Source organism: Beta vulgaris, chromosome 9, assembly GCF_026745355.1.
Source record: "Beta vulgaris subsp. vulgaris cultivar EL10 chromosome 9, EL10.2, whole genome shotgun sequence".
Taxonomy (NCBI): Eukaryota; Viridiplantae; Streptophyta; class Magnoliopsida; order Caryophyllales; family Amaranthaceae; genus Beta; species Beta vulgaris.
The window spans coordinates 30,785,030-30,857,118 of record NC_079210.1 but is presented as its reverse complement, the minus strand read 5'-3'; the positions used below and the strand labels follow the sequence as shown (position 1 = coordinate 30,857,118).

Sequence of the window (72,089 nt, the reverse complement as noted above, 5' to 3'; positions counted from 1 at the left end):
CTTCAAGAGAATTTCTACATGTAAAATGCTCCAATAAATCACTCTCCGTCTAAAGTGCTTCCATGCCTTCCTACAAGTAACTAATTTTCTTGAACGTGGTGTTCCATTTGTTCATTTATGTCGACCTGCAAATTTAAATTTAATCAAATTAGTAAAACCAAACGCTTGTGATTAAGTTTCTTTAAACATAGTTGTCCTATTATAGAACCAAAATCAAATCTTCAAGCGATATAAAGGTGCCAAATCAGATGGAGATTGTCTCACTTAGAGCGCTCTTTAAGAATAAAGGTGCCAAAATTTAAGTATAACAAGAATTTCTATCTAATGGTTTATTTGTTATTTTTAATCATGCTAGAAAACTAAAGCATATAATTCACTAACAGAGGCAAAATATATGAAAGAAGACAGGGATATACGGGATCATCAAATCCTTATAAATCAAACTTTTCTCCAAGCCGTGACCTTATCTACATCAATAAAGATGGAAAACATTATGTTGTTTGTGCCAGCTCATTGAATAGAAGCGATCCAATCGAGCCAGAGGATGAAAACACAAAGAAGAAATCATCAAAGCCTGAAATCACAACTTAGATTAATCGAAGTAACTTAAATCTTGGGTATAGATTGAAAATTATAGATCTCCAGTTAACCTATGCTAGACATCTATTGATCCCAGTAACAGAGGGTTTTTGTTCATGGGAGTGATACAATTTCATTTTTATGCTTAATTTGCTTACGGATTTGTCAAATCGAGTTGAAGCTTATAGGTTCATAACTGACAGGAAGAGAGACAGAAAGCGGAATTAATTTTTCAATTCTCGAGCAGATTACTTATATTAAACAATTTTCGTACCCCCACCCCCTCTTTCTTTTGTAAAGGTTTGATTCCACTACCCTTTTTACTGAAAGTGGACCTTCCTTCTCTTCATTGCTAAGTGTTAAGGAATCATGAAATAGGGACGCGTCACAAGGAAAATGTAACCAACCGTCTTGCTGATACGCGCACAGAGAAGGCTGCAAAGGAGAAGCAAGAAAAAGAAGCTGCGCGTACCTTGCAGCAAATTGAAGCTGTAAAAATTCTCACCTTACCACTACTGCAGTTTCTATTATAGTCTCTTTCTGATTAAATATAGTGCCTTTGGATGTCAGGCAAAAGCTATACGCAGCTATCAGAAAGATATAGCATCTCAAGAGACCAAGCAGTCGCAACCCCTGCTGATTTTCGACCTGGTGACACAGGTACTGCTTAGTGGTAATATCATGATAATGATAGTATCTGTTACTTTCTAATTCTTTCCTGTTTTTGATCTTTTTATTTTCTACTGTTTGTGAGGTGGGGTAAAGGAGTGCATCATCTTGCTTTCCATCATTTTAATACTTATTAAGATATATGATATTGGATAAGTAAATGTGTAATAGGAAGAGAATCTTTAGCACATACTTATCTATAATAACTAAGATTCTTTAGCAGCTCAAGTTTGCTAAAAACACCTTCGGGAAAATGAACTCATTATTAACCAGCAAATAGCAATAACAACAACGGCATTTAATATTAATATCTAATATACTATTATGAAGCCTTCAAGGAATCCGTTCCGGAACCCCATATGAGTATGATGTGGCAACATAATAAATTTCAAAGCACGATGCAACAAAACTACTTTTCAACATTTCCCCTGAAATCTTGCAGCAAAATTACAGCACACTGGATGCAAAAGGGCTAGCAGATTACCAGTAGTAACGAACAATGTCCAAGATAACATTCAATCTAGGAGCATGCATCTCGGCGATAGAAACACTAAATGAATAATTTGATAATTTGTCAAAACCAAATTAGAGAGTAATCTAGCCTGAAAACCAACTCATAAAAAATAAGATCTCACTAAAATTAGGAAAAAATAAACAATGAAAGCTTCTTGCCTGCTATTGCTTTTTTTTTCTAACATTCAATAGAATACTTTAATAACCATAAAGAGGGATATGAAAAACTCATTAGTCCAGTACATCAGAAAATGACAACAAAGATCCAAATTATCCAAAACACAGATTTGCCTGCCATGTTTTAACTTGTAAAAAAATGAACTCAAAACATTAGATTATCTTGTTAATCTCAATTAACATTCAATCATTACTAACATCAAAATGTACGATGTAATTCAAGTATTTTAAGAAAAGTGCAGCAATTTTGACACAATCAATTACCAAAATTACGATAATTATGTGATTAAGTGACAAGATATGTAAAATTTCTAAGCTTTTAAATCGAAGTAAACCAAATGAAACTAACAAAATAAGAAAATTAAAGCTAAAAACTGAGAAATTCAAAACTTACAGTAGAGCAGTGGCGACCGATAAGCAGAACACGAGCAACGCAGGCGAAGTGGCTCCGAGATGGCTCCAGCGAAGTGGCTCCGAGATGGCTCCGGCGAAGTGGCAACGCAGGTGAGAGAGATAATCACACGAGGAGGGGGTGAGAGCCACCAGGAGAGATAAAAGGGATGAAACAAGGGTTTGGTTTCTTGAGTATTTAATCTCACGAGGAAAAAATAAATAAATAGGGGTTTTTTCATACTCTTATGCAACGCGATATATACCCTATTGCAACAGTTATTAAGAAACTGTTGCAATAGATTTAAAGACCGTTACATTAGCATACATCGTTGCAATAGACCGTTGCATTATGATTAAGCGTTGCATTTGACCGTTGCAATTGCTTCAAAATGTAGTAGTGTTCAATCGGTAGAATATAGTGGGCTATATATATGCTGAACCATGTTTCATTAGTAATTCTAGTGCTTCCGTCATATAATATTTTTGTCATTGTCACTTTATTTGCTAAGAATACTGTTATCCTCCAAAATTTATGCGTCGAGTTGTATGAAAACTTACTGCTATAGTTTAATTAGTATGTATCTATCGAGTTCTTAACTATATTATTTTTAGTGTTATTATTATTATTATTATTATTATAATTATTATTATTATTATTATTATTATTATTATTATTATTATTTCTATTAGTATTATCCTAAATGCTTTACTTAAGATGATTATATGAACAAGTTATTAATTTTTATGTCTTTTATATGGCTAAAGTTTTATATAAGAATTATTATTCTTTTTAAAAGAGGATTATTTCCAAAAGATTTTTGTTAGATATATGGTCTTTTATGATCACAATTATAAAGAGGCAACGACTTGTTATTTATTAACAAGAACAATGGCTATGATATTTTACCCATGTACTTTTTGTATAAGTCATGTGGACAAGGTAGTAACCCCTCGTAATAGACTCAATAAGGTATATTAAACTTGGAGGGTGTGCACACTTTAGGAAAGGTACCTAGGCAAGGAAAAAGAGTTTTTATTAAAGTTATATACTTTATATTATACAAGTTTTACAAGTATCCAAGGAAGGTTTATAAAAATATTTTGAATGTTTCATAAAGTATTTAAATTTTCGCATATACATGTACTAAGTATTTTTACTGACAAGCATTTTGTTTATTTGTTTTATGGCTTTGTCCCTATGACGACTCTTTTGGCGAGCAGAATTTACAGGTTGATTGATGCACACTTCGCATAGGAGAGCTAGTGAGGACTGAGGAGTAATACATAGCTTAGTTTAGTAGTAGTTATTTTTATAATTCCCTTTGTCATAGTAGCAACAATAAATTTTTATTTATCAATAAGGGGAAGTTATTATTATTAGTTTCGTTGCATTATTAAATTAGTAGTTTTAGCCTTTAACGTTATCACGTAGCGGTAATACTCTCAAGTTTCTCAAGTGTTTTATAATAAAATATATTCTTTAAAAAGAGAGAAATTTGGGGGTATTTCAAAGTGATATTCAGAGCAACCTGCCAAGCATAGAGGGTAGTTCATCATCTCCGGAATATCACCTTATTTTTTATGATGAATGGTTTAGACGCCAAGCAACTGATGAAGCAAAAGATCAAGATTCATCTTATTTTATTTACTAATAAATAATTTTTTTTAGGAAAATGTTAGATTAGTAGTTTTCAGTAGTTTTAATAATTAGTAGTTCTGTAATTAGACTACTACTCCTTAAAAATATTAGCATTCCTTTTCAAGGATTAATAAATAAAATTCTAGTTTGTTCTTTTTATGTTATGTGCAATTTGTCAATCATATTATGAATCATGATTGTTGTATGATTAACAAATTTAGTAGGATAACTTAATAAGTAGTTTGTTTCTTACCCAGGAAGAAATGGCCAGTAGACCAGAAGTAGATCCAAAACTCGAGCAACTCTTAAGGAGTTGACCTCCCTGACCAAGAGTTTTGCTAAGACTATGACTTCTCAGCTTGAACCATCAATAAGAAGCTGACCTAGCTGGCGATGTGTTTAAGAAAGTAGCCTTTAGGAATCCACCTGTCTATGATGGAAAAGAGGACCCAGCCAGTCTTGAGAACTGGATTAGAGAGTTTGATAAACTGTTTACTGCTGTTAGGTGTGATGATGAGTTAAAAATCAATAATGCTACATACTACCCAAGAGAGGAAGTTTATTTATGGTGGTCCCAAAGGAATGAGTCTTTGGCGACTCAAGAGGGTTTTGGGTGGGAGAAATTTAAGGAAGCCTTAAGAACCAAGTTTTACCCACCTCACTTAAGGAAAAAGAAGTGCCTAGAGTTTACCAACCTGAGAATGGAGACCATGACTGTCAATGAATACTACTCTAAATTCATAGAGTTAATGAGGTTTGCACCTGAAATGGTTCCAACTGAAGTTTTGAAGGCTCAACAATTTGAGCAAGGGTTGACCTTGTCCATTTAAGGGAAATTGGGAGGGGCTAACTTTGATAGCCTTGATGAAGTGTATCGAAGAGCTGCCCATCTATTCGGGATCAAGGGAAAAGAGCTAGAAACGAATCTTGGAGATAAAAGGAAGGGGTCTAGTAATGGATTTCAAGGTGGAGATAAGCATCAAAAGACTAACGGAGGATTCAAGCAAGGAAAAGATGACAAAAGCAATGGGAATAACAACAATCGTAGTCAATCTGAAAATGGAAAGTCTAAGAGAGTCTACTACTGCAAAATATGTCCAGGAAACCACCCAGGGTAGGACTGTGAAGGAAATCTGGTAACTTGCAGGATCTGTAACAAGTTAGGACATAGAGAGTATGAGTGCTTCCAGAAAGACTCAACGTCAACAAATCCTAAGCCAACCCAGAATCAAGGAGGTAATGGGAGCAAAGGACTCCAACAGCAATCGATGACCCATAATTGTGTTCCTCCTAAGAATGGGAATGAAGGAGACAATCAGGCTAAGGCAAATAATCAAGGTCGAGTGTTTGTGATGAGCAATCGTGAAGCTGAAATGACTTCAGGCGTAGTGACTGGTACTTTCTTCATCTCTTCTATTCCAATTAAGATTTTATTTGATTTAGGAGCTTCTCACTTATTTACTTCCAAAACCTTAGTGGAAAAACTTAAGTTGGAAAAACCCGAACTTATAAGCATGGATATTCATGCCTTCTGGAAATGTCATTAATGTTTCTAAGTTATATAGAGATGTTTTACTGACTATAGTAAGGGTAGAATTTCCTCCAAACTTAATTGAATTCGAATTAGATGACCTAGATATTGTTATAGGAATGGATTGGTTGGGAAAATTCAAAGCCCAAATAGACTGTAGAGCCCAAAAAGTGACCTTGAAAGGCTCAAAAGGAGTCAAAGTAACCTACAGAAAAATCAGTCAGAAGCCCAGCCTAAGAATGATTTCTGCTATGCAACTCAAGAACTGTATAAGAAAGGGGTATCCATTATATTTGTGTAGTATACAAAAGTTAGAAGTGGAAGGAGAAAAGATGGAGAATATTCTTGTAGTTAATGAATTTCAGGATGTCTTTCCAGAAGAAATCCCTGGAATGCCTCCAATAAGAGATGTGAAGTTCACCATAGTCTTAGTGCCTGGAACTGGCCCAATATCTAAAGCACCATATCATATGGCTCCAGCTGAAATGAATGAACTTAAAACCCAATTAGAAGAGTTATTAGAAAAGGGCTACATAAGGCCTAGTGTATCCCCATGGGGTACGCCTGTCTTGTTTGTAAAGAAGAAGGATGGTAGTCTAAGGTTGTGCATCGACTACCGTGAGTTAAACCAAGTGACCATCAAGAATAAGTATCCTCTCCCAAGGATCGATGATTTGTTTGACTAACTGAAAGAAGCTGAAATTTTCTCTAAGATTGACTTAAGGTCAGGGTATCATCAGTTAAGAATTGCTGATAAGGACATTGCTAAGACCGCTTTTAGGACACGTTATGGCCATTATGAGTTTACAGTAATGACTTTTGAATTGACTAATGCGCCATCAGTATTTATGGATCTCATGCACCGAATATTCAAGCCATACTTAGACCAATTTGTGGTAGTATTTATAGATGATATATTGGTTTACTCTAAGAATAAAGAAGAGCATGAGAAACACCTCCGAATAATTTTGTCAACCCTCCAACAGAAGCAGTTGTATTCAAAGTTTTCGAAGTGTGAGTTTTGGTTGGAAAAAGTGGCATTTCTGGGCCACGTCATTTCTAAGGAGGGTGTTGTCTTGATCCGGCAAAGATTGAAGCCGTAAGTGAATGGCCTACTCCAAAGAATGTGACTGATATAAGAAGTTTTCTAGGTCTGGCAGGTTACTACAGACTTTTTATTAAGGATTTCTCGAAAATTGCCCGACCCATGACCAACCTTATGAAGAAAGACTCCGAGTTTATTTGGAGCCCAGAATGTGAGAAAGCCTTCACCATCCTAAAAGAAAGACTAACCACAGTCCCCGTGTTATCCTTACCTGATGAGAGTGATACTTGTGAAGTATATAGTGATGCATTTAAACATGGTCTAGGGTGTGTTTTAATGCAAAATAGAAGAGTCATTGCTTATGCGTCAAGGCAACTGAAGTCGTATGAAGTCAACTACCCTATGCATGATCTAGAGTTGGCAGCAATAGTTTCTGCTTTAAAGATTTGGCGCCATTTTTTGTTTGGGGTGACATGTAAGATATATACAGATCACAAAAATTTAAATACATTGTCACCCAAAAGGATTTGAATATGTGGCAAAGAAAATGGTTAGAATTCATAAAATACTACGATTTGGATATCCAATACCATGAAGGGAAAGCCAATGTAGTGGCAGATGCCTTGAGTAGGAAGACAAGTCATACCTTAAGCACTATGGTGGTGGCGGATCAACTGTGTTTAGACTTTCAGAAGATGAATCTTGAAGTTATGCAATATGGAGAAGTAGAGAAAATGTTTAGTGCATTGACCATTCAACCCTTGATGTTTGATCAAATTAGGGAAGCTCAATTGAAGGATGAAAAGATGGAAAAGATAAAAAGAAAAGGTGAGGGAGGGTCATGCTAAAGACTTCGAAATTTATGAAGATGGAAGTTTAAGAATGGAAGGAAGGTGGTGTATACCCCAAGCTTGTGAAGATTTAAAGTTGAAAATCATGGAAGAAGGCCATAATTCTCCATATTCTATGCACCCAGAGGGTGATAAGTTGTATCAGTATTTAAAGAAGAATTTCTGGTGGGCCGTACGAAGTTGGATATAGCTGAATTTGTTTCCAAATGCTTAACATGTCAAAAGGTGAAGAGTGAACATAAAAGACCCCCAAGGAAAAGTCCAACCTTTAGATGTGCCAGGATGGAAGTGGGATTCTATTTCGATTGATTTCGTTGTTGCTTTACCTAAGGCTAAATCTGGGAATGATACAATGGGTAATTGTCGATAGGTTGACGAAGTCTGTAGTGTTCATACCTATGAAGGCGACATGGTCGATGGACCAACTAGCTAAGGCCTACATCAAGCATGTATTAAGACTACATAGAGTTCCGAAAGATATTGTGTCTGATCGAGATTCTAAATTTTTTTCTAACTTCTGGCAGAAGCTGCAACAAGCCTTTGGTTCGAAGCTATTGATGAGTATTGCTTTTCATCCAGCCACTGATGGTCAGACTGAAAGGACCATACAAACCTTAGAAGATATGTTAAGAGCTTGTGTCATGGAATATCAGGGTTCATGGGAAGATCATCTAGATTTGATAGAGTTCTCCTATAACAATAGTTATCATTCAAGTATAGGCGCACCATTCGAGGCTTTATATGGTAGGAAATGTAGAAGCCCCACTAGTAGAATAAATGCTATTTGCTGCGGTGATATTGTTACGGTTTTACCCATACGCAACAATATATCACGTAAAAAGAAAAAAAATATAAAATAACCATATTGCTGCGGTTTCGATAGAAAACCGCAGCAATATGGTTTCAACGATTTTATTTTGAAAAAGTTTAACTACTTGACCGAGACATATTGCTGCGGTTTTTAGCAATGACCGCAGCAATATATTAAAATAATATTAAAAAAATGATATTTTAATATATTTTTGCGGTTTTTGAACAACCGCAGCAATATCATTAAAAAATATTAAAAAAATATATAAAAGGCGTGCAAATCGCAGCTAGGGTTTGTTTTTCCTCATAATTCTCTCAGCCTCCCTCCTCTCACTCTTACTGATTCTCTCAACCTTCCACCCTTCACTCTCATCCCTCGTCATTCACCCTACACCATCCTCTCAACCTTCGACCTTCGACCATTCATCTTTTTCTTTCTTGATGTTGCCGGTGTTGTTGAATCGTTGGCGAGCTTCGACCTTCGACTGCTTCCTCTTCATCTTTTTCTTTCTTGAAAACGAGAAACTGAGAATGAGAGGCGAGCAAGGGGTTCTCAAATGAGATCCGGCTCCGGTGTTGTTGGCGAGCGAAGATCCGGTGTTGTTGATGAATCGTTGGCGAGCGAAGAGCAAAGTCGTGAATCGTTTTTGATTTTTTTCAATCGTTCTCATATGTTTATTTGTATCGTGTTTCTAGATGTGCCCGATTTCCTCATTAACGTTTATATTGCGAAACAGGTAATCGCCGTTGGTCCCGATCCGTTGGACGAGGAAGGTAACAGAAAACCATTGTCAGTATCACCAGGGAACACAGTGATGTACTCCAAGTACGCAGGGAATGAGTTCAAGGGCAAAGACGGTTCAGATTACATTGTGCTTAGGTCGTCTGATGTTATGGATGTGCTTTCTTCTTAGTTTACAAATCCCAGAATCTCTGTAGAAGTGACGTTTAGGTGGTAATGATTTTTGTAGCTACTGGCAGGAGCATAAAAAGGTGTCTACTATAACAACTCGTGTCCATAATTGTGCTTGCAGTTTTGAGTGTTGAGTTCAATTTCATTTCAACAATGTATTCTTGATCTTAAATATGAAACAGTGGAACGGAATTAAAGTTAAAGATTGTGTTCATAATTCTGTTTTCAGTATGAGAAGGTGGGGTTTTTCCTTGGACGGACATGCACAATTATGGACTAAGTTATTCGAAAACCAGATCCGGTGTTATTCGAGCCTGAACCTTTTTTTTGGTTTTTTTTTTCTTTTTTTTCATTTCTAGATCTGTGATTTTTTATTGTAGGATTTTATTTTTATTTTTTTCGTTTTTTTAGATATGTTTTTAGATTTTTTTCGTTATTTTAGATATGTTTTTAGATTTTTTTTCGTTATTTTAGAGATCAGTTTCTTATTTTTTTTTTGTTTTTATTATAGTTTTTTAATTAGTCTAAGTTGTAATAGTTGCTTTTTTGTTTCTTTTTGATCTTTTGTATTATGTATGTAATTAGTTTTTTTTTAGTTTTATATATTAATGAAATTCATGTTATTTTATCTTCATTTTGTATGTGAATTGGATGGATTGTGGATGGGTTAGTGGTATGTTTTTAATCTTTCAAATTTAATTGCAAAATTTCAAATTTTTTTTTTTTACCTATACTAGTACCTATTGCTGCGGTTTTGGGCAATAACCGCAGCAATAGGCCAAGATATTGCTGCGGTTTCTAGTCAAAACCGCAGCAATACGCTGTAAGTTTTTAATAAAAATTAAATATATTGTTGCGGTTAAGGCTACAAACCGCAGCAATATGTTCAAATATTGCTGCGGTTTTAAACCGCAGCAATATAATTAATACCTATTGCTGCCCTCTTAATTGCTGCGCGCCCAAAACCGCAGCAATAGGCCATTTTTTGACCGCATCAAATAGCATTTATTCTACTAGTGCCCATTATGTTGGAACGATATAAGTGAAATAGTTATACTTGGGCCTCAATTGATTGAAGAGATTGTGCAACAGGTTAAGATTATCCAAGGAAATATTGAGGCATCCCAAGATCGTTAAAAAAGTTAAGCTGATCTAAAGCGTAGGGAAGAAGAATATGAAGTTGGCGAAAAAAGTGCGTTTGAAAGTATAACCAATAAAGGGTGTGATGAGGTTTGGAAAGAAAGGGAAGCTCAACCCTAAGTTTATATTATAGGCCCATATGAGATATTGGATAGAGTTGGAAAAGTGGCCTACAGACTAGCCCTACCCACTGAATTAAGCCATGTCATAATTTATTCCATATATCTCAGTTGAGACGGTATATCCCAGATAAATCGCATATGTTGCAACCTGAAGCAATTCAATTGATGAGAACTTGTCTTATGAAGAAAGGATTATTGAGATTCTAGACAATAAGGTTAGAAATACCCAGAATAAGGATGTTAAAATTGTTAAGGTGCTCTGGTCTAATCAGAAGTCTAAAGAAGCAACATGGGAAGTAGAGGTTGAGATGCGAAAGATATATCTAGAGTTGTTTGCAGAGGTTAGTAGTAGAGTTATGGGGGCATAAATCCTTTTAAGGATGATAGAGTGCAATAGAGTTTCGTACGTTGACTTAGAATCCTATTTGTTTGACATATTTTATGAGTTATTATGTGAGCCAACTTATTTCTATAGGAAGTTTGTGGTATATGTGAATTACATGCTTTATTTCTTTTTTGTTTGCTTTAAGTTTCAAGGACGAAACTTCTTTTAAGGGGGGGTAGTCTGTAATACTATGTATTTTAATAAGTTATTAATTATAATTTTTAAAAGAGTTTTACTTATTAAAGAGGTTTAAATTAATTATAAAGGTTTTAAATAGGCTTTTATGATATATTTTGGGGTTTTCAAATAAATTCTAGCCCAAATTATATATTGGGCCTATGTTTACAAATTACAATCCAAGTAGATAGTTCATTAGTTAAATATGTTTCTTAAAAGGAAATCTAAAAAGGAGTTACAAGAGAAAAAAAAAAAGGAAAAATAATTTAGCACACATGCATAATCTCACGCTTGAGGAGCGTGAAGTTGATAAAGTTTTGATTATTTTTCTTCCTTTTTGTTATCTTTTAGTTGTTTACCTTATATAATTACTAGAATTTTTGCACGCGATGCGTGCTTGAATTTTTTTCGAACAGAAACTCAATTTTCTTCGGCATAAGAGTCAAAATTTGAACATTAGACATACGAAGTATAATTGTTTTTAGTTGAAAAATTTGATTGGTTCTGTCACTTAAGTCTCTCACCATTCTTTTTTTTTTTTTTTTTTTTTTACTTTTCAAAGTTAAATTCTATGAATAAAATAGAAATTTTTTTGAATTTATTTATGATTTCTAATATTATAATTTTTTAGTTGATTTTTGAATTAAGTACAGTACTTCATAAATTGTAAATAAAGTAGACACTTTGATTTCAAGTCAATTTTTTCATAGGTTGTAGTTTGTAAGTGAATTTTTAAGTTTTTGTAAAGTTTCCTCATTTTAGTGATTTGCATAACGTAAATTATGTAACTTTATGATTTTAGTTGACTTGTGAGTGATTATTATAATTATATTTTTGATATTTTTATTTGAAGCCCCCTTTGATTTGTAAGTGAAGTTGTAATTAGAATGGGAAGGGGGTAAGATAGTCTCTTCATTCGAGGACACCATAGTTCCCCCCTTCCCTTATATAATAGAGATATGTTGTACTTTAATTCTTGAATGATATTATATAAACCTTTTTACCTTGATAATTTATCACTATTATATAATAGAAAAAAATACGTCCAAATATATGTAAAAGTTTTATTATATATAGGAAACACTATAAAAAAGTAAATAATTTTTTTCCTTGCCTAATTTCTAATTCTTATTTCACTACAAATACACCTCTATATTTAATCATGACCCACCATTAATTGTGAATGGTTCTTGAGAATAGTGATTTGTAAGTAAATTTTTGTAAATTTTTTTGTATGTATTGACGTTTTAGGTTATTAGTTTTAGTTTGTATATTAATTTTAAGTTTTAATAAAGTTTCCTGATTATTTGAGTGATTTGCGTGATTTTTATAACGTGCTTTTCTCAATTGTATGGGTGATTTGTAAAGTTTCTTCTATTAAGTGATTTGTGAGTGAGTGTTGTAAATTTATTTTCGATATTTTTATTTTGACATTCCTATTGTAATTTAGAAAGAGAAGGGGGGTAAAATAGGCGTTTCAAAAGAGGACACCATTGCTCCCCCCTTCCCTTATATAATACAGATGTATTATAGGATAATTTATATATTTTCCTAATTCTTAGTTGGATAATCATAAATATTAGATATATCCTAGCTAGATTAGTTTATCTTTATCTTAAATTCATCTTTTAGTTTTGTAGTCCTATTCCTATTCTACTTATCCAACTAGTATAAATAGGGGTCTCCACTCATCATATTCTTCAGACCAAATTTGAGATTTAAATCTCTTTTCTCAAGTTTAAACTTTCTCTCTCTTTTAGCCTACCTTTCTCTTTCTCCCTAATAATTATTAATTTTCAAGGTGCGTGTATATGTAGATCTTTAAATATTATTCTCCATACGTAGTATCATGTTCCTAGGGTTGTTATGTTGAACTGTCATGCGTATTTAAGTATGAGTTTAATATGTGCTTCTCAATGAATTTATGTCCCACGAGCATGATGTTAACTAAATTTTGGATTGCGTGAGTATATAACCTTGAGATAATTGTTAAAACATGTTATTAATTCACACCACTTACTTGGTTTTTGGGATATAGTTGTACATTTAATTTATGAGCATGCTAGTAGTCTAGCTATATTTACCTTAAATCGGTAGAATATAGTGGGCTATATATATGCTGAACCATTTTTCATTAGTAATTCTAATGCTTCTGTCATATAATATTTTTGTCATTGTCACTTTATTTGCTAAGACTACTGTTACCCTCCAAAATCTGTGTGTCGAGTTGTATGAAAACTTACTGCTATAGTATGAAAACTTACCGCTATAGGTTAATTAGTATGTATGTTATTTTTTGTTTAAAGGTTGGGAAAGCATTATTTTAGATACTTCTTGCATAGTACCGAGTTCTTAACTTTATTAATTTTAGTGTTATTATTATTATTATTATTATTATTATTATTATTATTTATTATTATTATTATTATTATTATTATTATTATTATTATTATTATTATTATTATCCTAAATGCTTTACTTAAGATGATTTTATGAACAAGTTATTAATTTTATGTCTTTTATATGGCTAAAGTTTTATATAAGAATTATTATTCTTTTTAAAAGAGGATTATTTCCAAAAGATTTTTATTAGATATATGGTCTTTTATGATCACAATTATAAAGAGGCAACGGCTTGTTATTTATTAACAAGAACGGTGGCTATGATATTTTACCCATGTACTTTTTGTATAAGTCATGTGGACAAGGTAGTAACCCCTCGTAATAGACTCAATAATGTATACTAAACTTGGAGGGTGTGCACACTTTAGGAAAGGTACCTAGGCAAGGAAAAAGAGTTTTTATTAAAGTTATATATACTTTATATAATACAAGTTTTACAAGTATCCAAGGAAGGTTTATAAAAATATTTTGAATGTTTCATAAAGTATATAAATTTTCACATATACATGTACTTAGTATTTTTACTGACACGCATTTTGTTTGTTTGTTTTATGGCTTTGTCCCTGTGATGACCCTTTTGGCGAGCAGAAGTTACATGTTGATTGATGCATACTTCGCATGGGAGAGCTAGTGAGGAGTAATACATAACTAGTTTAGTAATAGTTATTTTTATAATTCCCTTTGTCATAGTAGCAACAATAAATTTTTATTTATCAATAAGGAGAAGTTATTATTATTAGTTTCGCTGGATTATTAGATTAGTAGTTAGTAGTTTTAGCCTTTAACGTTATCACGTGGTGGTAATACTCTCAAGTTTCTCAAGTGTTTTATATTAAAATATGTTCTTCAAAAAGAAAGAAACTTGGGGGTGTTATATTAATGAAGTGGGTACCAGTGTTAATTAAGCAATAATGTTATAGTTATAGCTTATATTCAATCTATATAATTAGTCTAGGTTATTAGAAGTCTATAGTTAATTAATCCATAAATCTATTTAAGTTTATAAGATTAACAAAGAGCATATATTATTGAAACTTATTAATCGATATTAACAAATAACAATAATAATTACAAGTTACATAATTTAGTTTATATTAATAGGTTATAAGTTTGCTATTAACAACTCACTATAGGAGTTCATGGGAAAATTGGTAGTTTAACTAAATGAAGTTAGATTTTATAAACTAGGTATAAGCACATGAGACAAGTCACTAGCCCAACCTCCTGATTTAACCCACACTAGAATTTTTTGCACGCGATGCGTGCTTGAATTTTTCCGAAACAGAAACTCGATTTTCTTCGGCATAAGAGTCAAAAATTGAACATTAGACATATAAAGTATAATTGTTTTTATTAGTTGCAAAATTTGATTGGTTTAGTTTATGTCACTTAAGTCTCTCACCATTCTTTTTGTTTTTTTTTTACTTTTCAAAGTTAAATTCTATAAACAAAATAGACATTTTATTGAATTTATTTATGATTTCTAATATTATAATTTTTTAGTTGATTTTTTAATTAAGTACAGTACTTCATAAATTGTAAAGAAAGTGGACACTTTGATTTGAAGCCAATTTTTTCATAGGTTGTAGTTTGTAAGTGAATTTTAAGTTTTTATATAGTTTTCTCATTTTAGTGATTTGCATAACGTAAATTATGCAATTTTATGATTTTAATTGACTTGTGAGTGATTGTTATAATTATATTTTTGGTATTTTTGTTTGAAGCCCCCTTTGATTTGTAAGTGAAATTGTAATTTAGAATGGGAAGAGGGGGCAAAATAGGCATTTCAAAAGAGGACACCATTGCTCCTCCCTTCCCTTATATAATAGAGATAAATCAGATTAATCTCAACCCAACAGCTTTTGTTTTAATAAATTTCCAAAGGCGGCCCAGAACTCATATTCACCAACATTAGATATTTGGGCTTGAATCACTAAACTGGACTAATGCTCTAATATAACGCTAACATTAGGGGATTGTTTGTTTTATATGATTTTGGTATGAGATATAGATTTAGAATGAACAAAATTCATACCCAGTATTTGTTTAATAAATTGATAGATTTAAAACGCATACCTCAAACCCACAAGGTATGGGGTTCAGAAACTGAGGGGGAGTTTGGTTTGGCTCATATCAATACCTCTAGCTATTAAATAGAAGAAAAAATTTCATTACCAAATAAAACCAACCAACATGATATTAGGTATCAAGTTCCAAACATATACCACCTTGATTTCATTTCTGATTCTAAACCCATACCAATATATGAACCAAATGCCCTGTTTGGTATGAAATTTTTTGATGTAGGAAACGAATTCAAATAAGTGTTTTCGTTTCTAATTGTTTGGTATGAGTGTTAAGTAACAAATACCGTTTTAAAGGGGAAACATAATCCCCCATTTGTTACCCTTATCAAACTAGTGGAAACAAATCATGTTTCCTTCATCAATCATAATCCTCTCAATTGTTTCCATTCCACTAGGATACTAAACAACAATTAAAGGTAACGGTTATTATTTCTATTTCTCCTCCTTATCCAAATTCTTTCTATCCCGTTTACGTTTTCCATACCAAACACCCTCTAAGAAGTATGAATTTCATACCTCTGCTCACTTGGAGCAGCGAACTTACGCGACACAAAGAGGAAGGATGTTAGGAGTATTGGGCCATAGCCCATTAGGTTAAGTTGTGTTAGGTTAAATTTATGTTATGTTTCTCTATATAAAAGGTTGTAATCTTTATGATATGAAACAAGCAATAATAACATCATATTATTCTCTCTCTTCTCTCTCTAATTTGTCATGGTATCAAGAGCAGGTTAAGTTCTTGGGATCTCTCAATTTTTTTTTCTCCCGTCGGTGGGAGGATGGATATCTGGTTGACTCCCACCGACTGGATCCTTTTCCGCTGTGGCCTCTTTCTTTTCTTGAAAATCAGATTGCCTCAAAGTTTATGTTTTAATGTTGATTTTGGAATAGGCTCATGAAGTGGGATGTTGTTCTCTCGTGGCAGAACATCATCTTGTACTGCATCGTCCCCCTACATTATTCTAATAAGTGATTTTGCTATCTACAAACAAAAAAAAATTTGTTGATTTTGGTAGGAAGTCTGTTACGAGTATGTTTGATGTTTGTGTCGGTTTGTTATTCAGTTTAAATTTGTTTCAAAATAGATCTTTTTAAAAAAAAAAAAATTGTTGACGATGAGCTTTCCGTCACAATTTGTTCTTTGTCTCTGTGATCATGATCATCCCATCACAAATTTTTTTTAAAAAAGTTCTTTGGTCTCAATTTCAGATCTGCTTCAAAACAGATTGTGAGACTTATTTCGGCTCTTCGTGTGTCATGAGACATGGATTTTATTTGAAGCGGCTCTCCGTGTGTCGTGAGACATGGACTATTGAAACGGCTCCCCATGTATCGTGAGACATGGATTTATGGGTTCTCCTTGTACCTTGAGACGAGGTTTCTTCCTTGAAGAATTGAAGATTTGAAGAATAATTGAAGATTTGAAGAATAATTGAAGAATTTGAGTTTTTTTTCCTAATAATTATGATTGTCCAATAGTAACGTTCGTGTTACTGCCGTCACGATTGCGGGGGTGTTAGGAGTATTGGGCTATAGCCCATTAGGTTAAGTTGTGTTAAGTTAAATTTATGTTATGTTTATCTATATAAAGGGTTGTAATCTTTATGATATGAAACAAGCAATAATCTCTCTTCTCTCTCTAATTTGTCAAAGGAGGAACAGAGCTCCGGTGGACAACAGCGGCGAGACGGCGAAGCTTAGAGCAGGGCTGGTGGCGCAGCACAGCAGCGAACGAAAACGAAGGTGGGTGGTGGTGGCCTGGTGAGGCAGCACTGCTGCAGTGCATAGCAGAGAAGCGAGAGGGAGAGCCACGAGAGCTAGGGAGTGTGCTGCAAGACTGGGTCAGCTTGCGATGTGGTGCGGTGTGCGATTGGCGGCGTGAGTGAGGAAGTGGTGTTTCGGTGGTGGTGCGGTGTAGCTCGCCCAAATAGAGGAAGCAACTGCGTGGCTATTTTTGTGTCTTTTTGGCTAATATCATCTAACAACTTCTGATTTTTAGCTTTGTTTTGTGTTGAACTTGCTAACAATCTATCGGCTTTTTATAATACTTGTTGGAAGCTATGATTGCACTATTACATAGTTTACGAACTAAAAAAGATGAACTTTTGTCAATGTACATATTAATGGCGGAAGATTGAGAAATCAAAATTTACCGACTAATGAGAAGAACTTTTGACATGAGTGTTGTAATATAAAGTTAAAGTGTTTTATTTCATGTGTGGACACTTCTAAAAAATCAGCCAGAGAAGAAAGATGGAGGAAGGAAGAAGATGTAGGATAGAGCTATAAGGGTGCTTTTGTAAATATTGATTTCATTTAGTTTCTCTTATTTGTTCAAGTATATAATTTGTTGTTCTTGTTGTCTATAATCAGGTTAATATAAGAAACTTGAAATAAATTATTACAATTTTTATTACCTTTAGCCACTGTTTTGTTAGTTTAGAAAGATTTTTAATTTATACTTAATTTGGGGATTACAAAGTTTTGTAATACTTAGATACGGGATATTACAGTTAGGCTCATGTCTCCATCATAGTCAAGTCCATACTAGTCCAGTATCGTAATCATTTATAATCATACCCATTTCTAACCATTTCCCCTTTCCATTTTCATTTTCATTTCCCATCTTCATTTCCATTTTCATCTCTCATCTTCGATTCTTATTTCGAAAAATCATTTCTTAAAGCTTACAAGCAAGATCCACCCGATTCTGTTCATGATCGGTCGAGAAATTACAACTCATAAATGCCTAAAGGAGGACAAATGTGAGCCTACTCTAAAGCTCACCAATTGTACTATCACTACCTCAACTTCATTTAGGGTAATGAAGATTACTTTTGACCGCCTTCACAATGGAGGTGCGATCATCTTCCATAGGGTCTACCGCCTTAACAATAGAGGTGCGATCACTTCCATATGGTCTACTAAAAGAAAATTCAAAAGGTGCAACCCACATTTCTCTTGCGAATTCTACGGAATAATTCCACCTGACATCTATATCAACTACCATCAATGCATTGGGAAACATGGTCAATAATAATAGACTTATATTACTTGCTACAACGAGAATCACCATCACCAGCAACCCTTTTTTTGCGTAGCGCATCAACAATTCAAAAGGGCTTAGTCTTTTATATCTGGTTTCCTAGGATGAGTCATTCCCTGACCAATGTGAATTTGAAATCTTAAATCAAACACTTGATAGAAGTGAAAAAAAGAGTTATAGACATTAGATTGTACTTGGTAAATGATCTTCCAGTTCCTTTTAAATTTTCAACATAGTAATTTCTAATACGAATTATTTATCAATATAACCCTCGACTTCAAGAGTGTACATATATACAAACATATAATTAATTACAAAGACTATAATACAATTTTATTTTTGAAATTTAGGTTAATGTGTAAGAATAGAACCAAAAATATGAAATGGTGTAGTGGGGTTAATCAGCGAGGTTATAAAAATTTGAAGAACCTTTCTTCGTTTATATGAGAGTACTAAAAGGTATGACATACTATTATTAGAATTATATTAATGATTATTTATATATATCTATTTAATTGTTTCAAAAATAGAAATATTATCTTGTCTTTAATTTCGTTTTTTCTCACAAGACCAATATGAGATTTTACAATAGTCGGTTAGTGCGTTTTTTTATTTCAAATGTGAGGTTATGAGTTTGAGTCTTAACACACACATTTTTATTGTTTAGTATGTCTCATTTGATTGTGTAGGGAAAGAAGGGGAGTGACATATGCCAACATGACATATATTTTGCCTTGGTTTTAGTATATATATATACATTTATAAATAGGAAAAACTATAGTCATGGCATCATGAAGAATCATATTAACCTCTTTTTAATGTGCACTTTTATAATATCAAATATTTATACTTTAATATAATACGTGATTAAATATATCAATATTTAAAATTGTACAATTTAGTGCAGATATCAATAACCATTTTATAGAAGTATGTACGAACTTTAAGCTTAATGTCCTACTAACTAGTTACTAACTTTAGAATTTCTCAGTAAATCTATTAGTTATTCGCTTAACTAATTAGTTAAGTAAAAAACCATAACAATTGATTAACTGTAACTATTAGCCCATAATTCAAAACATTAAACCCGAAAATCATAACTATCAACCCAATACCATAATATCAACCCAAATGCCGTAACCATTAAACCAAGACCATATCTAATAATAAAAAACATTAACTATAAACTTGAAAACCATTCTAATAACTACAGAACCATAACTATCAATCTAAAATCACAATATTATATCATACCCATTAACCCAAAACGATAAGTATTAACCCGAAAATCATAAATATTAATCCAAAGTATCAAATGCTATAACTAATAACCATTGAGTCATAACTATATCCAAAAACCATAACTATTAACTACAAATCATAACTATTCATCCAAATAAACCAAAAACCTTAAGGCTTTGTTTGGTAGGAAGGATTTGGATGGAAAAGAAAGGAAAGCTAAAAACAAACTTTCTTATTTTTGGTAAAAGAAAATAAGAAGGGTTTGATTGGAAAGGAGAGGAAGTGGAAGGAAAATAATACTCTTAAATCCTTGCTTTCTTTCCTCCCAAAATCGGAGGGATTTGACAGGAAAGAAAGCTAAGAAGCTTTCACCTATGTTTTCTTTATTTCCTTCCTTTGCTTTCCTTTACTAATGACAACCAAACATGTGATTCCTCTCAAATTCACCAATTATACCAAACATTAGAAACTACAACTATCTTCTTTTCTCATTCTTTTCCTTTCTATTCCTTTCTCTTCTTTTCTTTTTCCTTCCTTTATTAAAAAAAAAATATCAAACAAAGTGTAACTATCAACCGAATAATGATAGGTATTTTCCCAAAATCATAACTAGTAACTTGAAAATCATAACTAATAAGCACAAAATAATAACTATTAAACCAAAAATTATAATTATTAACCTGAAATTCATAAATAGTAATCCAAAACCATAAATATTAGCTTGAAAATCATAAGTATAAATTCTTAATTATTATCAGAGTGGTAATTTTTACTGAAAATGTGTCAACTAATAATAATAAAAAAATGTTTTACTGATGGATAAATTTAGTTTGTAGGAAGTAACCATTGCATGGCTTCACCTTTGTCCCAAAAATGTAAACTTGTAACTTGAGAAAAATGTGAAAAAAAAGTTAGGAATTTTTGCTTCTAATAATGCAACCTTTTGGCCATTTGCAAATAATAATGCAACATTTTGATGATTCTTGAATAATGCAACCTTTATATCCATATTCTTGTAGAGGGTGTTTGGTATGAAAACTTTTGATGTAGGAAACGGATTCAAATAAGCGTTTCCGTTTCTAATTGTTTGGTATGAGTGTTAAGTAACAAATACCGTTTCCGGAGGGAAACATAATCCCCCATTTGTTACCCTTATCAAACTAGTGGAAACAAATCACGTTTCCTTCCTCAATCATAAACCTCTCAATTGTTTCCATTCCACTAGGATATCAAACAACTATTAAAGGTAACGGTTATTATTTCCATTTCTCCTCCTTATCAAAATCCTTTCCATTCCGTTTCCATTAATCTTACCAAACACCCCCTTAGTAGGATCAAGCCGGATAAAACCTATAAAGTGGTAAACTTGAACACTTGACAGTGAATAATTAGTGAAAATGTTGCATATAAAGGTTGCTTAGAACCTATAAAAAGGAAAGAAATTGCCAAATTTTTAAGTAAAATTTTATTTTGTCCTACTCATAGAAAATTGGGTGTAAAAATTGAATTATTGATAAATAATCAAAAGGTTGCATCTATAAAATATATTTAAAAGCGTGCATAAACAAGAAACTGTGCTACTTGGAGCTTTCTTTAGGGAGTTTTAGTTCATGTAATTCATGTATAATAAAAAAATTTGAAATTTTGCATAGTATAGGGGTTTGATCCCAAGAACTCAAGTACATATATTAAAGTCTTAACCACTAGACTAAGTTGTATTTAGTGTTACTTTTATAAAGTATTATATTAATAAATGAAATTTATTCTTACCTGAGGTATAACCCGGACCTAATAACTAGTTATTATTTACAAAAGGTCAAAATGTTTAGTATTAGAAGTAATTATTCCAAAAAGTTATACGTGCGTCGGTGTGTGTACCCACCATTATAGTACGAAATTGATTTTAGATTGTTAAATTTAACTGTCAAAGCTCCAAATATAAAGCTCTGGTATTGAATCGGATTGCCGATAAGCTAGCCTTTCGAGAAAGTAAGATCAACTTAAGTTAAATTAAGATTGTATTCAATAACTTGGGAAACAATCAGAGTAGAAACAACAAACAAGAAACGAAAAAAAAAAATTTCTAAAAAAAAACAGCAAAGTGTTCTTGATTAGGGGGTTGGAAGACTATTTGCACAATTGCACCAAGTCAGTGGGTTGAGAACTCTTTATAAAACGCAATGAAGTTGCTTCTTGAGTTGTTGAGGAAATGATTTTGGAAGGAACGAAGATAGTATGACGTTTATGGTTTTAGCCTTTAGGGTTAACAATTATTGTTTTGGATTAATAGATGTGGTTTTGGGTTGGAAGTTGTCATTTTGGGAGGTTATGCATTTTGGTTCATATTATATGTTTTAGGTTACTACTAATTGTATATACTTCCTCCGTTTTTTTTTATATGTTACACTTTCCTAAAATTGCATGGTTTTAAATAAATGTTACACTTTTAAAAATTTCCTTATTTAGTAACTTTTGCCTTGTGAAATGTCCATATTACCCTTACTAACTACCCATTTAAAAATTAAAACACTCTTAATCTACCCTATTAAATCCCTACCTAATCTAATCAGATTTTAACCATTCCCACCAAAATTAAAACCCCCCAACTACCTATTCATCTTCCCCATAATCATTAACTACATTCAACCCCCCTTCCCCAACTGATTCATCCCCCCCATTAAAGATCTTCCCCAGTTCCCAACCCCTCCCATTCCCTAACCCTAAAACTTCGACCTTCTCTCTCTCCCTCAAAACTTCATCTTCTCTCTCTCCACTTCCATTTCTCCTCTTCTGATCTTCTCTTCCCTCTCTACTGAACTTCATTTTCTCTCTCTACTGAACTTCATTTTCTCTCTCTAGATTTCTTCACTTCCTCTTCAAATCTCCCCTTAAAACTTTCGATTTCTCCATTCTTCTCTTGAAACTTTCGATTTCTCTTCAAATCTCCCATCAAAAGCTCTTGAACAAAACCCTAGAAAAATGCCGAAGAATTTTGTGCCTGACCTCCAACCCCTTGTTGATGCCTTGTTCCAAACTGACGATGCTGATGAGTCTGACTCTATTCGCGAGTTGATGCTTGCATTGCAGACTGGGTCTCCTTGGCCAAGGAGGCTCTATGACAGTGGAGATGCAAAGCACTTGCTTCGCCCTTATGCCTTCAAGGCTTTGGGTGTGGTGGTTGATGAGTTTTATCAGGTAACGGGGTTACCAAGGGAATTCCGTCCCTCTTCTTCTTCCAACCCTAAAAAAATGAGTCCCCAAGTTAAGAAGATCTTTGACCCCAGACCTATTTCACAGAGGTTGAGGCCTAGACCTAGGGTTGAGGAAGAAGGGGATGGGGGAAAAGGTAAGGAAATTCTCCGTTCTACCCATGAGATTGTTTGTGCTTTAAAGGCTCCGTGTTTTTACACTGTTGGGAAGAATGGTAAAGTTCAAGAGTTGAAGGAGAATGAGAAGGATAAGGGGAAGGAGAAGGAGAAGGACATTTTGGGGTGTAAGAGGAAGGACAGATGTCAGTGTTTGGGTTGTGCTTCTAAGTCCTTCAACGTCTACGACGATGAAGGCACTGTTTATGCTATGTATGTTGAGTCTGATGGGGGTTTTAAGGTTTTCGATGTGGTTGAAGAACTGCTGGATGATGAGGAGGCTGAGGATGGTGAGGGTGAGCTTGAAATTCCAATGAGTCCCTGCACTTCATCAGAACTTGATCCTGATACTCATTGCTTCCTTATCAGGAGAAAGGAGAGTACTTTGACTCCCTGAGGTTCTATCATACTAACTCTTTTTATTGCCTTCTGTTTTTTGTTGCCTTTTAGTTAATTTGAGTCCCTGAAATTCCTATTGCTTTGCTGTTGCCTATTATTGGTTGCGTATGATATTATTTATGTTGGATTGTGTTTTTGGATGCCTATAAATATGTTGCTTGGGGTCTGATTTGGGGTTGCCTATAAATCTGTTGGTTGGGTTCTGTTTTTTGGTTGCCTTATGATATTGGTTGGATTGTGTATATGGTTGGCTATGAATATGTTTTAGGTTGGATTGTGTATTTGGTTGCCTATGAAAATGGTGGTTGGGTTCTGTTTTTGGTTGCCTTATGATATTGGTTGGATTGTGTATATGGTTGGCTATGAATATGTTTTAGGTTGGATTGTGTATTTGGTTGCCTATGAAAATGGTGGTTGGGTTCTGTTTTTGGTTGCCTTATGATATTGGTTGGATTGTGTATATGGTTGGCTATGAATATGTTTTAGGTTGGATTGTGTATTTGGTTGCCTATGAAAATGGTGGTTGGGTTCTGTTTTTGGTTGCCTTATGATATTGGTTGGATTGTGTATAGGTTGGCTATGAATATGTTTTAGGTTGATGTGTATTTGGTTGCCTATGAAAATGGTTGTTGGGTTCTGGTTTTGGTATGCTTCTGTTTTAGGTTGGATTTTGTATTTGGTTGCCTGTTTTTGGTGCCTTGTGTATTTGGTTGCTATGCATATTTTGGTTTGCTGTTTTTGGTTGCCTATGAAAGTGTTGGTTGGGTTCTGATTTTGGTTGATTGTGTTTGGTTGCCTATGAATATTTTGGTTGGCTGTTTTTGGTTGCCTATGAAAGTGTTGGTTGGTTCTGATTTAGGTAGGCTTCTGTTTTTGGTTGGATTGTGGATTTTGGTTGGCTGTTTTTGGTTGCCTTGTGTATGTGGTTGGCATGTATATTTGGGAAGCCTATGGGTGTTGGTTTGGATAGGAGGTTTGAGGATGAACAAATGGCTAATGATGTACTTCTGTTTTTGGTTGCCTTGTGTTTTTGGGTGCTGAGTTAAGTTAAGTCCCCCACTGTTTACACAATGAGTCCCTCTTGCTTCCCCCCTTGAGTCCCAAATGTATTTTAAAAAGTAAAATCCAAATGATGAAGGGACTCATACATTGGGCTTGAAGAGCAATAGATGATTTGCTCCTTATTGGTGTTAAACCAATAAGTTGAGGTTTTAAATCATCCATTGCTTCCTCAATGAGCCATTGAATTAACCCTGATGGATTTTAAAAACACACACCTTAATTTAAACTTGTTGACATGCAAAAGAATAAAAACAACCATAATTGCTTCACTTCATTAAATGCTTGCATCACTGCTTATACAAACCAGTCCTTGAACATGTACAAAATAGTCTAATAACTAAACAAGAACCCCCAAAAACTTTCTGGTTTGCTTAGAAGTGTTGCTTCATGTTGTCCATAATCTTTAACAAAAAGTAGATCATGTGTATTTGTGCAAGTAGATCCTTCATCTTCTTCTATACTAGATATATACCAAAAAGTTGCTCCCCATTCTTTTCCTTCATACACAGTGTAGTTATTTCAAAAAAACTTGCCACATCTTCTGCCCATTCTACTCTTGATGTGCATCTAAGTAGTCAAATGCTTCTCCTACATTCACAAACCTCTCATTCAAGTATGTAACTGCCTCATCTATCACAGCTTGGTCCACTGTTACATTTTCTGGAAGTAATCCCAATCTCTCTAACTTTCTCTTTGCATGGTGTGGATTCTTGAAATTGTTCCCCCTTTGCACTTTAGTATTTCTACCATAACATATTGTAATTGCAACCAAGTGTACTTCAAAACTTCTGGGTCAAAGAAATCATAACAGTCCTGCACTCTTAAAACAGTTCATCTAGGTTCTTAGGAAATGATTGATATTGTAGTGCCTGAATTGCTCTAAAAAACCCCAAGTCTAGCACATTTAAGTCAGGGGACTGAGCTGGTTGATTCATGAGTTGGATATTGAATCCATTCTGATTTGCTGCAATAAATTGTGGGTCTGATGCATGAATGTGAGGTCTAGCATTGTCTTGTTGTATGTAGATTTCTTTGGACACACCTTCTGGCCAATTCCTCATTATGGCAGGTATGATAGTGTTAACTATCATATCCCTCATAACTGGTAGTGTAACACTTTCAATTGCCTTTGTCAACATAGTACCTGCCCTTCTGTTTTTTGTTGAATACTTAGCTCTTGCATACTCAACAAAAGGGTAGATACCAAATTTCCCATCATGTATCATCCTTCCCTCACTGTCCTTAATAGGTCTAGATGTGGCACACATGAACATGGCTTTTATCTTAAACCTCTTGGACTGACAGCAACTATAAGGGTCATCTTCAGCAGGAAGCAAATAAAACCTTCTCATATCTGGACTTAAATAAAACCACTTCTCATCTATGTGAACAACATTTTGCATGTCAACAAATTTAGGTGGTTGTGTCCTTGTTGCTGGTAATATGTGTTGTAACACCCACTTCATTCTTTGAATCTTATGATCTTCAGTCAGTTTTGGGTGGGTGCTGCTAGTGTGACTTCTCAGCTTGCCCCGTTTCAATAGACTGTAAACAGAGGAGGGGGGGATTTTAAGATATCCAGCAAATGACCTTATACTTGTCCTCAGATTAAGTGGGACTGACTGAAGCCATTTGTCATCATATACTTTAAGCTTCCTACCACATCTTCCTGCTTTTTTGTTTCTCACATCTATGGCATGCCCAGCTTCTCTCTGTTTTTTGGCATCTTTCCATATCCTATCTAATGTCATCCTACTTATGCCATGTTTTTTTGCTATTTCTGTTTTTAAACCCCATGCAAATTTACCATTTATTTCAGAGGTAAGTAGGTCATCAACCAACATTCTTCTTTTTGTTAAAGTTAAATTTGGTTTTTGGGTTGTTGTACTTACATTGTGTTCTATTTCTGTGTTTTGTTGTTCTGGGTTACCTTGGTGATTTGGTTGCTCTGATTCACTGCCATCTGCTGCTGCTGTACCTCCATCATCATCATCCTCTGTGTCATCTTCACTGTTGTAATGTGTCCACATCTCATGCATCAGCAACTCATCCTCCATGCCTTCTATTTCCAGCAGCTCTTGAAGGCCAAAATCCCCTCCCTCCTCTGCTGAACCCATGTGATTAAGCTGAAGATGATTTTTTGAAGACTGAAGTTTGAAGTTTTTGGTGGAAACTTCAGTTCTTAATTAAGTAGGAATTTTTTGTAATTGTTCCTGTGCAATGTGTGTGCAGTGATTTGTGGGAACAATCTGATTTTTGTGAAGAAACTAAACTATGGTGCTAAACATTATTTTCTCTCTCCTCATTTTGGGAAATAAGCCCTCATTAAATTTTTGGGGGTTTATATAGAGGATAGAGTTTGGGAAATATAGGCTTAAACAATGTTTGAAATGCTGAATTTAAATTTTTTGCAAATTTTCAACTTTATGAAATATTTGGAGGGAATTGCAATTGCTGCCAAAAATTTGGCTCCCCATCTTCTCTCTCATCACCGTGTAAAAGAGAAATGGAGGGAACCAACTAGTGGTCCCTCTTTTCTCTCTCCTCCTTTCCCTTAAACCCCCATGTGCAATGGTCCCCACCCCTTTAATCCCCTATACTTATTCTCTCCTAATCACTCCTCCAATTTTTGCCTAGAAAACCACAATTTTTGAAAGTGTAACATATAAAAAAAAACGGAGGAAGTATTTTAATTGATAGTTATGATTTTTGAGTTAAAAATTATGATAGTCAATAGTATGATATTTGGCTTATTTAAGCGTATAACTAATATATGTGACGAAATTTATGTTAAGTCTAATTGATTTGTTGAAGCACATAACTAATCGGATTGAAGTTAAACTTAACATCAAACCATTTCTTGAAGTAAAAAAAATTATGAAAATATAATTAATATGTTAACTAATAAATTAGTCTTGTAACAGGCAGCCTACTCTATTTAAAATTAGGCAAAGGCTCAAGTCCAAATTAAGAAGAAAACGGATCATCTTTGTGAATATATTGACTAGTTTAATCTATTTACTGACCAACTTAATATATTCAGTGGCTAGTTTAATCCATTTAGTAATCACATCCTTTGTTCTATTTAGTTACTATATTAATCCATTTGGTAAGGATGTCGGGTTATTTTTTAAGATTGTCTACAATAGTTCGAGATTCAAAGGAAACGAAGGAAGGAGAAGAGAAGGGACGAGAAGATTGGTGCAAAATGTATAGATTATAGTTAGGTTAAAGTGAAAGGGAATAAACTTATTAAAACAATTTAGGCTTGAGTTTGTCTAATTTCATACTCCCTATGTCTCCAAATATAATTCTTGATTATGTTTTTATATGGGACTTAAGATAAGTGAAATCTGATTTTATTTGGATAACTAAATTCATTTTTATTGGAAAAAACTTACATTAATTTTTCCTTTTTAACGAAAAATAAAAATTGAACATTTAATGTTGTATGGTGTAATGTATAGAGAAATTAATGGGGGTAAAAGATCTCATCTATACAAATATATTAGAAGGCGTGCGAAAAAAAGAAACTGTGTCACGTGGCGCTCTCCCTAGGGAGTTTTAGTTCATGTAATCCATGTACAATAAAAAAATTAAGAAATTATAGAGTATAGGATTTGATCCCAATACCTCAAGTACATGTACTAAAGTTTTAACCACTAGACTAAGTTGTATTTAGTGTTATTATCATAAAGTATTATATTAATAAATGAATTTTTTTCTTACCCGGGGCATTGCCCGGGTTAATAACTAGTTTTGTCATTAAATATGGTGCATTGGAAGCTGAAATTATGAAAACATTCAGGAAATTAAATTATATTCATGAGAATATTGTGAACATAATTATTAATTGAAAATAGAAAAAGAATTTATATTTTCAGACACCTTACTAAAAAAACAGGACTTATATTATCTATACAAATATATTAAAGGCGTGTCTCAACCAACTTTTATTCATGCTTTAAGTGTTCACATTATTATATTTGTATCTATTAAATGTTGAGTTTTCTTTATTATATTTTAATGAAAATGGAAAAAAATGCATATCAAATTTGAAAAACAACACCAACTCAGGGCAATGCCCAGGCCCAAATATTAGTTAGAACAATCAAAATGTGGTGAATAAGAACGAAACCACTAGAAGATCATCATAAGAACTAAAAAGGGCTGGACAAAAAGACAGGGAGTGTACGGCACAAATTTGCAAAATTCAAAAGTGAATTGGGTCCAAATGAAAGTGATTAGCTAATGTGATGTGTGCTTTGGCCTTTGTGGGCTAAAATAGAATGCGATACTTCCGGCGGGAAGGAAGCTGCCTTGGTATATGCTTCCAAAGCTTTATATATCTTCAATGGTCAGTCCAAAAACATACAAATGGTTGAAACTAATTGGCCTTTCTAGTGATTAAATAGTCAAGAAAATAAACACATTCAAACCCCGAATTTCATGAAGATTTGACTCTTCAAAATTCGTAGGAACATTACTTTCAACTAGACTTGTAAGAAACCAAGTGTTGGCCTGGTGGTGATGGGAACTGGCTTTGGTAGGACAGATCCGTGTTCGAATCCCCGCAACACCCTTGGAAGATGAATGGAACCTAACCACCCCGAACTTGGCCTCGATCCGGGTGCAAATACCAAAAAAAAAAAACTAGACTTGTAAGAAAATAAATCCAAGTGCAATTGGAAAATCTGAATTTTATTTCCAAGAAAGTCTTAAATGATACTAATTTTCATTAATCAAAGTCATAATGCATTTATAGTGGAGGGACAATAACAATGAAAACAAGTTTATCAAGGCCAAAAAAATAAAATTTTTTATTGAAAAACTAAGAATCCAAAAACATAAATGTGATAATTCCGTATATTATTGATTTGTTGTCTTCGTACAACTTTTCACAAGTGAATCCGTCGTTCTATAAACTTGAAAAGAAAATTCTGGTAATGATTCAGCAATTGTAGATGAACGATTGGTAATCTTTTGTAAAACATATGATGAACCATCAGTAAATTAATATATATACTTTGAAAAATCAAAAACTTGAAACTCCTATAAAAAGGGAGAGAACTCCTCCCTCTCAATAAATGAGACAAAAGACTCTAGTAAAGAGAGATAAACATAAATATATTATTGAATATTGACAAATAAATAAGTCGGGATTACCATCATCAAATTGGTCAATGGGACTCATATGTGCCCCTTGAAAAAGAAGGGGGGATAGATTTTTTTTTTGAGAGGGAGAGAAGGAGGAGAGTGACTCAACTTCTTTCTTGTCAACTAAAAGTTTTGGATATCCACTATGGTCTCGAAAATTGAATTTAGTTTGATTTGATTTTTTGGGTTTTAATAGAAATATATATCTTTTCCAACTTGAAATCCAATTTGACCTAAATTTGAAAAACTCGTAGAATAGCGTGTTATCATGAGCCGAATAGTGAAGTCAAATAGATTTTATGATTATATATGAAACACCATAGAAAGCGATAATTAAAGAAATTTTTTTCCCAGTTATCCTATCAATGTCTTCACATTGTAAAATAACAAATTATTCATCTTTCTTTATAATTTAAGGATCACTCAATCAAGGAAATTATTAAGAATCAAAGTTGTTTTGATTGGTTGGAGACCCTCTTTCTACCCATGTAACATGAGTTTGACTTTTTCTCCTTGCAAAGTGAAACCACCAACTTCCCCTTATAAGAATCTCATCTAACCTTAAAAAAAATCAAGGAAGCCATTACATATCTCCACTATGGTATGCTAAACTTTTTATTAATTGTTGTGTTTTTCAATCTGTAAAATTGATAAGTATGATCTCTCTTAACTTATTGCCAATAAGCTTGGGCAACCTATTTTGAGTTGAAAATTTTGGTAACCTTATTGGCCAAAATATTTATGGGGTGTGGTTTTGTTTAACTGTGTCTTTTCAAAGCGGATTTTTAATTTTTTACTTCCTCTGTTTCATAATATTTGCAACACTTTTGAAATTGTGGACTCTGAGGTAATTTTCCAATAGTGTATAATTAGATGGGAAGGGGTATAAAATTAAACTAACTAATAATACAATAAATCCATTATATCAACACCTAGCATCCACCATCACCATCCTACCACCGCCAGCCACCACCACCACAACCATCTCGCTACCACCACCACAACCACCTAGCCACCGCCATCTTCTATTTCACGAAAATTTACAAAAAATCACCAAGATCTTCATCTTCTCAATCTTCATCTTCTATGTGAGCAAATTAAAAAAAACAGATCTAATCTAACCAAATTATAGAAATATCTAACCAAATTACAGATCTAACCAAAAACAAATCAAAGACGAAGGAAGAAGAAGGAGAGAGAAAGAAAAAGAACAAAGGAGATAGAAAAGGAGGAGAAGGGTCGCATTAGTCTTCGTTAGTCTTCTTCTTCTTCATCAGATCTTTGTTCGTTGGTCTTCTTCATCGTTCGTTCGTTCGTTCGTCGTCTTCTTTGTCAGTTATTCGTTCGTCCGTCTTCGCTCGACTTCGCAGCGGTGGTCGACTTCACATCGTGGGGAAGGAGAGAGAGTGGCGTGAGGGAGGAGCTCGACTTCGCTCAAAATTCTGACAATGGTGGCTTTACTATTGTGTTGAGGGTATGAGGGAAGAGAGAGAGAGCGTGAGGGAGGAGAGAGAGTGGAGGTGGTGGGCCATGGGTTGGCTTTTTGTGGTGAATTGAAGGAATGGTTGTGGGCGGAAGATTATGGGGTAGTTAGGGGAAAGCTCAGGCTGTTTAATTATTTTAGTTTAGAGTATGTAACCAATACTTATTTTATAAAGTAACGGTATATTAGTAATTTCATCCTTCAAAACTTACTAAATAAGGAAAGAAAAAAATGTTGCAAATATTTGGGAACATCTCTAATTGAAAAGTGTTGCAACTCTTATGAAACGGAGTAAGTATTTGGTTACCGAATTTGGCTCAAATTATAGCCTAACTTAATGTGTCAGGCCAAGTTAACAAAACGTACATGCCTAGCGACCTAGTTGTGTTTGCTCAAAATGTGGTATTCTAACTGATTTTTTTCCAATCAATGCAATAGTCTAATGGATATTAGTAGTTTTTTACTGATAAAAACTTAAACATAAAGATAACGTAAAAATTTGAAAACTCAATTTTTTTATGATTAAACGTAAAAAAAGCTCTTATACCTGTTGGGTTAAATAAACCAAAAATTATGGATTAGGTTTGAGCACTTTTCAACCCCTAACCAGAACTGACCTAACCTGAGATAACACGTGATATAATGTGACCCAACCCGAGATAATACGTAACATAGACAACCCAACTTGAGACCCGACCAACCCAATTATTAGGTACGTGCCGTCAAATTTTTGGTATAAAGTAGAGGTGATCATGGGCCGGGACGTACCTAAAAGAAATTAACCATTAGTCAGCCCGACCAAAATTTTGTGCCCAAAACTCGCTATTTTAGGCCAGAATGAGCGGACTTTTCGGGCAACAAAATAGACTAAAAGTTATTTTTAGCTTGTCCAAAACCCGCCCAAAGCAAAAAAAATCGAGCCGGGCCGGGCCGGGCCAGACCCGATCGCGGGGCAAAAAATTCTGCCCAAAACCCGCCCAAAAATCGGGCCGGGCATAGTTGATCAACTCTACTATAAAGAGAGTACAATACAAGGCTAAACACCCCAAAAACACAGGCGTAAAAGCCCATTCCCATTATAACTAAATATCTCAATATATTATTGGAATGAGGATTCAAACCTTAAACCATGGTCTAAAATTCGAGCTGGTAAATCACTAAGTTATCACATTTTCTTTGGAGACTTTATTACCTTAAAACTAGCAAATATTTACTTTGAAGAAGCCTCGTAATATAAGGCCAATGTTGATCTTAGATTCTGAGTACAAATATAAGTGACTGAGTGAGTGGTACTCATTAATTTGTTGGTTTCCAACTCTGGTTCTAAAAAGATTTTCCTTTGTCAATAGACTTGTAGTCATTTATAAACACTCGTTTACCAGCAAAATCGAGCGATATCACACAATTCACAACACTCCCAAAATCAGTAACACTCCTATTCCTATCTCCACTACACTCTTCCTGATCACTCTTTTCTTTATCCTCTTGTTAACCATCATCTAGTCGTATTGGGATTTGCAATTTTCTATTTGTTATTTATGATCACTATAAATTATACTCACAAGGTTCATCACACCTTCACCTGAAACTGAAAGAAAAGAAGAACTTCCCCTCCTTTTTGTAAAAAAAAACCCAGAATTTCCCTCCATATTCTACATAAATTAATTAGCATAATCTTTTTCATAACCCTTGAAAACTGTGTGAGAGAGAGTGATGGCTACTGTGAAGTTGGAGAAATTGACTTCAATTGATGCTCAATTGAGGTTGCTTGCTCCTAGAAAAGTTTCCGAGGATGATAAACTTGTTGAATATGATGCTTTATTACTTGATCGTTTCCTTGATATTCTACAATCATTACATGGTGAAGACATTAGAGAAACGGTAATATATATAATTTTTTATTATTTAGTTTAAAGAGTGAATTTTTGAACTGAATATTGTTGTTATAATAGTTTACTTTTGGTGGGTACTTTTGTCTAATTAATACTGATATTGGGTTTAAATAATTACCCAGATTAGAGTTTGTATTTGGTTTTGCCAAAATTGTGTGTTATTGTGTTGAGTAATTACCTATTTAATTTTTGTTGTTTTGATTTTTGGCTTGTCATATTGGCCTCTAATTTATGCAAATTTTGCTGCAATGTTTCTAGTAATTTGTTTAATTTACATTCAGGGAGTGCCATGATGTGTCCACCAGAGGGTTTTGCTTAGAGATATTGGTAGCAATAAGTTAATGTTAACCACAGAATATAGCTAGTTAACAAAAAATTGCTTGATTGTGGAAGCATATGTTTTTCTTTTGTTGGCAAATTATATATGGTAATTGGTAACCCTGCACTTTAGTCACTTTTATAAAATAACCTTATGTCAGAACAATATCTCTACAGGGTTACCCTAGTTAATTTTCTAGAGTGTTCTTCAAAGGTTAGCGTTATTTTAGATAATGCCCAATAAGTGAGGGTCATTGTTTTTTTTGAAATATAAACTTACTGTATGATTTGCATTTTTTCTCGAGAAGGGGGGGTGGGGGGGGGGGGGTGAGGGATTTTCTTTAGGAATTCATTGTTGAACATTTATTTGTTTGATGAATAAGAAAAAGTAACATGTGATACATTATACATTACATTGCAGTTTGAGAATGTGTTTGGCTTGTACCATATCGGTGTTCAATATTGTTTTTAATTCAAGGATAGGAAAGGGTATAAGATGATACATTTAATTGCAATTTGAGAAGTTGTTTAGTTTTGAGGGAAAGGAAGTAAGAAATTTACCGTGGGACATTCATGTTAAATCTTGATCTAGGTTCATGTTCATGTACTTCTCTTGCTCCTTGTGCTCCCTTGAAAAATTAAGCGCATACTTCGGTATTGTCAATGACTTGTGGAAAATACATTGTCGACCTTATGTGATTTTATGTGTATTATTGGCAGAGTTTATGATAATCGTTTAGAAAGAGTGATATTTTGGTATTGGTGCATGAACCAGGTCCAAGAAATTTATGAGCATGCTGCTGAATATGAAAGGACCCGTGATACTAAGAAGTTGGAGGAGCTGGGAAACATGATAATTAATTTGGACGCTGGAGATTCTATTGTTGTCACAAAGTCTTTTTCTCACATGCTTAATCTGGCCAACTTAGCTGAGGAAGTGCAAATTGCTTATCGTAGACGGATTAAAAAACTGAAGAAAGGAGATTTGGCGGATGAGAGCTCTGCGATAACTGAATCAGATATTGAAGAAACGCTGAGGAGGCTTGTGGTGGATATGAAGAAATCCCCTGAAGAAGTTTTTGAAACCTTAAAAAACCAGACAGTTGACTTGGTTCTTACAGCTCATCCTACTCAATCAGTTCGGAGATCTTTGCTTCAGAAACATGGGAGGTCTGCCATTTAACTGTTTTCTTCTTTACTTGATATATAAATAATTTATGTGGTACACTAGTTAATAGTGCTTCCATTCTGTTCTTGTTGTGTATGGTAATTGTGGTCATGCTTATAATCGACAATTTTATGCTTGGTTGAAGTGCTGTATAGCACCCCATTGGTTCAGGGAAACTCTCATGAGGGTCAAATTTCTTGTTTCAGATTCGAAATACATCCCTTTCTATTATAAATCTCGTTGAGTAAACTCAGCAGACTATGCAATTGCTTGCTTCATGATTTTGTCCTTTTTCCTGCTCAACCTCCTTACTCTCAGTCTGGTCAATTCTACCGAATGTCTTTTCTCTTCCGTGTGTCTTTCCAAAATTACTAACTGCCTTTTGTTACAGGATAAGGGATTGTTTGACCCAATTGTATGCAAAAGATATTACTCCTGATGATAAGCAGGAACTTGATGAAGCTCTCCAAAGAGAGGTATGTGATTAAAATATAGCTGGTACTTGTTGCTAATCTTGCTACAATATGCGTTGGCATCGTCAGGAACTTAGTTTCGACAAGTAAAACCCTTTACTTTAAAACTTTAGAGTTCAAATAGATCCATGAAGTATTGGAATCTTGATATGTTTTCGAAGTGATCTTGTTTCTCATCATACTTTTCCTTTTACCTAGATACAAGCTGCATTCCGTACAGATGAAATCAGGAGGACTCAGCCAACTCCACAGGATGAGATGAGGGCAGGAATGAGCTACTTCCAAGAGACAATTTGGAAAGGTGTTCCAAAATTTCTAAGACGTGTGGACACCGCACTGAAGAACATAGGGATAAATGAGCGTGTTCCCTATAATGCCCCCCTCATTCAGTTCTCATCTTGGATGGGTGGTGATCGAGATGGTATGATCTCTCTTGATGGAAAACTTATATAATTATTTACGCGATTTGTTATGTCTTTAATGGAACTTAGGAAACATCTTAATGCCATTGTAGTCATTTGGCAGAGTTACTGTTTTGTCAAGTCTTTAGATTAGACTTCTTATTTATATTTGTATGTGGTTGTTGATAAATTTTGAGCTTCTCTTTTGCTGTTCTCATTCTTCGCTTGGGATACATGCATAGATAATAGTGGGTTTTTAGCTCTCAGATTGATGATGTCTAGATAACATCTCTGATCCAGACTCTTTCTGTATGGACTACAGGAAATCCAAGAGTAACCCCAGAAGTTACAAGAGATGTATGCTTATTGGCTAGAATGATGGTTGCTAATATGTATTTCTCTCAGATAGAGGACCTCATGTTTGAGGTATGAACCAACAATTTTGCTCTATTATTAATCTGAGACTATATGATATAACTAAGTTTTTTGCAATATCTTTTTTCCTAACAGCTTTCCATGTGGAGATGCAATGATGAACTCAGTGCTCGAGCCCATGAAATTCATAAACATTCAAAGACAGATGCCAAACACTATATTGGTATGTTAAAAAGTAATATTAGTTTTTGTTGTTGTATTGAGTGAGATAGGAGATAATGCAGAGAGATCATCTGCATTTCACTGTTGAAGCAAATGATTTCATATCCTTTTTTACACTACATATTTAAACTTGAGCAGAAAGTGATTGAGGTGAGATTGATTGTTTATTGATGTTATCTCTTTTTCACAAATCAAAATATACAGAGTTCTGGAAACGAATTCCTCCCAACGAGCCTTATCGAGTAATCCTTGCTGATGTGAGGGATAAGCTCTATAATACACGTGAACATGCTCGTCAGTTATTGTCAAACGGGGTATCTGATGTAGCTGAAGAAGCAACCTTTACCCATATCGATCAGGTTAGCTTTCCAGCAATGTCCTAGAATTGATTTCTGTTTCTTGTTATTAAGATCTTGAACAAAGTTACTGATTGCTTTAGGTTTCTGGCAAATCTTCAGAATGATTTTTGTTCATTTATACTGTAGCTGACTGTTGATGCTGATCAATATCACTATGTCTCCTTATTTGTTATTGGATTTTCATTTGCCAATCTAATTTTTTTAAATTTGTGTTTATATTCATAGTTTCTGGATCCCCTTGAGCTATGCTACAGATCGCTCTGTGCTTGTGGTGATCGGCCCGTTGCTGATGGAAGTCTTCTTGATTTTATGAGACAAGTTTCAACTTTTGGGCTTTCTCTTGTAAGGCTTGATATTAGGCAAGAATCAGAAAGGCACACTGATGTAATGGATGCCATTACTAGGCACCTAGATGTTGGGTCCTACCGAGACTGGTCAGAAGAGAAGAGACAGGAGTGGCTATTGTCTGAACTTAGGGGCAAGCGTCCTTTGTTTGGCTCTGATCTTCCTAAAACTGAAGAAATTGCTGATGTTTTAGACACATTTAATGTGATCTCAGAACTCCCGTCAGATAGCTTTGGTGCATACATTATCTCCATGGCTACTGCACCATCTGATGTGCTTGCCGTTGAGCTTCTCCAACGTGAATGTCAGATTAAGAATCCCTTGAGGGTTGTCCCTTTGTTTGAGAAACTTGCTGATCTGGAGGCTGCTCCTGCTGCCCTGACTCGCCTCTTTTCGATTGATTGGTACAGAGATAGGATTAATGGGAAGCAAGAAGTCATGATTGGATACTCTGACTCTGGTAAGGATGCTGGTCGTCTCTCAGCTGCATGGCAGTTGTACAAAGTTCAGGAGGAGCTAATAAAAGTAGCCAAGGAATTTGGTGTGAAGCTTACTATGTTTCATGGACGGGGAGGGACTGTAGGAAGAGGAGGGGGTCCCACCCATCTTGCCATTTTGTCTCAGCCACCCGATACCATTCATGGATCACTTCGTGTTACTGTACAAGGAGAGGTAATTGAACAATCCTTTGGAGAGGAGCACCTGTGTTTCAGGACATTGCAGCGGTACACGGCTGCTACACTTGAACATGGTATGCATCCACCAATCTCTCCTAAGCCAGAATGGCGTGCCCTTTTGGATGAGATGGCTGTTGTTGCCACCAAGGAATATCGCTCTGTTGTTTTCCGTGAGCCTCGCTTTGTCGAGTACTTCCGCCTTGTAAGTTCTGACTCAGTTTTTACTTTTTTGTTGTCACTCTGCTGTTCTCACACATGATAAAAAATAAGGGGGTGAAAGAGAAGGACTGCCACTAAATTTTTTTAATGTATTTTCTGTTGCAGGCGACACCAGAGCTGGAGTATGGGCGCATGAATATTGGAAGCCGTCCTTCAAAGCGAAAGCCTAGTGGAGGAATTGAATCTCTTCGTGCAATTCCTTGGATATTTGCATGGACACAAACCAGATTCCATCTACCTGTCTGGCTTGGGTTTGGAGCAGCTTTTAAACATGTCATTGAGAAGGACATACGGAATATTACCATGTTTAAGGAGATGTACAATGAGTGGCCTTTCTTCAGAGTGACTATTGACTTGATCGAAATGGTCTTTGCTAAGGGGGACCCGGGGATTGCTGCTTTATATGACAAACTTCTGGTGTCAGAGGAATTAAAGTCCTTTGGGGAACACTTGAGGGAAAGTTATGAAGAAACTAAGAACCTTCTTTTAGAGGTAATATTTTTTTTTTGCCTAAACTAGTGATTTTGTTATATTTCACCATCTTGTTATGGCAAATATGGGAAGTTGAAGGAAGGGGTTTAATAGGTTTCTCTAGGTATTACTCTCAAGCAGGTTCATTAACATCACCACCATGGCTGCAATATGATATAGCCTTAGTCAGCTATCATTTAAAACAAAATACTTCATGTGATATACCCAGCAGGTCTTGGTCCAGTGGTTCAAACTAGCATCCTGGTTATATTGGCTCCCAGGTTCAGAGCCTTGTGTTCCCTTATAAACCTCTAAATAAGAGATACAGTCCTCCCTGCTTTCAAATGTAGTCAATGCCTCAAAGGTATAGGATTATAACCACTTCAAATAACTCATTACTTAGCATATCAAATCTAGCTCACTTACAACTTACAAGCATCTCTCCCATCAAAGGGGAAAGACTACAACTCTGTTCTCCTCACCTTATTTTCACTTATCTCAGGGAGTTCAGATGAGTTCTAGGTAAGTTAAAGTATAGGGCCAATTAGTTTAAAAAATTCAGACAAGTGAAAAGAACACACTGTATGTACCCCCCTGACCCGTTTTTAAGGTAATGTTATGCTTACTTTTAGATGGCCTGAAATCTTATTATTATTGTTTTACAGGTTGCTGGGCACAAGGACCTGCTAGAAGGAGATCCTTACTTAAAACAGAGACTCCGACTTCGTGATCCATACATCACAGCCCTCAATGTCTGCCAAGCATATACGCTGAAGCGGATTCGTGATCCCAACTTCCATGTTACAGAGAGGCCACACTTATCAAAGGAAATTATGAATTCGAACAGTCCAGCTGCTGAGCTTGTAAAGCTTAATCCTACCAGTGAGTATCCTCCTGGCCTCGAAGACACCCTTATCTTGACCATGAAGGGTATTGCTGCTGGCATGCAGAACACGGGTTAAGTGAAACTATCTTTTGCAACGTTTCCTGAACAAATTTTATGTAGGTTGACGCCCTTGGCGAAAATGATTCGACTACTCGATGGCTGGTACCCGTCCTTAGGTTTTCTTCATGGCTGTGTTGTTTGTTGTTACCCAGCAACCAGCGTTTGCTTTTTGTACTGAGGAACAGAGTGTGTTTACTGAAACTTCATTTTATTTTTTGAAATGAATGCTATGTTGTCTTTGATTTTTAATGAATATATGTTGCTTTTGCTTTTGAAAACTATTTTACCACAATCATCATTGGCAACATAAGAAAAGGGAAGGTGAAAGAAACTGAATTCACCTGTAGTGTAAATCATCAACAAATATCTCTATCCAAGCATGCGATATGGGTTCTTTAAGTTGCTACAATGCAGAAAAATTTGAAAAAGACTGAAATACCCTAAAAGCCTGAAAAAACTGAATCGTCAAACTCTTCTCCCCTGGATAACTTCTAACTTGAATATAATTACTGACTGCCCAAATTCACATCTTCAATATTCAACAATTATTGCATGCTAGAAGAAGAACTTTTTCCCTAAATGTAAAACAGGACCACCACAAGGAAGAGTTGATTAACAAGTTCAACTTGTGGTAATTTTGGGAGAGAAAAATGAACGGAGAGAAAACCAAAGAATACCAAACTTCTACCGAAGAATTCAATCAGCTTGCTCGATCGAATAAGAAAAGCAAAAGAAAAATTACTAAGGTAGTGTTTGGAAACTTGTATTTCATTTCAAATAATGGAATTGAAATCTGGAATTTAAAGTTTGTATTTCAATTTCTAATCACTGTTTTGTAAAGGGGGTTTGATAGAGGAGATAGAAATGAGGGTTTGATGGAGGAGAGAGAAAAAGTATGGGTTTAGTAAAGGAGAGAGAAATGAGTGAAGTTGGGATATAGATACTCATGGAGTTGGATATATATGAGGAGAGAATTTCAAATGACAAGGTAATAGCTTGAATTTCAAATTCTACTAATATAGGCTTTTGATAAGAATTTGGACAAATTCCATAATTTCAAATCACATGCCATCCAAACAATAGATTTCATCCAAATCCAGAATTTGAAATGAAATCTTGCTATCCAAACATAGCATAATTGGATATTTGATAAAAGTTCAGTGATGAATGCTAAGTCGTAGGATCCATTTAAGTGGATATTGGGTTTATCATTTACTAACCCAAAGTTCTATAGCATTCTCTAACAAGACGTAAAGACGACCCAATTAAATGAACTTATTATCTATGTTCCATATTATATTCAGTAACTACATTAGAGTCGAGAACATAATTCCTTCAATCTCCCACTTGTCTGGGACGAGTGTGAAATATTCAAATTCCTTAAGTCCCTCATGGTCTAATTTGATAGTGACCATATCTCTATGTCATCCATGCTAGTCTTCAAATTAATCTTTGAAATCCGAGTTCAAATTGACAAACAAATGATCATCATATAATCCTTTTGAGCACGGCCATGCATTTTTCAATTTTTCACTCTCCAAGGGGCCAAGACACCCATCCTATCTTATATAGGAGGATTTTTCAATCTTGTGGCAACCAAATCTCTCACTCACCTTTTAGCACAACCCGAATTCTGCCTCTATAGTCCCCTTTTACGGCATGACGTTTGACATCATCAAAGCTATACCAGTCATTACGCCAAACAGTGTGATCCGTTCATGTCTTAGGAATCCATTAATATAATTACGAAGTTATAAAAACTTCTAAGTAGGTCTGTTCGATCATGTATCAACTATATTATTGACTAAACATCTCCATGTTCCCATAGCCCATGAAACGGTGCTATCAATCAATCTTATATGCTAATATTTTAATAATTCATTTATGTCCAATTTAATGACTTATATTAGGAACTCGAGGTTTCTATGAATTCAGTTCAATTATGGTGTTTCATTCATCAAATCACATAGTTGAAAAAACCATTAAATTCAAAATATTTTGGACATTTTATTTAATACTAAACCAAAACTAAATAAGAAAAAACTTTATTTCTCATAAATATAAAATAGCAAAATTATGTCTCTACATTGTAACAAGTTTCTCCAAACATAATACAATCTAAAGCCAGCATTCTAACATTTGCTTCAAGCCTATACCCCTAGTGTGACACTCATGCTTGGGTTGAGGTAGTGGTTAAGTGAGTGAATCAGCCACATTCTCAACCGTGTGAACTTTGCAGATTCTGACTTCCTTACTGTCAACTATCTCCCGGATAAAAGTGATATTTCCTAATTACATACTTAGATTTATTATGTAATCTCAATTCTTTTGCTTGTACAATAGCACCATTGTTATCACAAAACAACTCAATCCCCTCCAGAGCACTAGGTATCATATCCAGCTCTGTCAGTAACTTCTTTATCCAAACTGCTTCCTTAGTTGCTTCAACCGCTTCTAAATATTCTAATTCAGTCGTGGAGTATGCTATAGTGCTTTGCCTTGAGCTCTTCCAGCTCACTACTCCTCCATTTAGACAAAAGACGTACCCTGACTGAGAGCGGTAATCATCTTTGTTTGTTTGGAAGTCGCATCAGTATAACCTTTCATAACCAACTCACTTTCTCCTCCATAGACTAAGAACATGCCTTTAGTTTTCCTCAAGTACTTAGGATGCTCTTAGCTGCAGTCCAGTGTGCTTCTCTTGGATTTGCTTGGAACCTGCTACACATGCTCAACGCATATGAAACATTTGGTCGAGTACTTATCATGGCATACATGATAGATCTTATAGCTGAAGCATAAGGTATGCTAGTTATTCACTTCAACTCATCAGGCTCAGTCGACACTTACTCTTGCTAAGAGACATGCCATGTGACATGGGAATGAATCCTTTCTTCGAGTTTTCCACGTTGAACCTTGCAAAAACTTTAATTTATCAATATAAGTTTCTTGACTTAGTCCAATCATCCTTCGAGACATGTCTCTATGGATTTTGATTCTCAATATGTACTCAACCTCTCCAAGGTCCTTCATGGAGAAACAACTTTTCAACCATTCCTTGACTGACTCAAGCATATATATGTCATTTTCCATGAATAGGATGTCATCTACATAAAAAACCAAGAAGACTAAGTTGCTCCCAGCCTCCCACTTGATTTTTTGTAGACATAAGATTGTTCTTCGCTTTTGAGAAAACCAAATTGTTTGATTGCCTCATCAAAACAGAAGATTCCAACTCTGAGATGCTTGCTTCAATCTATAAATGGATCTCTGAAGCTTGCAAACCCTTTTAGGATTTTCTGGATCCTCAAAACCACCAGGTTGTGTCATATACACATATCTTGATTTAAGAATGCGGTTGTGACATCCATCTGCCAAATTTTGTAATTGTAAAATGCAACAATCGCTAAAAGTATCCGAATCGATTTAATCATTACTACAGGAGAAAAGGTCTCATCATAGTCTATACCATGAATTTGCCTGAATCCTTTTGCAACCAATCTTTCTTTATAGACATAGACATTTTCATCTTTATCTCTTTTTAATTTGAACACCCACTTGCATCCAATAGGGTTAACCCCATCAGGCAAGTCGACTTGGGTATAAACTTTATTCTCAAACATGGTGTGTAACTCGGATTTCATGGCCTCAAGCCATTCCCTAGAGTCTGGGTTTGTCAAAGCTTGTCTGTAGGTAGTAGTGTCTAAAATTTTCAAAATCATAATTTTAAAGTTTTCAGTTAACAGGAAATCAATCAATCTCTTGCTTGGAATCCTTGGTCTACTTGACCAACCCTGGGCTTGATCATCAAGTGATATGTTCTCTTCAACTTCTTGAAGATTTTCGCTTGAATTAGATTCAAGTGGGACGGTAGGAGGTTCACGAGTTGAATATGTCATCTGATCCTGAACTTGACTTTCGTCTCGTCGGGCCGTCTCTAACATGGTATGAGCCACATCTAGTTGTTGCTCATCTTGAATTTCTTCAAGAATTATTTCACTCCCACTTGTCTTTCTGGAAATAGATTCCTTTTCGAGAAAGACACCATCATGAGCAACAAATACCTTGTTCTCTTGACGGTTATAAACGTAATAACTCCTTGTCTCCTTTGGGTGTCCCACAAAGAGACAATTATCTGACTTGGGTGCAAGTTTGTCTGATAGTAAATACTTCACATAGACCTCACATCCCTAGATTTTAAGAAACGACAAGTTTAGAGTTTTTCCATTCCATAACCCATATGAAGTCTTTCTACAACCTTTGATGGGCTCCTATTTAGTGTGTGTGTGTGTGCAGCCGTTTCGAGAGCATATCCCCAAAAAGAAATCAGAAGATCAGTAAGACTCATCATTTATCGAACCATATCTAGTAAGGTCCGATTCCTCCTTTCAAATACACCATTTAACTGCGGTGTTCTTGGTAGAGTCGGTTGTGAAAGAATTCCACAATCCTTCAAATCATCATCGAATTCTTGGCTCAAATATTCGCCACCACGATTGGATCGCAATGCTTTTGTTGTCTTACCAAGTTGATTTTGTACCTCATTTTGAAACTCTTTAAATTTGTCAAAAGAATCCGACTTATGTTTCATTAGGTAGACATACCCAAATCACTTAAATCATCAGTGAAGGTTATGAAGTAATTAAATCTTGCCCTTGCCTTTGTGCTCATAGAACCACAAACATTTGTATGTATGAGGCCCAAGAGATCGCTGGCCTTTTCACCCTTTCCAGTAAATGGTGACTTTGTCATTTTTCTCATCAAGCATGATTCACATACATCAAACAATTTGAAATCAAATGATGGAAGAATGCCATCCTGTTGTAACTTTTGGATGCGCTTTTGGTTTAATTCGACAATGCCAAATGTAGGTTAGGTTTGAATCATTTGTGTTTCGGGTAAAAACTTGTATTAGGTGGGAATGATCGAGATTAAGGTTGATGGAGGCCTGATGCTCGGAGACTATCTGGAAACCTGCACAGAACGAGAGTTAGACTACCCCGGGGGTGGATCCGGGATCGCCCCTCCGACGATCAAGTCAGTTGATCTGTATTAATTGAGGTTGCCAAGTGTATTGTGTGGGATTGCGTACCTCAATAAATGGGGATCTGCCCAGTATTTATAGGCGTTGAAAATAGTGAAGATTATCCCTGCCATGCTGGCACGGAATTTAAGGCAGGTGGGTCCCACTGAGGGCTTCCACGCTGGTAAAGGAGGCTTAGAGCTTTGAATAACCTAGTGGCCCATCAGATATGATTGGGCCCAAACATTAGCCCCACGCGAAACATACGGAGAGGGCCCTGGACGCCAACGTGTGTTTTGCGGAAACCATTGGACTGATGCTCTGTTGTGTGGATATGGGTGAACTTTGATGGACCCTGCGTCTATTCGAGGGAGTTTTGAGGCCTGGCTCGAGGCTTCTTAGGATCTGCCCTCGAGGTGTTTCGGAATCTTCCCTCGAGGTTTCCCAGGGGCCAACGAGCCCCAGGCAACTCGAGGGGATTAGATACCTTGATCGAGGCTGCCCAGGGAATGAGCCCCAGGCAACTCGAGGGGATTTATGGACCTCGCTCGAGGTTGCCCAGGGGCCAATGAGCCCCAGGCAACTCGAGGAGATTTATGGACCTCGCTCGAGGCTGCCCAGGGGCCAATGATCCCCAGGCAACTCGAGGGGATTTATAGACCTCGCTCGAGGCTGCCCAGGGGCCAATGAACCGCAGGAAACTCAAGGGGATTTATGGACCTCGCTCGAGGTTACCCAGGGGCCAATGAGCCCCAGGCTACTCGAGGGGACTTATGGACCTCGCTCGAGGTTGCCCAAGGGCCAATGAGCCCCAGGCAACTCGAGGGGATTTATGGACCTCGCTCGAGGCTGCCCAGGGGCCAATTAGCCCCAGGCAACTCGAGGAGATTTATGGAACTCGCTCGAGGCTGCCCAAGGGCCAATGAGCCCCAGGCAACTGGAGGGGACTTATGGACCTCGCTCGAGGCTGCCCAGGGGCCAATGAGCCCCAGGCAACTCGAGGGGATTTATGGACCTCGCTCGAGGCTGCCCAGGGGCCAAGGAGCCCCAGGGAACTCGAGGGGACTCATGGACCTCGCTCGAGGTTGCCCAGGGGCCAATGAGCCCCAGGAAACTCGAGGAAATTTATGGACCTCGCTCGAGGATGCCCAGGGGCCAATGAGCCCCAGGCAACTCGAGGGGCTTCAGAGACTTCGTTCGAAGTTATCGACTGGGTTTGTATAACTTGAAGGAGTTCCGAGTCTTCGCTCGAGGCTATTTAAGGCTAATGAGCCTCGAATAGCTCGGGGAAGTGGCCTCGCTTGGTGTTTCCCAGGCGTCCCAGGTTCACCTCGAGGGGTATGACGCCGTAGCACTTGACGGGCTCCGATCTCAGCGATGGTATCGTCCGAGATATCCCTAACTCGATCGGGGTGAGGTGCCTAGGAGTAGGTCTTTGGCCTCCATCTGGGCGCGATTGGTCCAGGGAGTTAGAGCTCCGGTGAAGAGGGGTTTTCACGAGGGAATAACCGTATTATAATTGGGTTGAGGTAGACGCTAGTCAAACCCTTGGGGAGCAGGGAGGCATTGGTCCAAGAGGCTAGCACTTTTTGGGCTTTTGAGGGAGGCATTGTTACGATCTGCACTCCTCCAACGGGTTGTATAGCGGTATACAAGGCTTACCTCGAGGTGGGGCTGAGATTCCCTGTAGATCCTTTCATGGTCGAGGTGCTGAATTCCTATGGCCTGGCCCTGTATCAACTTATGCCCAATAGTGTGGGCTCGATTGTTGGGTTCCTAGCCATTTGCAAGATGATGGACACCCAGCCTTCACTGATATTATGGAGGAACATGATGAAGTTGGTTATCATGTCCTCAAGCCCGAATGGAGAGGGCTGGTGAAGCTTCCAGGTCCGCTTTCCTTACAAGGTTGTGGGTACCATGCCTTCGAACCAACAACACTTTCGTACTGAATTCCTTTACGTATATCGAGCTGAGCCGTGGGATTTCCCAGTGGTTCCTTTGGTCGAGGGCCCCAACCTATAGATGAACAGATCAGTGCCTCCCATGTTGAAGGATGAGGCTCGGGTTGTCATTTACTGCCAGTGTCTTACTGTCCTTGAAAGGGGGGATAAGAAACAAGTGCCTCAATACTAGAACCCTGCCGTGGATGACCTGAGCAACGAGCACTTCTTGTCGACAATGGGGCTAAGCCCTGCCTATCCCCAGGGTAGGGACTTTGTATGTTTAAGGCCCTCGATCTCCTTTTTATTTTAAATATACTGACCGTTTTACTTTGCCTTTGCAGTCATAGCTCGCCAAGAACTTGACGAGGAAATATAGAGACGTTTAACCGCCAACCAACGGGTTCAGGAGCAGCTTAAGATGAAGCTATCGAAAGGCGACATCAAGGTCCCCCGTGCCCCGAAGGTAACTTTTTGTTTGATTTATCTTTTGCTTAGTGTGCTTGCTTCATCTCACCTTCCTTTCCCTCAGGATCCTTCGAAAAGGCTGAAGGTCCGCCCTCCAACGAGGTCTGCCATCATCACTCCTCGAGGGGATGCCGAGAGGAGAGTTGTGGATAGGGAGACATCCCTCGAGCAGTAAGGGAGGCTTCGATGTCCAAGGGGAAATCGACTGCAACCTCGGAGACCGAGGATTCTTTGACCCAAGCGGAACGCTTCCCTTTGTGAAGAAGAGGAAGGCGGTGGAGACCGAGGATGACCTTCGGGACTTCACACAGAAGTCGACTCTTGAAAAAGCCGACTTCTTTGATTCATTGGCCAAGAGACTCGTCTCGAGGCCTGATCTGACGTTGATCCGGGGTCTGACAGAGGAGGAGGAAGTCGAGCAACTCCACTCGTCCTGGATTGACGTGAGTTAGAATTTCTTCTAGGCTTGGTTGTTGTTTTGTTTCCACTAATATTTCCCTAACATTGTTTGTTTTCCTTAGCACTCGATTCGTATGGCGGTAATGAGTCATCGACATACTGCCGGCTTCCGCAAGCTTCGAGAGGGCTTGAAGGAGAAAACTAAGCTGGCCGAGGAACAAGCCAATGAGATCGAGGTACTGAACAAGAGCCTCGAAGATGAGAGGGCAGCTTGGGCTATTGAAAAAGCTGCCTTTGAAAAAAGGATTAAGGACATGACGAGCCAAAGAGATAGCGTCCAACGCAAACGAGACGAGATCATCTAGGAGTGGAAAACCTCGAAGTCTGGTCTGGAGTTTGCGGCTGACATGGGTCTCGAGGCATATGAAGTGACGGCTCGAGAGGCTGTAGATAGGCTCCAGGAAGCTTTCAGGAAGGTGTATCCTCAAGCGCGCTGGTCTCCGATCGAGGCAGAGTACAACATTTTTGTTGATGCTGCTTTCCACGAAGGCCATGAGGCCGGTCTTGCGCTCGAGTTTGATGACGCCATCGACGTTTCCGAGTTTATGGGTGGGGGGTCTCAACAAGTTGGGAACCCTCAAGCCTCAGCGGAGCTGGGAGTCCAGGAAGAGGTGGTCCCCGAAAGCTCGAATGACCAAGCAGCCTCGAGTGATGGCTCCTCGGGCAGCGAGGACGTCAAAGCGGTATTTGAGACTTCCGAGAGTGGATCCTCGAGCAGCTCTGACTAGGTCCATGCCTCTTAGTGGTAGTCTTTTTCTTTTGTATTTAGTCACGCCCTGCGAGGCATCCTAAGTGACTCCTTTTGGTAGAAATGAAGATTCATTTTTAGCCAAGCCCTTAACGGCTTTTTATGAAGATTCATTAATGAAAATGAAGATTCATTTCTTGCTCATCCCTTTCTCAATCTTTTCTTGCTAAATCTTGTGTTACTCGATGTAGCGTGTTGTTCGATGCCCACGGGTTTCGAGGTTGGGTGTCAACGGGCGTTGACCGGTGCGCGTATAGGGTACGCGAGGCCTCCTCCTGGGCCTTGCCACGTGGGAGCCCGCTAGAGAGAGGCAATTAATGCTTTTCTGGGGATTTGTAGTTGATTTTCGCTTATAAGTACGGATAATTAGTCCTAGGAGATTTCACAATTCTTCTTCCTCTTCTTCTCTCTCTAAAACTCATCTCCCTTCCCTGCTAAACTTCGATTGCCAATGTCTTCTCCTTTGATAACTGCCGAGGCTCTTCGAGCGGCCAAGCGTCGAAGGTTGGCGAAGGCGGGCTCGGGCTCCTCGTCACTGGGAGCAACCACGGGAGCCCTCGTGGTGAAGCTCGAGGCTGATCCTTCCCTCGACGGGGGAAGACAACCTCCAATCTTGCCGGCTCCTAAAGTAGAGCCGAAGGAGGTGAAGGCCGAGGAGTTGGCCTTGATCAAAGTCGAGGACCTTCCCGCCCCCTCGGCTCCTGCTACCTCGAGCGCCGTTGTGGTTGCGACAGCTTCGAAGAAGAGGGAGCCCCTGGTTGAGGAGGCTATGAGATTACCATTCTCAGCTCTCTCGAGGGCCGAGATGGCTGCACGCTTCGACAAGGCCTCGGAGCATTTGGTGACGGAGTTGGACGAAAGGGCGTGTCTATCGCCCGATGGTCAGGAGGTCGAGGCCGTCAAGGCGACCATGACCGAGGTATGATGATTTTCCTGGTTCATGCATAGTTGCTTTGATTTGTAGCTTTATGTTTGCTAACACCTCTCTTTCCTTTCCCGCTGTCGATCAAGGTACTGGCCCTGGCTCGAAGGTCGGTTCCTGGAATATCCTCCGAGACTGCTTCTAGGGAGATGTCTTGGGATGAGAGGCAGGCTCTCGTCTCCTGCCTGCGCCTGGCCGAGATGCGGCTTTCGGAGGCCCAAGAATCGATGGCCAATTCCCTGAAAGCCTTCGAGGAGAAGAAGGCAGAATTGCAGCAAGCCCGCGACATCACCCTTAAACAAAGGGATTCTGCCAGCAAGAGGCACAGGGCTGCGGTCAAGGACTGCAAGAAGGTTGAGGAGAAGATCGAGAAAAATCGAAAGAGTGTAGAGGAGGCCATTGCCAAGGCTCGAGAGTGCCGGGAGGCCGTGGTCCTTGACTGGAAAGAGTCTGAGGAGGGAAGGACCTTCCTCGAGGATGCCTCCCTACAGGCCTCCGAGATTGGGCAGACCGAGGCTCTCCGCAAAGTGCGGTTGGTTCTCGAGAAGCTTGCCCCCAGCCTTCCTTGGGGCGAGGTTGAGGAGGGCGTCAAGGCGCTTTCCCAAGAGGAGGGGCCGGTCGAGGAACAAGCTCCTCGTTCGGCCAATCTCGAGGGATGAGCCGTGGCTCTTCTTCTTATCCTCTTACTCCTCCTTTTTCTCTTCCTTCTCCCAGGCTCTTCTTTTTCTTATGTCTCCTACTAGGGTAAACATTGTACCCTTAGGCTTTCTTGTTTGATCTAAGTTTTTCTTTGGACTTGTATTGTAGTGACTTCGATAGCTTGTACTATGATTAATGGAATAAAACTCCTGCTTTTCTCATTGGTTTGTCCTTCGAGTTTTTACTTGCTTTTTCTTGAATTTTCTGATACTTGCATAACTTGAGCGGTTTCATAGACCTTACTCTAGGTTGCCCAGGGGCCAATGAGCCCCAGGCAACTCGAAGGGCTTCAGAGATCTCTCTCGAGGGTTCTTCAGGGGCCAATGAGCCCTAGGCAACTCGAGGGGCATCAGAGATCTCTCTCGAGGTTGCTTCTGGGGCCAATGAGCCCAAGGCAACTCGAGGGGCTTCAAAGACCTCGCTCGAGGTTGCTTAGGGGCTAATGAGGCCCAGGCAGCTCGAGGGGCTTCAGAGACCTCGCTTGAGGTTGCTCAGGGGCTTAATGAGCCCCAGGCAACTCGAGGGGTCCTACACTACAAGAATCCGCTTAATTAACGACTGAAATTTACCGACCGCAGCTATATCGGTGGGTATATTAAAAATTACCGACCGCTTTCACTGCAGTTGGTATTTACCTACCGCCATAAATTATTACCGACCGTCTAGCGGTAGGTAATTAGTCGACCAATTTTTTACGCCCATCAATTCCAGCCCATATAAAAGTAGAAACCCTAAAAAGATTTCACTCCTCTGCCTCTCAACTCCCAATCCTCCGCCTTTTTCTCTCACTTCATCTCATTTATGGTGTTTTCTCAGTCTCATCTTTCTTTTGCTCTCATCTTGGTTTTCTCTTTCTTTAGTTTTTTCTCACTTCATCACATTTATATATGTTCTTTATCTTTTCAATAACTCTAATAACTCTATTCTCACCATCATAAACCCATAAGAAATGATTTGGAAGACGAAATTGAAGAACCAGAAATGAAGTGGGTACGCTAATGAAATCCGGCATGCTTGATGTTGTACGATGAAGCATCAATAAGATTATTCGTGTTGTCGGCGACAAAAAAACAAGGTTTTTGTATGCGGTTTTAGGGTTTAGGTTTAGATCTAGATTTTAGGAGTAGTCTGATTCTTCTTTCATCAGATCTAAGTGATTTGAAGCTTGTAATTGTCCATTCATCTAATTTTTTGCTTGATTTTTTACATTTCTCATCACTTGTAATTAGTTTTTAGGATATAATAACTATAGATCTACGTTATATTTGTTATACTGAAAATACCTAATGTACATGAACTTTACATTAATCTACTTATATTTGTTGCTTTCATCTATTTTTCGTTTGTTGGTGTAAAATACCTAATGTACATGAACTTTACATGAACTTTACATTAATCTACTTATATTTGTTGCTTTCATCTTTTTTTCATCTATTTTTTTTTTGGATGTTGAAAATCGAAATCGGTGATGGGTAATTCCATTTCCCGATTTCAATTTTTTAAAAAATTTGTCAGAAAAATTACCTACCGCCTAGCGGTCGGTAATTTCAATTTTACCTACTGCTAAGTCGGTAGGTAATTTTACCTACCGTTGAACGGTCGGTATTTTCGAATTACCGTCCAGCAATTTACCGACTGCCCTTTACCGACCATTAAACGGTCGCTAATTATGATGCCGACCGCTTTGCATCTATTACCGACTACTTTTTGCCGTCGTTAAATAGACGGATTCTTGTAGTGCTAACATTTTTATATAGACCAAGTTTTTCTTCAAAAGGTAACTTTGTTATAGATGACGCCTGAAAAGGCAATTTTACATCGATCGGCACATTTTTCAGTACCTTACAAAATAACTTGGACACATGTTTCAGTGCCTTACAAGATGATCAGAAGTGCCGATATGGTATGCCCCCAAACTCGAGGGACAAACCAATTTAAACATAGAATTTACGAAGGTTGTCTGCATTCCATGGTCGAGGTAGAGGACGTCCATCTTGGTCTTCGAGTCGATAGGTGCCTGGGCGGACTATAGAGGTCACACGGTATGTCCCTTCCCAGTTGGGTTGTAACTTTCTCAAGCTAGGTTGTCACCCCGTGGACTCAAATTTTTGGAGTACCCAGTCATTAATCTGAAAAGGTCGCTTCTTGACTCGACGGTTGAATAGTCGGGTGAGCTTGAGTTTGTAGGAGATAGCCTTAAGGAGGGCCGTTCCTCGGGTTTCAGGGAGAAGGTCGAGGGAAAGCCTCTTTTGTTCATCATTGCTGTCCTGGTCATAGAAGGTGATACGAGGTGATGGGATGCCTAATTCGACAGGTAGAACAGCTCGCTCCCATAAACCAGGTTGAAGGGTGAGTGACCCGTTGCTTCTCGAACGGTGGTCCTACTAGACCAAAGTATACCAGGCAGGTCGTCGATCCATGAGCCTTTTGCTCCTTCGAGCATCGTTTTGAGTCCCTTTAGAACCACTTTGTTGGCCGCTTCGGCTTGCCCGTTAGTTTGTGGTCGACTAACGGCGGAGAACCTGGTCTCAATCCCGAATCTCGAACAATAGTCACGTGTAGGGCCGCTATTGAATTGCCGGCCGTTGTCCGATATGAGTACTCAAGGGACTCCGAACCGTGTGATTAGGTGCTGCCAGATGAACTGTGTAACGTGCCTGTCAGTGATAGAGGCCAGAGGCGCTGCCTCGACCCACTTTGTGAAGTAATCAACAACGACCAGTAAGAACCTGCACTGGCCGGACGCGGGAGGGAATGGCCCTAGGAGGTCCATGCCCCACATATCGAAGGGCATTGGGGCTTGGATAGTGGTAAGGGTGCTTGCAGCTTGATGGGGTAGGTTGGTGTGGATCTGACACTCTTTAAATTTCCGGACCATGGCTGAGGCATCCTCCCTCATGGTGGGCCAGTAATACCCGGCTTGAAGTGCTTTTGCGATAATGGTTCGTGCTCCTTGATGGCTCCCACACGATCCTAGATGTGTCTCTCGAAGGACATAGTCCCCCTCCGTGGGGGTGAGACAGCGAAGGAGTGGGTGAGTAAACGACTTCTTGTACAGTTGCCCTTCATGATATACAAACCATCTCGCCCGCCGTCGTATGCGTTCGGCCTCGAGCTCATTTTCAGGAAGATTACCATCTCGAATAAAATCTATGATTTTGTCCATCCATGTGGGGCTACTATCGAGGGTAATCACCCCTTTGTTGATGCTGGGGGTCTTCAGGACTTCCCACATTATAGGCCGAGGTGAGAGGTCCTCTGCTGAACTGGCTAGCCTTGATAAGGCGTCTGCTTGCTGATTTTCTGATCGGGGGATGTGAGTTGTTGAGAAGTGAGATAAGCTGGTGATTTCTTCTTTTACCTTCCTTAGATACATACGCATTCTGTCTTCCTTAGCCTCGAACTCCCCTATTACCTGTCCCACGATTAATTGAGAGTCAGAGTGGGCCTTGAGTTCTCGGGCGCCGGCCGCCTTGCACAACTGTATGCCTAGGAGTTGTGCTTCGTACTCAGCTTCATTATTCAAAGTAGCAAAATCGAACTTGGCGGCATACTCAGTTCTGTTGGCCTGCGGGTCGAGGATCAAGAGGCCAGCCCCACATCCTACCTTTGAGGACAACCCATCGACAAAGAGACTCCAAGACCCTTCTTCGATGGCCTCTGGTCGGGAGGTACATTATGCTATGAAATCGGCGAGGGCCTGAGCTTTGATGGCGCGCCAGGGTTCGAATTCGATACCAAAATCAGATATTTGGGTAGCCCAGTCCGTAATCCTGCTCGACTGATTATTCCCCTCTATTACCTTCCGCATGGGCTGGCTTGTAAGCACTCTGATAGGGTGAGCTTGGAAATAGGGCTTGAGCTTTTGAGTGGCTAGGACTAGAGCGAAGATCATCTTTTCGATTGGGGGATACTTTGATTCAGCGCCTCGAAAGGCGTGGCTCACAAAGTACACCGGATGCTGATTTTTCTCGCGTTCGGCCACGAGAACTGCACTTACAGCATGGTCCGATACTGCGAGATAGACGAAAAGTGTTTCTCCTGGTAAAGGTGAAACCAATTTTGGAAGGCTTGCTAAGTGGCTCTTGAGTTGCTGGAATGCTTCTTCTACTGAAGCGCCCCATTCGAATGTTGCCTGCTTTAGAGCTTGAAAGAAGTGGATGCTCTTATCGGCTGATCGAGAGAGAAAACGCCCCAAGGCCGCCATGCAGCCGGTTAGGCGTTGGACTTCCTTGACAGTTCGAGGGCTCTTCATTTCGATGATGCCCTGGATTTTATCGGGATTAGCCTCGATCCCCCTTTCGTCGACGAGGAAGCCCAGGCATTTCCCTCCCCTTACGCCGAAAACACACTTTTTCGGATTTAATTTCATGTTGTGGGCGCGGAGGGTGGAGAGTGTCTTCCTTAGGTCAGAGACGTGATCCTCTTCTTTCCTACTTTTCAAAACAATCATATCGTCGACATAAACCTCGACGTTTCGATCGTTTGGCTTTTCGAACATCTTGTTTACAAAGCGCTGGTAGGTGGCTCCTGTTTTTTTGAGGCCGAAAGGCATAACTTTATAGCACTAGACTCCCGAGCTCGTGGTGAAGGCAGTGTGGACTTGGTCTTCTTCAGCCATGGGAATCAGGTGATATCCCAGAAGCTAAACAATGCGTGACCGACTGTCGAATTGACGAGCCTGTCGATCTTTGGAAGGGGAAAATCATCCTTTGGACAGGCCTTGTTCAGGTCTGTGAAATCGATACACATTCTCCAGGCTCCAGTCTGTTTGCGGACCAAGACCACGTTGGCCAGCCACTCAGTATACTGGCATTCTTAAATAAATCCCGCAGCCAACAGTTTTTGTACTTCTTCGGAGGCGGTTGTACTTCTCTCGGCTCTCTGGTGCCTGAGCTTTTGCTTGACTGGCCGATGCCCCTCTCGAAAGTTGAGTCTATGGACCATGAGCTTAGGGTCGATGCCAGGCATCTCATCCACGGAATAAGCAAAGACGTCTTGGAATTCCTTATGACCTCTAGGATTTGGACCTTGGTCTCCTCGGGGACCTGCTTGCCTATTCAAATCATGCGACCCCGCTCCTCGTCGATGCATACTTCTTCATCTCGATCGGCAGGACGAGGTCGCTCATACCGTTTTGGATTATCAGCCATATAGAGTCCCATGACAGGGAGGGGCTCTTCTGGTTCGGGGCTCTTCTGGTTCGGGGCTCTTCTGGTTCGGGGCTCTTCCTCTTTCAAGTGGTTTCCCCCGTCTTGCTCTTTAGGCTATTGATGTAACACTTTCGAGTAGATTTCTGATTGCCGAATAGCCGAGCGACCTTTCCATCGTCCCCTTCGAACTGCAGAAGCAGTTGGTACGTTGAGATGGCAGCCTTTACTTTGTTGAGAGTGGGTCGCCCAATGATCACGTTATAGGGAAGGCTAGTGTCGACTACAAGATAGTCGATAATGACATTTCGACCTGCCTTCTTTTCCCCCATTCGTGTTGGCAACTTGACCGAGCCTAGTGGGTGGACTGACTGTCCCCCGAACCCTACTAGTGGCTGGTCGATGGGAGTGAGATCTTTTTCTTCATACTTCAGCTTTCTTAAACAGTCCATAGTGATTATATCCGCAGAACTTCCACTATCAATCAAAACTCGACCCACACGAAGATTGACAATCTTCATCTCGACAACCAGAGGGTCGTCATGTGGGGTCTGTATAGGCCGGTGACTGTTCTTGAAAGTCATGGTTGGGCATATGGCAGAGGAGTTTGTATCACTTTCATGTTTCAAGGTGTAGAGGTGTTTTTTGCGAGAGCGGCTGGTTAAGCCCCCCGAGGCGACCCTCCTGCGATGACGTTGACATATCCTGCGGTTTCATCGCTTCGAGCCTGCTTTTCCGGGCGGGGCTCGACTTTTTTTCCTTCGGATCCTTCAGATACCGACTCAGCTTCCCTTCGTCAGCCAATTTGTCCAGGGCTCTTTTGAGATCTCGATATTCACGTGTGGTATGGCCACAGTCATGGTGGAATTCGCACCAGAGTTTTTTGTCTCGTTTATTGATTGATGTTCGGATGGGGTGGGGTTTTGGTAAGGGCTACTTTCCTTTGATGTCCAGGTAGATTTCTCTTTGATTCAGGTTGTACCGAGGGTCGTTCCAATGATTTTCCAATCGAGGCTTCTTGTCTTTCTCTTTTCGAGAGACATCCCTAGGATTGTCTGCTCGCGGGGTGTATTCGTGCTTTCTTTTTCCGGAGCTGGGCTCCTCATGGGTTTTGTAGATATCGGAGGCCTGTATAAATTTTTGGGCCAGGTTCATGGCTTCTGAGAATGAAGAGGCTTCACTCTCGGTCAGCTTCAACTTGAACCTACTCGATGGGTATAGTCCAGACATGAGAGCGGTAAATGCCACGCTATCCTGTAGGTCAGAAACCTTGAGAGATTCTGCATTGAACCACTTGATGTAATCTGCCAAGTCTTCCTCCCTCCGCTGTCTGATCGACATGAGATGGATACTGGTTTTCCGATGCCTCCTTCCTGTAATGAAGTTCTATTTGAATGATGTTTCGAGGGCAATGAAGCTCGATATGCTCCCGTAAGGCAGCTCGGTGAACCAGGTTAGTACCAGGCCCTTCAGAGTGGTGGGGAAGAACTTGCACCATGCGGCCTCGCTGCTGGTCTGGACGCTCATTTGTGCTTTGAAGGCGGCTAGGTGATCGATGGGATCAGTTGTCCCGTCATAATCGTCGATAGGGGGAACCTTAACTTTTCGAGGGGTGAAAGCTTTCATAATATTTTCGTCGAATGGCGTGGTGAACCCAAGATTTCCCATTCGAATACCTAATTCGTGACTGGACTCGGAGCTCGACGACCGCTGCCTATGACCCCACCGACGCCGGGGTTCTTGTTCTCGTCGAGGCTCTCCTTGCCCTTGGGGTTCCTTCCCCTGGTGTTCCTGTTCTCGGGGTTCCCTCTCTCGAGGTTCCCTTTCTTGAGGTTCCCTCTCTCGAGGTCCCCTCTGTTCCCTTCTTTCATTTAGGACTTCCCTGGCGTCACGATTATCGTTTCTCATGTGACGTTCGTTGATTACGTGCCGGGCGTCCCCTTTCCCGGGGGCGGCCTAGGCTGCCCGTCGAGACACCCGCGGTGAGCTCGGGGGGTCGAGGGAGATGGCCTGTTGCTAGTCCTGATTATCCGTTCGATGACGGCCAATGGTTAGTCGAGGCATGGGAGGCGTGGGAGCCCTGTTCGAAGTCCCTTCCCTTCCTACTTAGAAATTCAGCATCAGAGCTCGGAGGCCACGCTTGAAATTGTAGATGAGATGATCAGCTAGCTGCTGAAGGTTCTGCTGAGTGACTGGGTGACGACTAGTATGCTCGAGGGGCGGAGGATCCCCTGGGGTTGGGGCGGTCCTTTCTCGAGGTATTATGAGATTCACCGCATTCGCCGCTTCTCGAGGATTGACCTCCTCGAGGACATGATGGTTACGGGCTGATAGTATGGGAGCTTGACGGGGGTCTCCAGCCTTCTCGTCGGCCACCTCGGGGGATGGCGCTCTCGAGTGATTGGAGGGAGCGGGAGCCCTTTGCCTCCTTTGGTTTCTCCGAGTGATGGCCATGGCTTTTAGTTCGATGTCCCCACAGATGGCGCCAACCTGTTTCGGGTAAAAACTTGTATTAGGTAGGAATGATCGAGGTTAAGGTTGATGGAGGCTCGATGCACGGAGACTATCTGGAAACTTGCACAGAACGAGAGTTAGACTACCCCGGGGGTGGATCCGGGATCGCCCCTCCGACGATCAAGTCAGTTGATCTGTATTAATTGAGGTTGCCAAGTGTATTGTGTGGGATTGCGTACCTCAATAAATGGGGATCTGCCCAGTATTTATAGGCGTTGAAAATAGTGAAGATTGTCCCTGCCATGCTGGCACGGAATTTAAGGCAGGTGGGTCCCACTGAGGGCTTCCACACTGGTAAAGGAGGCTTAGAGCTTTGAATAATCTAGTGGCCCATCAGATATGATTGGGCCCAAACAATTTGATTTTTGTTTCTTGCTATCTATGTTATAGACCTGTGCTGACCTATCAAACACATATAAGCTATTTATCAATTTAGCACTAGCATAGAACATGTTATTGTAGGAAATGAACAAAGTTTGTTCTTTATCTCAAAACAAAAACTTTCATCATCTAAAACGAAAACAGAAATAATGTTGATAGTAATCGACGAAACAAAATAACAATTATTAAGTTCTAGAATCAAGCCAGATGACAAATGTAGACTATACCTTCCTATGGCAAGCGCACTAACCCCTGCTCCATTTCCAATGCGAAGCTCTACCTCGTCCTTTGCTAGCCTCCTACTTCTTCTTAATCATTGCAAATCATTAACTATATGAGACCTATAATTGGTATCCAATACACATAAATAATTAGAAGTCAAATTGATTTCTATAACAAATATACCTGAAGTGGAAGCACCCGAATTCTTTTTCTCCAAGTATTGAGGACAATTACTCTTCCAGTGTCCTATCTTGTGACAATTGAAGCACTTACTTTACGCGGCTACCTTTTGCTTGGCGGTTGGCTTAGGTTTTTAAGCAACAACTACAGCTTGCTTGCCTTTGTCTTTCGTTCCTGCCCATTTCTTCTTAAAACTCTTTCCCTTTTGAACCATCAAAAACTCTTTCTTTGATTCTTTGGGGATGTTCCTCTCAGAATTGACTAATAATCCATGCAGTTCTTGCAAAGTATTTCAGACTCATTCATGTTGAAAGTCATCTTGAATTGATTGATGTTGTCCGACATTGAATGGAGAATGATGTCAATACCAACTCTTCCCTATAAGGGAAACCAAGTCGTTTCATGTCTTAAAAGACCCATCATAGTGAAAACATGGGGGCCAACGGCTTGACCTAGCTTCATGTAACATCCCGGTATCTCCCTTTTGGTCTCATACTGCTCAACTCAGGCCTATGTCTGGAACATAGCCCGAAGCTCTTGCATGATGGTGTAAGCATTTTTGGTTTCGAACCTCTTTTGGAGGTCCGGCTCCATGGCTGCCACCATCAGAAAAGTGATTGGTACAAACCTATCATTAGCCTCTGGATAAGGAACATCATGGAATAATGGTTCAAATCATGTTTTAATCCCACGTTCTAAGTTATTCCCACGTTCTAAGTTATTCCCACTATAAATACTAATGTCAAATGAAGTTCCATTAAGTGTGTCTGACTAAGTGATTTAGGGAGTTTAACTAAGTTAAGTGTCAGTGCCTTCATTCTCTCATAAAAGCCATTTGTTCTTTGCCTTCTTACTCTAATTCCACTAAGTTTATTCGATCAATTGTATTTTAGTTTTTAGGGTAAGAGGACTTTGAGTGAAGTTCTGTAAGAGAGAAGCTTTGAGTAAAGCAAGATAAAGTGAGAGAACTTCAAGTGAAGTTGAGAGGAACAACTGTTAAGGGAACAGTTGTTTAGGAACTTGAGTTTAGGAACTCAAGGTGTGGCTCGTTAGTAGAATTAGGTTGTAACAAAGTTGTTTGGCCTAATTAGTGAAAGAGTTGAGTTTAAAATCCCTAGTGGTCGAGGTTGTTTCTTCTTGTTGGGCCAAGAAGTTTTTCCTCGTAAAAATCCCTTGTGTTCCTTTTGCTTGTTTAAGTTTGAAATTCCGCAAAAAGTTACGTTTATTTTTACACATATAATTCACCCCCCCTCTTGTATTGTTCCTAGTGAAATAACAAAAATGAACAACTCATCAAATTATGTTTCGAAGGGGAAAAATTAATATTCAAATTGAAAAAGAAACAGTATAGAAATGGAAGGATGAGAAAGATAGAAGAATGCTTACTGAGAATGAGAACTGGAGCATGCATGATTGGAGAATTTCACTTTTGAAATGGCAGTGAAGAGTTGTTGTGTTGAGGAGAGAGGGAGAGGGTGTGAGAGGAGGGGGGCGTGGTAGTGGTAAGGTAAATGAGAAAGGAAGTGTTCTAACTTCTAAGTGAGCTGATGAACGCGGAATTTTTTTTGGGGCAATTTCATTAACCTTTTTCGGATGCAGTCCAAAGTACCGCATCAGGTTGTTATAAACCGCATCCGTTTCATAAACTGATGCGGTTTTCTTGTGGACCGCATTAGATTATTCTACCAATTTTTTGTCCCATTTTTTATCTTGATTTTCGGATGCGATTTTATAAAAACTGCATCTGTTACTAAGTGACATATAAGATTTTTTTCAACTAGTGGCTATCAAGGGAGAGTCTCGGAGCTTCGCAGTTGAACTTCCATGGTGATTTCACTGACTCCATTGAAGATGAGTTTACAGTCACATCACCAACCAAGAACTCGTCGTCTAAACCCTTTTCCTCCCTGTCCTCCCAACATTGTTTCGATGGACTTCACCAACCACGAACTCGTCGTTGTTCTTCCATCTCTCGTCTTCATTAGTGCCCCCCCGCCGGAGCCTTCATCCTTCGACGGATTGCATCAATCTAGTTCGTTTTTATAATTTTTGCCTTCTCCTCTTTGTTTTTATAATTTTGCAAATCTTCTTCTAACTCCATATAGATTTTTTGTTTTATAATTTTCGTTTGTAGTTCGTTTTTCTTTCGTTTTTTAAAAATTTTTCGTTCATTTTTCTGTAATTTATGTTTTTAGTTAGATTTAGTTCGTTTTTTTCTCAATTTTCGTTCATTTTCCGTAATTTATGTTTTTAGTTACATTTAATTCATTTTTTTTTTCAATTTCCGTTCATTTTCTAATTTATGTTTTTTAGTTAGATCTAGTTTGGTTTTTACTGTCATTTTCAATTTTCGTTCATTTACTGTAATTTTTCTCGTTTTTTTTTTTGTAATTTTCTTTTGTTTTCATTGTTCAATTGGAATTGGAATTGGAATTGGAATTGGAATTGTGTATGAATTTTTTCAGGTATATATATGTATTGTTATGGTATATATATGTATTATTATAGTATATATATATGTATAAAAGATATATTTGTATACAAATCTGCTTTTCTGTTATATATACATTGTTATTTTGATTGTGTTGTGTATGAAAGTAAGCGTGAGTGTTATGTATGAAAAAGGTTGTAGACCTGCATGTGGCAGGTCTGCAACTTTTTTTCGTACAAAATTTTTGGCAATTTGATGCGGTTTTAAAGTAAAACCATATCAATAAATAATTTAATTTCTGGTTTTGGACCGGATCAGTAAATAAATGGGATCTGCTGCGAGCCCATTTAAAGCAGACCAAAACCGCGTTAGTAAGCCCGATTTTGACCGCATCAGATGGACTTTTTTCTACTAGTGAACAGTCGAAATTTTCATCGTCAAAATGCCATAACTCTTGTGTTATTTGTCAGAATTAGGCAAGTGATCACTCGTTGGAAAGCTCTTGAAATGTAGAATCTAACCTCAGTAAAATCAAGGCATTTGGATTTTCATAACTTTAAATATCATTAAAATAGTGGTCGAGAATCAATTTTCAACCTCTTTCACTATTCGCTTTGCTTCAAAAATGTTCCAACTCAATGCTCGTGCTCTAAAAAGTACATCATCTCTTGTAGTGGACCAAATGAGTACGAAATGCACCAAAACATGATATTCCTAAAATGATCAACCTAAAGCTATAAATACACTATAAGGAGGACATTAGTACTTCGTATGGCTCCAAATAGTGTAATTAAGACCAATAATCAATGAGGGACGGGGGAAAAAACTCTATATAAAACAAACATATCATTCTTATATATAAAACAAAATTAATTTGTTGTAGATAAGTTGTTTGTGTTAGTTATTGTGTGTTGTGATCTTTTTTGGAGAATCATTAGAAAAATTAAATTTTAAAAAAATGAAAAAGAAATTCGTGCACCATCGATTGGCGTGTTTGTGGTGCAACTGCGGTAATAGGTTAATCTATTGCTACACCTTGATTTTCAGCGGCATGAAATCCGCGGAAATAGGCCACTTAAAAACCGCAACAATATACAATTATTTTACTAGTGCAAGTAATTTTTCATATAGGCTCAAAGTTCTGAATTTTGGACAAGCTACCCAAAAACTAGGGGGATTCCTATATTATTGGTGATTTCTCCAAAGCAAACTCTCGAAGACTTGTAATCTTCCCATGTCATGGTACACCAATAGGCATTAAATGAAAGAAAAAATAATTAAGTATTGTATTTCACTTTGATGTGGAAACATAATAATTACGGTTTTTTCACCATATACCCCTGACAATTTTTTTTTGCACCGTATACCCTTTCAACTTTCCAAATTCATCATATACCCCTCACTTTTCGAAAAATACATCAACTTACCCTTTTGAATAACGGTGTTAGATTTCCATTAGTCGTTAGGCTCTAATCCTCTCCTAATCCTAATTAACTACCCTAACCCTAAATCCTAAATAACCCTAAAAACAATAACAAACTCTAAAAACCTAATTAACCCTAAAATTAAAGCCCACCAGCCCATCACCCACCCCCAACAACCCCAGCTCCACCACCCCACCACCCCACCACCTCAGCCGCAACCTTGCTAGCCCACCCCCCACCGCCTCAACCTCGCGTACCCCCACCCCCACCCCCCCCTCACCCCAACCGCAACCTCGCCAGCCCACCACCCCCACCCCCTCAACCTTGCCCAACCCACCACCCCAGCTGCAACCTCGTCAGCCCACCACCCCACCCCCTCAACCTCGCCCACCCCCACCCTCTCCCCATCGGATTTTCGCACTTGTGACCTCCACCCACCAGATTTTCACAACCGTGAACTCCACCCCACCGGATTTTAACAACTGTCAACCCCACCCCAGCGGACTTCTGTTCGAGGATTCAAGCGTTCGTCGGTCTCTATTCGAGGATTCAGGCGCTCGTCGATGGAGCATAGTCGGTGGGGAATCCCGTCGGCGTTCTAATCGCACCTATGTTCGAGGATACAGGTGTCGGGTTCGTTGGTGTGTCGGCTGTCGGGCAATGGGGAGGAGGTGGGGTTGCCGGGGAAAGGGGGGTTGTGGCTGGGGTAGGGGGAGGGGGTGGTGGGTTGGTGGTTAGGGTAGGTTTAGGGTTAATTAAGGTTAGAGGAAGATCAGGGCAGGGTTTAGGATTAAGTAGGCTAGAGGGGGTTAGGGTTTAGGTTAGTTAACTTGAGTTAGGAGAAGATTAAGGATTAAAGACTAACAGATGTTAACGTCGTTAGTCATTAACGGTAAGTTGATGTATTTTTCGAGAAGTGAGGGGTATATGATGAATTTGGAAAGTTGAAAGGGTATACGGTGCAAAAAAATAAAAATTGTTAGGGGTATATGGTGAAAAACCCGTAATAATTAGGATTTAGGATTATTGTCTTTGTAATATCAACCATCTTATAATTCTATTTCTGCATAGTTTAGAAAGGTTTAGTTTAAGAAGAGACGATAAGTAAAGGAAATTTCTTACTAATATAGCCTTCAGATTATGAACAAGTATGAAAGCATTTACTAATAGACGCTGGTATCAACTCCCCATTGTGTATTGCTACTTATCGGGTATAGAATATATTTGTTTCTCTTTGTTCCTATAAACCTAATTGTTCCATTATTACCAACGAAATAGAATAAGTATTAACCCTTGTTCTGAATTACGGACCCCGATTCATTACCAAAACGATTTTCGAAAATCAACCTATATATCTCTACCTATCCAGTTCAATTTCTCTTCATCATAATCCTTTCCTAGCCTTGCATAAACCATTGCATGATGTTGCATCTATAACTTAGCTTTGCATAACCATGATCCTTCCATAGTGTATCATGCATCCTTAAAGATTGTAAGTATGCATTACTGCATGATTATGTACGTAAATTATCTAAGTTGTTTGCATCTATCGCCTAACATCTTCTCCTGCAGGTAATTAGACTACTTATAAATTATCATATTGCATACTAAATTTGCTTTACATAAACTGACTATATAAAGATCAGTTATAAACTGCATAGCGTTTAGAATTGTTCTTCGTCCTGACACCGTATACATTGGATTTTATTTTTCTGAACCTCAATCAAAGTGGAGGCCTTTATAGACACGTAATCCTGTGTTCCATTCGGTACTCAATGATGAAATATATCGCCGTCTTAATTGGTCTTGTCCAAGGAAATTGCAATGAAACAATCTGAGCCCAAAAGCGTTTCAAAAATAGAATGTCGATATATAAATCCAAGCCCAGATTTAAAGGTCCAATTAATATTTCTTATAATTAATTGTATTTTAAATAATTTAATAGTTATTATTCTTAATATTATATTTAGATGACATTTTGAAAATCATATTTTTTTAAAAAAAAAATTCTAAATATAGCTAATTTCGGATTTCAAAAGATAAATTTCATCAAAGGATAAAAAAGAATCTTAAAAACGATCAATAAATCGGCCAAATTAACATTGCATCTGATGTAACATGTTGCTTGAAATTAAATTGGAATTGACCCTCAAGAATTATATATTTGTCGATTGGGTCTTATGCAACGATCTTCAGGATGAGCAATCTTGAAGCTTGAAATTAGAAATTCTAAGGTATGGACAAGTTTTTATGTGTTTGAATGTATTTGAATGTGAGTTTGAGTGTTTGAATATGTCGTAGTATGTGTAGAAGTCGTAGGGAAAAGTATTGTGAAAAATCGTTCGAAGAAACTAGCTATTTATAGGTAAAGGAAACCGAAATTGGAGGGAAAAGAGAAAGAAAAACTGTGCGCCATATGCAGCATGTGCACCAGACACAAATACTACTCACCACGTACACTGCTTTGGGTCAGGCGCACATAATTTATGGCCAATTTTTTTTATTGTTTTAAGATTCTTTTTTATCCTTTGATAAAATGTATCCTTTAAAATCAAGAATCAACTATATTTAGGAATAAAAATTTAATTTTCAAAATATCCTTTAGAAATTAAACTTTAATATTTGAATAGTAAAAATATAATTAATTATCAAGGATAATTTTTTGGGCTTTAAAATTAGGCTTTGATTGTTTTAAACCAATAAATAGACTTCATATTTTCGGAATGCTTTTGGGCTTAACTCGTTCAATTGCTCTTCCTTTGGACCAAACCAATTAGGATGACGATATGTTTCATCATCGGTTACTCATGGGGAGATACGATTTTGTGTCTACATAAGCTCCACTTTGACTGAGGTTCTAGAAATCGAATGCCAAAGTATATGGTGTCGGGACGATGAATGATCCTAAATGCTTTGCGTTTGAACCTGATCCATATATCATCGGTTTCTGCAAACAAAGTTAGTTTGAAAGACGATAAATATAAGTAATCTAATTACCAACAGGAGAAGATGTTAGCAGATAGGTGCAAACAACTCAAACAATAATGCACATAATGATGCAATAATGCAAGCTTAGACTCTCCAAGGATGCATGAAACCCTATGCAAAGGTCAGGGTTATGCAAAGATAAGGAAAATGACACGTCATGCAAGGTTAGGGTTATGCAAGGTTAAGAGATTTGGATAGATAGAGATATACAGGTAGATGAATGCAAGGTCATGGTTTTTTTTTTTAAAATAGAGATCGAGATTGATAGAAGTAGATAGGATGATTTTCGAAAACTGTTTTTGTCAGTAAATCGGGGTCTTTAAGTGAGATTTTTAGATTATAACTTTTTGGGAGTTTGCTTCGGGGGAAGCACCACAAATATAGGAAGCTCCCACTTTGGGAAAGCTTATCTTGAATGTAAGCAATATTAATTAGCCTTGATTAGTAAATGTTTGATTCTTATTGAATATTCATAGTTCTTCATCGGGGATTCTTCTTTGAGGAGTTGATACAAGCAAAGTTAGATATTGCCTAAGATCATGGACTTATCGAAGAGTCTTCAAGGACAAGGAGAGTTTGTATTGAAAAATAAAAGGTTTAAACTTTGCGACTCACATAGATGTAGGTGGGAAAAGGTTTTGATGTGGCTAAGTTTCGACTCAAGTCGGGATCTAGACAGAGTTATGCCTCTAAATTCTAGAAAGTCAAATCGTAAGACTTTGATTAATTTTTTTATTGAAGCGGTCAAACCTCGAGATGAGAGATCCTACGTATCCTGGCAGAATCAGATCATTCGTAGTTCTTGATCTCATTGATTTTTTTTCTTTTTTTTTTTTTGCCCTAACTTTTGCCAATGACGCCCTTTCGGGTTTTTAACCCAGTGGGTTGGACATATCTTGGAGAATGAGTTAGGATTAATGAAAGGCTTAAAGGTTTGAGGTCTTGATGAAGGCTCAATTGGTTGGGCTAAGGTAAGAATTATGGATTTGGATTATATGGGTTAAGTTGTTAATGTACTTTAGGGGTTGAAGGAATTTTGGAATGAGGGGTAGAACTTGTGTGCAAGACGCGTAGTTTGACTTTTCTTTTCCTTTCTCCTTTTCTGTTTTTGCTTTTGCGTTTGATTTGTATGTTTTCTTTTGCTTTTTTTTCCCACTTTAATTTTTTTCACTTTTTCTTTTTGCCTAGCATTGATTTTTCTTTTTATGTACGAGGCTTGGACACAAATTTTTTGTGTTTTTAGGGTATTGGAAGGTTTGAAGGACATTTGTGTAGCTTTGAACAGTTACATGGATATGGGATCATGGAGATGATGGTTTATGAATTTTATTTTTCTTGGTTGCATGGAGATGGCTTATGGATGATGGCTTTTTGAATCATGGAGGAGAGATTTGTATGTTTTCTTTTAATTTTTTTCCCACTTTAATTTTTTTCACTTTTTGTTTTGCTTAGCATTGATTTTTTTTTTATGTACGAGGCTTGGACACAATTTTTTTTTTGTGTTTTTAGGGTATTGGAAGGTTTGAAGGACATTTTGTAATACCTCCTCCTTTTAACAAGAAGCATGGTTGTAGCTTTGAACAATTACTTGCTATGGGATCATGGAGATGATGGTTTATGAATTTTATTTTTCTTGGTTGCATGGAGATGGATTATGGATGATGGCTTTTTGAATCATGGAAGAGAGAGGGAAATAACTCTTAATCTAAAATATGTCCCATTTTTTTATTCAAGGTCATTAGAAATAATCTAATTTGAGTTCCATCATCGAACTGAAAACATAAATAATAGTGAAAGGCCAATGAAAAATAAAATGAAATTAAACTGGAAAGGCTACAATATTTGAAATCATATAGTGACATAGAATCGATGCGAAAGGATATAAATGGCTTATGGTAAGGACTCCCTGACTCATCCTAGGAAACCAGAATTTAATAACTAAGCCTATTGAATTGTTGATACGCGTCACAAAAGGGTTGTTGGTGATACTGATTCTTGTTGTAGGAAGTATTAGAAGGTTATCATCATCGACCATAGTTTCTAGTACATTTATAGGATCCAATACAAGGTGTCCTATGTTCATTATTCCATTGGAATTTATAGTAGAAATATAGGTTGCTCCTTTTTAATTTCCAATTAGTTGCAAGGTCCAGAGTAAACCCTATAGAAGTGATCGTGCCTCTATTGTGAAGGCGGTCCAAAATAATTTCTATGACTCTAAATGAAGTCGGGGTGGTAATAGTGCGCTTGATGAGCCTTAGAGTGGGATTGCCTTATTCTTCCTCCATTAGGTGTTCCTAGTGTTGAATCTCTCGATCCGTCATGAAAAGAATCGAGTGGACCTCGCTTGTAATATTTTAGATTTGAATATCGAAATGGAAATGGAGATGGACGGTGTGGAAATGGAAAATGGAAATGGGAAATCAGAAATGATTACGACAAATAAAAATGGGAAATGATTTTGAAATGGAGGATTTGAAATGGATTTGGGTTTTGGAGTAGAATGGGAATAATTATATGCAAACGTAAACATGAAATGGACTATGCAAGAAGATTGGACTCGATGACTGGGCTTTTTATGGTGGTAAGGAATGCCAACTTTGCTAGAATTAACAGATTGCCTTTATGGACTTAGGGGTGATTGGTTTCGCTAGATTTAATGATTTTGGGTTTTATGGATCTAAGATGGACTAGCTTTCCTAGACTCAAAGATTTTGGGCTATTATAGACGTAGGGTAGACTAGATTCGTTAAAATCCAGGATATATAGATTAATGGTTGGAGTAGCTTCGCTAAAGTCGGAGGGTGCATTTATGGTATTAGAGATGACTAGCTTTGCTATGTTCAAAGGATTTCATTATGGTTTTAAAAGGTGAGTAGCCTCGCTAAAGTCAAAGGGTGTCGCTATGGTCTTGGGGATGACTAGCTTTGCTAGATTTGATGGTGTCATTATGGTCTTAAAGCGTGAGTAACCTCACTAAACTCAAAGGGTGTTTTGATGATTTTAGGGATGACTAGCTTCGCTAGATCTAAAGGGTTTCATATGGTCTTAAAGGGTGAGTAATTTCGCTAAACTCAGGATTTCCTATGTGGTCTTTAAGAAGTTTTAGCTACGCTAGACTTAGAGGTTTAAATCTTTTGAATTTGGACTTTGTCCTATATGAGTATGGAATTGGACTTCACTAGACTTAGTATATGAGTTGGGCCTTATATGGACCTAACTTTGGACTTAGTTCTATATTGTTTTGAAGTTAGACTTGAAGATGCACATGGACTTGACATTGGAAAATGGACTAGGATTGAACTTAGATTGTAATGGATTGTGGTTAGACTTAGACTGGGCTTGACATAGACTAGGATTCACATAAAAGTGCAAATGAACCTAGATTTGACGTGTGCTATACTTATATGGGACTAAGATGGTCTCTAATGCTAGTGGGTCTAATATGGATGCATAGACTCAAATTTAGATGGGTCTAGGATGAATGCAAATGGATTCTAATGCACATGGGTCTAAAATGGATGCAGGAACTCAAACTTAAATTGACCTAGGATGAATGCAAATGAATTGGGATTTGGGTTGATTGGATTGGATTAGAGGTATTTAGATTGGGTTTAGAATTTTCAAAAATTTCGTTTTTGAAAGGGTACCCTTGATTTTATCTTTTATTTGGAAAAGATAATGAATGATTAAAGATTGATTAATTTTTTGCGAAAGTTTTTTAACATGTGGTAGGATGATGTTTAGTAAATGTTTTTGAAAAAGATAGAACAGAAGAGGGTGTAGGATGATAAATATTCAGATAGATATGTTTTTATAAGAGATGGACTATGACAGGATAGATATAATAGGGAAGATTTGTTGGGTAGAAGGGATAAGATGGGATGAGGTAGAGTGCATGGCGACTCTAACTTTACCATGATCACTTTTCTCGATGAAAATTTTAGGATAGACTTAATTTAGATGTTATGCATGAAAAGATCGATTATTATCTTTAAATTAGGTGAGTTTCGCTTGAAAAAGATGACCTAAAAGTAATCATGAAAAGATGTTGCCAATCATAGATCGAAATACGATAAATAAACAGATGAAAACTAACCGCAAAAGTCTTAACAGATTGCGCCACACGAAAATTTTTCGCATAACACACAATCTATTTCGCGTTGCATCATGGATTTCCCGTTGCGCAATTTGGTGCGCAAGATATACTAGGTTTGCATGTTACGCAAGCTTGGCGAAGTTGGCGCATCGGTTTCGCGAAGCGGATTTTGTATTTTGTCGATGTATTCGTCGTTTGTCGGTGATTTCTAGCCTCATTCTAGAGGAAAGCATGTTGAACATAGCAACACGCAATCAATAATGACATACATGCTAGAGTCAAGATCTATGTTTAGATCTATGGTCAGGATTTGGTTAAGGTTGAAAAGGTTCCCTGACTAAGAGATTGATCCACGCTTCGTAATACATTTGCTTAAAAAGGTGGCCAAGTGTAAGATGCACTCCAGTTCTTAGGTCAGTAAAAAGAGAATAATGCCATGGTTGGGTAGGTTTTCTTATAACTAAGATCCAACAATATCACTTATATAGATTTCCGAAGGAAAAAGCACAAACCCCCGGGGGTAGCCTCATACGTATAACATGCGCTAATGAGGCAGGGACGATTTTCCTTATAGTGGCTTAAATCACGAGCCATACATATGCAAAACTGTAATGTTATTTAAAAGCATAAAACAAGTATAATCGTATATTTCGAGTTTCACTGCTAATTTATAAAAATTAATGTTTTAAAATCCTCCCCAATGAAGTCACCAAATTGTAGGCGTGTTTTTTTTATTGCCTATGCGGGATGAACGCATATTTGATTACCTTATTGTAAAGGTTCTATTGAAAAACGTTTTGCAGTCGCCAACAAGTCTTTAAAGAAAGACTCATAAACATAATTGGATATTGAGAAATCATAGGGACAACTTAGGGACCTATCTAATGTAGATTTTTCCGTCATGGCTCCATAGATGGTCAATGAACCATAGATTGAGTTTGGGGGTGAGGGAATGAATTAGATGAGGAATCAATTTTGTATATTGATGGCCTCTACTTAATATCAATTCATATCTATATTTATTCAAATAAACAACTATATCATATGTTCAGGCCCGGCTAAGGCCCTGTGCAGGGTGAGCAACTGCACAGGGCCCCAGAAAAATTTAAAAAATATAGGGGCCCAACTCTTAGCTTAAATAATTTTAAATTGGGCCTAAAATTATCTTCAGTTAATCTGTGTATTCACCTTCATTACACTCAAATAACGCTCAATTCAATTTCCCAAAACTCCATTAATGAATCATCAAATTCTCCCAAAACTCATCTCTGCCACTTTAATTTCTACTCCAATTTTTAGCAACTTTCAGTTCGGAAATTTTCAAAACTTTAACAGTCGAATTCCATTGTGAATCCTTCTGTTCTCCATATCTTTCTATTTTACAAAATAAAATTCAGATATTTCTCCATTACTCTATAAAGTTAGGTTTAGTGAGTTCTGGATTATCTTTGAATTTGGGGAAAATTTGAAATGCGTGAAAATGAAGCCTGTTATTAGTAGAGGCTTTTTATCTCTTTCCCTTTTGAGTTAATGAAATCGAATTTTAATTACCCAAAAAAAAGTGGGTTATTGAGTGGCGAAGAAAATTTGTAGTTTGAAGAAGAAACCATTCATCAGGTATGATTCATATGAATATAAGATGTAAAAGTTTTTTTCCCTTAATTTTTTAATATAGTTAAATATAGATATTATATTTTCTTATTTTTGCATGTGAAATCATTTTTCCAAGTTGTTCAATTTCAGTGGCCTGGTTACTTTTTTTTTTTTTGTCTTTTTGCAATTTTATTTACAAAAATAGTAATATGAGTTAATTTAGAGTAACTGCTGTTTTTAAATTGTTTGTATTTTTTACAATATTAGGGCCTAACTTTTAAGTTCTAGAACAGGGCCTCCGATAACTCTAAGACGACCCTGCATATGTTAATTCAATATCTGATTACTCTATGTCGGTTCATTAAACAAACAAAAGACTAAGATTTGGATGACATGTTATTAAAGCAACCAAATTATTGGGATCCTAACAAGTTGTCCAATTATCTTATTACATGTTATATTAGTTCTTTATGTCTTTATTAGGCAAAATAATCACGTGCTGTAATAAAAGCATTAAAACATATAATCATGGATATGAATATGAATATGAATATAATATATGGATGAGTTTTAATGTTTTTGAATATGTTTGAATATGAGTTTGAGTGTTTGAATATGGCTAAGTATGTGTATTCATATAGAAAAGTATTGTGAAAAATCGTTCGAAGAAATGACCTATTTATAGGCAAAGGAAACCAAAAACAGAACGAAAAGATAAAGAAAAACGGTGCGACACATGCACCTGCTTTGTTGCTAGTTTTTTTTTTATTGTTTTAAGATTCTTTTTTATCCTTAAATAAAATCTATCCTTTAAAATCCGAAATCAACTACATCTAGGAATAAAAATCTGATTTTCGAAATATCCTTTAAAATTTAATTATTAATATTCAAATATTATAAATGCAATTAGTTATCATAAATAATGAATTGGACTTTAAAATTGGGCTTGGATTGTTTTAAACCAATAAATAGTTTTTATATTTTTGAAATGCTTTTGGGCTTAGCTTGTTCGATTGATTTTCCTTTGAAACATACCAATTAGTACGATGGTATGTTTCATCATCGAGTACTCAATGCGGGGACACGATTTTGTGTCTATAGCAACGCAAGTGCGCTGGACGCACGAACCCGTAGACTAGGTGGACAACTTGTGCGTGTCGCGCATGTTCGTGCGCAAAGCGCACACTCCGGGCGTGGAACGACGCTCCGTGCGTCAGGGCACGATTCTTGCTTATCCGCTTCGCGTCGTTTTCAGTTTCTTTTGCCTATAAATAGATGTCCTTTCTTCGAACGTTTTGAACACTTCTCTGTAACTTCGTCACTTCATAGGACCTTCATACTACACAAACACTCCCTACATACAATCAAAGACATTCATATACAACTAAACACATCAAACACTCATTCAAACTCATCCATCCATTAGAATTTCATAATTCAAGCTTCAAGATTGTTCATCGTGCATACTATAATACAAGAACCATGCGACAAAGGTATAATTCTTGTGGGTCAATTCCAGTTAATCTCTTGTTTTACTAACGATTTATGTGTCATGATGTAGGTCTTCAAAGAATTATTGTACATTAGTTCTCTAATCTCCATTCTTTTTATATTGCTTTAATTCTACATTTCATACTTATATACATGATTGTATGATTTAATAGTTTCATCCTTCACATTCTTATTATTGTTAGTCACCATACCTAAATAAATTTTCCTCGCTAAATTCAGTTAATTTGGACAATTTGATTAGGTTCTCAATAATATGATTACATAACAATATGTCACCAA

The 72,089-nt window shown here is 37.7% G+C and overlaps 2 protein-coding genes and 1 long non-coding RNA gene across 3 annotated transcripts in view; 1 reads left to right on the top strand and 2 right to left on the bottom strand.

Annotated features, from left to right (window-relative positions):
* The window catches only part of LOC125493247 (uncharacterized), a 2,703-nt gene extending 162 nt beyond the window's left edge, over nucleotides 1–2,541 (bottom strand). The window contains exons 1-2 of the long non-coding RNA XR_008967695.1: nucleotides 2,333–2,541; nucleotides 1–125 (exon numbers count right to left, since the gene is read on the bottom strand). The exon at nucleotides 1–125 is cut by the window's left edge and continues 162 nt beyond it. This is a non-coding gene — a long non-coding RNA (uncharacterized LOC125493247). The remainder of the gene's footprint in view (nucleotides 126–2,332) is intronic.
* A 22,557-nt stretch (nucleotides 2,542–25,098) lies between these two features.
* Nucleotides 25,099–26,665, bottom strand: LOC125493594 (uncharacterized). Its single transcript, XM_057392234.1, has 2 exons — nucleotides 25,377–26,665; nucleotides 25,099–25,291 (listed from the first exon to the last, which is right to left on the bottom strand). Exons 1-2 carry the CDS (start codon nucleotides 26,663–26,665, stop codon nucleotides 25,099–25,101), a joined length of 1,482 nt encoding a protein of 493 aa, XP_057248217.1.
* Nucleotides 26,666–32,504: 5,839 nt separating this feature from the next.
* LOC104903486 (phosphoenolpyruvate carboxylase 1) lies at nucleotides 32,505–39,303 on the top strand. The gene is made up of 10 exons (XM_010691525.3): nucleotides 32,505–33,069; nucleotides 34,174–34,568; nucleotides 34,958–35,042; nucleotides 35,238–35,460; nucleotides 35,763–35,866; nucleotides 35,951–36,038; nucleotides 36,242–36,396; nucleotides 36,622–37,620; nucleotides 37,743–38,129; nucleotides 38,774–39,303. Exons 1-10 carry the CDS (start codon nucleotides 32,902–32,904, stop codon nucleotides 39,068–39,070), a joined length of 2,901 nt encoding a protein of 966 aa, XP_010689827.2. The 5' UTR covers nucleotides 32,505–32,901; the 3' UTR covers nucleotides 39,071–39,303.
* The last annotated feature ends 32,786 nt before the right edge of the window (nucleotides 39,304–72,089 follow it).

Coding starts and splice junctions, on each gene's coding strand:
- LOC125493594 (XM_057392234.1), bottom strand. CDS start 26,665: ATGGGTTCAGCAGAGGAGGGAGGGGATTTTGGCCTTCAAGAGCTGCTG. Junction 25,292..25,376: donor CCTAAGAACCTAGATGAACT/GTTTTAAGAGTG, acceptor ATGTTATGGTAG/AAATACTAAAGTGCAAAGGG.
- LOC104903486 (XM_010691525.3), top strand. CDS start 32,902: ATGGCTACTGTGAAGTTGGAGAAATTGACTTCAATTGATGCTCAATTG. Junction 33,070..34,173: donor GTGAAGACATTAGAGAAACG/GTAATATATATA, acceptor TGCATGAACCAG/GTCCAAGAAATTTATGAGCA. Junction 35,043..35,237: donor ATGAAGCTCTCCAAAGAGAG/GTATGTGATTAA, acceptor CCTTTTACCTAG/ATACAAGCTGCATTCCGTAC.